This window comes from Phyllobates terribilis, unplaced genomic scaffold (genome assembly GCF_046119375.1).
Source record: "Phyllobates terribilis strain yellow unplaced genomic scaffold, ASM4611937v1 Scaffold_3__8_contigs__length_932513732, whole genome shotgun sequence".
NCBI lineage: Eukaryota > Metazoa > Chordata > Amphibia > Anura > Dendrobatidae > Phyllobates > Phyllobates terribilis.
The window spans coordinates 915,391,914-915,464,002 of NW_027362763.1; the positions used below are offsets into that span (position 1 = coordinate 915,391,914).

General features: G+C 44.0%; 1 protein-coding gene across 1 annotated transcript; it reads left to right on the forward strand.

Moving 5' to 3' along the window:
• Positions 1-9,440: 9,440 nt before the first annotated feature.
• Positions 9,441-59,490, forward strand: DRC8 (dynein regulatory complex subunit 8). Its single transcript, XM_073673393.1, has 7 exons — positions 9,441-9,553; positions 41,282-41,366; positions 42,268-42,340; positions 56,348-56,427; positions 58,835-58,877; positions 59,074-59,140; positions 59,210-59,490. Exons 1-7 carry the CDS (start codon positions 9,529-9,531, stop codon positions 59,323-59,325), a joined length of 489 nt encoding a protein of 162 aa, XP_073529494.1. The 5' UTR covers positions 9,441-9,528; the 3' UTR covers positions 59,326-59,490.
• The last annotated feature ends 12,599 nt before the right edge of the window (positions 59,491-72,089 follow it).

Sequence of the window (72,089 nt, forward strand, 5' to 3'; positions counted from 1 at the left end):
GAAACTCTTCCTACCTGCTCCCGCGGCCGATCCTGGGCTGCTCTCTGCCTCCTGGTTCTGTTTAGGCTCCGCCAGGGCTGGGGCGCTGCCGGTGGACTTCAGTTCTTGCTGCCGTCTCGCTCTCATCTTCTCCAGCACCTCTCTCTTCCAGCCGGCAATGGCTGTTTGCTGGGCCTCTCCCACCCGCTGACTTAGCTCACACATTTCGGCGTGGAGGAACTCCGCATCCCAAGGTAAGAGGTGTCTCGTCTTGCTGCAGGCCGCAGGCTGGAGTTCCAGGCTCACCTCCTTCCATCTTGCCTGCCGGGTGTGGTCTGTCTGGTCTCTTTGAGACCACACCCTGTCTCCCAGTTTTCTTCTTTTTTCCTCTCCCCTTTCGGGGGCGGTCCCATGGCTGCTTGCTGTCGGCCACACCTGGGGGTAGCTCCCCCACCTTGATGGACACATCCACGTTCATGGTCACTGCTGCTTGGGGCGTGCTCCATTTTTGGCGCCATTCTGGGACCCGGCCCATGATGGGAGGCGGTCTCTTGTTATCTTTTGATTCGCACATAATGGCGCCCGTTCTGGGGCGGGCGCCACATTCAGCATAGAACACAGTCTCTAGGCGCACAATACCCGGTGATAACGGGTGGGTTCATATCCTGTTCGTGACACCAAGTTGACGCGCCACCTGGGCCGTGGGGTACTCGGTGCCGGGCCGGTCGTTGCTAGGGGTGATGTCACAGTGGCGGCGACCCGGTCCGTGACCCAGGGCGGTCAGTAAAAAGGGGGATTTTTATAGGGGATTTATGTACAAAGTTCGTGACGCCACCTGTGGTATGCGGCTAAAGGGAGCCGTCGCTGCGGAGCAGGTCCTCTGGAGCTGATGTTAGTGCAGCAAAGCTGGTGTGGCTCTCCACAGGTAGAGCTTAGCTCCAGGGCAGTGTAGACGTTATAGGTGATGCTGGGCATTGTAGTGCAGGGGTGATGGCGCAGATAATAATCACAGAGACGGTGGAGTGCAGTCCTTAGGGTCTTTACTCATGGTTATTGCAGTCCAAGTTACAGGTACCAATGTAACTTCCCTCATCGTGCTGCGCTTACTCAGGGAGGGGTTCAGTCCACCCCCAGATATCTCCGGAGTACTTAGCGGGACCCCCTTCTATGTGTTCTTTCTCTAGCCGTTTCCCTGCACCTCATACCAAGTGTCCCAATCTGGTACCTGCGGGCCTTGTCGGGTGATGTCTGTTCCGTCCCCTGGGTCCTCTATAGTTACCTTCTTGGTGAGACTGATATGGACTGTTGGCTGCAGGACTTGAAATACTGCAGCCTCCGGTTTCTAGTTGAGACATAAAGTGCTCCGCTAGTTGAGGGACCGGTCCCCTTTGTGTGGCCTGACCCTTCCACCTCCTGGTAGATTCGGGCGTACGGGTGGCCTCCAGCACTGCCCGTACCCATGGGGTCCCTTCCTCGTTCCTGGAGCCCTTCCTGCTCCTCTCCTTCTCTTTCAGTCTTGGGCCTCTCCTCAGGCCCTCCTCCCTGAGCAGAGCTCCTACGGAGCTCCTGCTCCCAACTTCTCTCACTGTAGACTGTAATCTGACTCTCCTGACTAAACAAGATGGCTTCTCTATATATACCTTCCTTTCATGTGCTCCCCTAAGCTACTTCCTCCACCCACACCCACTACATAGCTCCTCCCATCAGTTAGGGACCCGGGACTGTGCTCTCCCTTAGGAGCAATCTCGCCCTGCCCCCACTGCGGGTATGTGTTGGATGCAGGTGTTAGGGTCCCAAGCTGTACTCCTTCCTTACCTGAGAGTGAGATACCACACTTCTGGGTGAGATGCAGTACCTCTGTGGCGACCGAACCCTCTGGGGCGCCACACTCCAGTCACATGTCCCATGTTCTCAGGATCGGTGGGGGTCCTAGTGGTTAGACTCCCAGAAATCGTGAAATTATCCCCATGTCTATGATAACTTGCAAACTTGAGATTACCTCTTTAAACAGGTTGTCCACAATCAATATCTATTTGCCCATAGGCTTGCAGACATAAAAAAATAAGAAACGCATCAATACTTAGGTATTGGTCAGATACATTGAAACTGCAAAATATACATCACATAGGATACAATGAAACTGTGTACATATCGCACACATACGATACACTAAGACTGCTGTAAATACATCACATAGGATACACTGAGACTGCTGTGTATAGATCACATAGGATACACTGAGACTGCTGTATATAGATAATATAGGATACACTGAGACTGCTGTTTTCACATCACATAAGATAAACACTGAAACTGTTGTATATACATCAAGTAGAATATACTGGGACTGCTGTATATACATCATACTGTATATGATACTCTGTTGTATACATCACATAGCATACACTCAGACTTTGCTGCATATACAGTACATCACATTGGATACATTGAGACTCTGCTGTGTATTTTTTCACACACAAGACACTGAGACTCTGCTGTACATACTGTATATCACACAGGATATACTGAGACTCTGCTGTACACGCCACATAGGAGACACTGAGTCTATATTTGTCATAGAGTGAAACTAAAAATCCATAAAGACATTTCCGAAGATGGGACATATTACCCTTAAATTGAACATATGGGATTAAATATAACTGGGGAAGTGAGAAATAACTAACACTTCAACCTCCATTGAAGTAGGACTCCACATTGAACATATGGGATTAATTATAACTGGGGAAGAGAAACTAATAATAACTGGAGAAGTGAGAGCTGACACTTCAACCCCCATTGAAGTAGGGACCCCTTGCAGCGATCAGGTAATTACAACAGGAAGACCTGCTCTGGGAACCAGATACCAGAATTGGGAGTTTATTCAGAGGCAGAGAAGTACAAGGACTTTCTCTGATCAAAGCATTGTTCTGAGACTCTTTGGAGCCAGTGATCATTGATGAATATTGGGGTTTGCATTGATTGGATATTTATGGGAGATATATTTTCAGCGTCATAGCGAAGAGACGAACATAACACATTCACTCACATCACCGTAAGGCCATTCTAACCCCTCCAATTTAATAACGATCCGATGGATGATGCTATCCAGGCCGTGTTTCATCTCTATATACACTGTGTTCCAAATTATTATGCAAATAATATTTTCTCAGATTTTCCCAAATTACCTATATGAATTGCAGTCATTGTAATTTTCCAGTCAAATAACTATTAGAGTACAATTGAAAGGTTTTTGTACAAACTGCCTATGATAACAGTATATTTTTAAAAAAATAAAAAACTCAAACTGCACTCAAAATGCATGTTCCAAATTATTATGCACAGCAGAGTTTTCAACCTTTTCATTTTAATAAAGAACAAAAAAATGGTCATTTTTGAAATTATAAGCATTAGCAGGTTATTACAAACTGAAATCAAACAGTTTTCAACTCAAAACTTTATTCTAGGTAATGTTACATTTGCACATAGGACCGCTTGTTCGAAAGGAGCTTCTGAACTCTCTCGTCCATTGAATTTGTCAGGTTTTGGATGGTTTCTGCTTTAATTGTTTTGCATGAGGACAGAATACAATCCCAGAGCTGTTGCTTAGATGTGAACTGCCTCCCGCCATCATAGACACTCCTTTTGATGATGCTCCAGAGGTTCTCAATGGGGTTGAGGTCAGGGGAGCATGGGGGTCACACCATAAGTTTGTCCTCTTTTATGCCCATAGCAGCCAGAGATGCAGATGTGTTATGTGCAGCATGAGACAGGGCATTATCATGCATGAAATGATCTCGATAGTCCAGATGGATGGAGTGGAGGATGGCTGGTTGATGCAGATGTGTTATGTGCAGCATGGTTTCTGCAGCATGATGCGTGATTTCTCCGGTGTCATCGTTGACAATACTATATATACATCAAATAGGAGACACAGACTGTGCTGTACATACATTACATAGGAGACACTGAGACTCTGCTGTATTGCGTATTTTGAAAATAATATATTAAAAACAGATCCATCTTATTGAGTGCAGCTTGAATTTGTTCTGTTTAATTTGTGTCCATCTCCCCAGCAACCTGTCCAGTACATAGGTTAGTGACCAACCGAACACACAAATGATCTACAATATCCAAATATTATATAAAAGGTGACACAGAACAGCTGGAATGTCAATTGAGTCTGCCACAGCATTGCTACAGCCTATAGCATTTTATTGGGCTTTTCCTCAGGAAACACATAAACCACCTGTTTGAAGAAGTGACCACGAGTCTTCTATCAATACCACTCATAAGCAACACCCAGAAAACATACAGATTTTCATTTTAATTAGGTACAAGGATAGCAGCTACCACATGTAATACAGTAAATAACTTGCTAATAATGTTTCTACAGAACAGACAGTATGCAACAGTTGAATGTATCTGGAATATTCACATTGTCAGAGACACACCTGCAAGTCCCGCAAAATCCCTTAAACTCTGTCCTCTAGCTTTGCTTTGAGGGGATTATCTGGGACTTTTTTTTTGCGATAGAGTAAGAACTTACAGATGGATAGTTGTTAACTACCTTCTTGTTCCACTCTCCTACACTCTTCTAGCTTAGAGCTGCCATTGACGTCTCATTGACAGAGCAGTGTCTTCTCTCCCACTTTGCTCTGTCGACGAGGCGTCACTGCTGTCACGCTGATTAACAACTATCTCCCTGCTGCCTAACTGTGGAGAGCCAGCAGTCAATCAGCATGACGACCACAGTGATGACCCATCGACAGAGCAGAGCAGAATAGAAAGACCTGCTCTGTTGACATGAAGTCAAATGAAGCCAGAAAATCGCCACATGAGCCAAAAGAGATGTCACAGGGCACAACAGGCCAGTAAGTTCTTAGCACCACTGCAGAAAAAAAAGCAATTGTCCTGGATAACCCCTTTAACCCAATCTGTGGATACACTCTTTGTCCTATCCAGGGGCGTAACAGGAGCCTAAGGGGCACCAAAAGGGATGGTTTCTGCTTCAATTGTTTTGCATGAGGACAGAATACCCTCCCAGAGCTGTTGCTTAGATGTGAACTGCCTCCTGCCATCATAGACACTCCTTTTGATGATGCTCCAGAGGTTCTTAATGGGGTAGAGGTCAGGGGAGCATGGGTGTCACACCATAAGTTTGTCCCCTTTTATGCCCGTAGCAGCCAGAGATGCAGATATGTTATGTGGAGTAAAACATTTTGTTTTTTCTTTTCTTTCGCCTCTCCATAGCAGAGGTATTAGCAATCAAAGTATTTGGGACTTAATGAGTTAACTTTTTTTAAGTCCAAGAGGGTGTTATTAGATAGTTTTCACAGGAGGATGTGTACTGTTAGAACCCTCCTGTTTGATTTTTCCATCTTGTGTTTTGCGGTCATGTGACCATCTGCCTTTATATTCCAGTTCCGCCCTTTTGGCTGTGCTGGACTTCAGTGTTTGACTGTTTCTCTAGCCAGGTGCTTCTGTGCCTTTCTCTGTCAGTTCGTTTTGTCCTTCTGGGACCTCTAGTACTTTTTTGTCTGTTTGTCTTTTTCTGTTCTGCAACAATTTCTCTGTTTAGGAGGTGTCCCATTTTTGTCCCAGTCCTTAGTTCTTTTAGGGACCCCCCCCCCCTTTATGCCACAGGTCTTCGTTCAGACTAGCTGAGGACTAAGGCGGGTCTGTTCGCTAGGAACAGGCAGCCCGCTACATCGTAGGGATTCAGCTTAGTTTTACTGTAGGGACAGTTTTCCCCTATCTTTCCTTTAGTACTTGTTGCAGATCATAACATGTACTTCCTCTCCCTGTATGAGTTGACCAATCATAAGCACGCAGCAACACAGCAGAAAAATAATACACCCCGCCACCATAGCTTAGGTTTCTCAGTGTGTGGGATGTAATGATACAGCTCTGCTTTCCTGGTCTAACCCCCTGCAGAATTAGAGAGTGCAGCTGAGTTTAACTGTGTCACATTACAAACCCTTCTATTATCTCTCCTCCTCTTATAGCATGGTCAGCTATGCTGTACTGCAGCTCTCCCATGTTGCATGTCTGGGGATGAGTCACAATTATGTCTGTTGTCCTCTAGCTTTTTCCTAATCCCTCTGCAATGAGAGCACAGCAGTGTTTCATTACATCTCACACACTATGAAACCTAAGCTATGTGGGGTGTTTCTTTTTCTGCTGTATTGTTGCTTGTTTAGGATTGGATAACTCATGCAGGAAGAAGAATTACATGCCCTGGGTGAAAAATATCTGCTCACACCCACTTGGCTTAACAAAAGTTAATTCGTTAGGTGCCAAATATTTCGCTAATATCCTTGCAATGGAAAGGCACCGTAAAAAATGTTTGATTCTGCTCTGCAGCCACTAATTCATCATGTGTCCCGTTCAACATGTAAAATTTAGTTAGAGGTCCTCTTTAAATGCATGTAATTTTGGCTTAAAAAACATTTTTGTGATTGAGTTTCAGTAATAATTTCGCACCATTTGTCTTCTATATTCTTTGTGTTGTACTGTCTATTGCTGGCTGCGAAATGGGTTAGCTGAGAATTTAACCCCTTCACGCCGCAGCCAATTTCTGTTTTTGCTTTTCTGTTTTTCCCTCTCCTTTTTCCCAGAGCCATAACATTTTTATTTTTCTGTCCACATTGACAAATGAGGGCTTGTTTTTGAGCCGGACGAGTTGTACTTTTGAAAGACACCATTCATTTTACACTATTTTTTTACCACTTAGTGTACTTGAAAACAGGAAAAAAATTCCAAGTGCGATGATATTGTGAAGAAAACACAATTCTAATATTTTTGGGGCGTGTTTTTACGGCATACATTTTGTGGTAAAAATGACCACTCAATAGGAGTCTCCACATCAATACGATTACGGCGATACCCAACATGTCCAATTTCTTTATTATTTTAGTGGTAAAAAAAAATCTGAAGTTTGTAATAAAAAAAAATGTTGGGGTTGTGTTGCCATTTTCCGAGACCCGTAACATTTTTATTTTTTGGCCGATGGAGCTGTGTGGTGGCTTATTTTTTGCGGGGTGAGACAACATTTTTATTAATACCATTTTGGGATAGATGTGACTTTGATTGCTTGTTACAGCATTTTTTGGGGAATTGCTGGGACCAAAAAAAATTAATTTTGGGGTACTGGAATTTTTTCTGTGTACGGTGTTTACCAATCGAGTTAATTGCTTTTATATTTTGATGTATCGGACTTTTCTGAACACGGCGTATTTTTATTAAAAAAAAATGTAATATCTTTATTTTCAATGATGGGAAAGTGGGGAGATTTGAGCTTTTAGTTTTTTGTTTGCTTTTTTTTCATATTTTTTAAAACTTTTTAAAAACTTTTTACTGACCTTATTAGCCCCCTTAGGGGACTTGAAGATGCGATCGTCCGATTGCTTGTGATATATAGCAGACATAGCGGTCTCCTTCGAAGCCCGGCCACAGGCAGGGTTTCAAAGGAGCTCTGTAATGGCAGGTACTTCAGCTGACCCCCAGCTTTCACGACCCATGATCACATCACTAGCACGCCTATGGGCAGAAATAATGACGCGTGCCTATGGGCGGAAATAATGACACGCGCGCGTCAGTGTGCTAAATACCGCTGTCAGATTGACAGCGGCATTTAACAAGTTAACAATTGCGGGCTCCACTCCACTCGCGATTCTTAGGGGCTGGTCCTGCCTGGAATACTCAGCCATCACCTGCCAGGCACGGAGTGGGCTCGCTGCTTGAGCCTGCTCCTTACACCTACTTCCGACATGCGGCGTATGTATATGGCGGATGTTGTGAAGGGTTAATTTGTTCTGATGATCTAATAGGAGAGTTTGTAATTCTTTTAACTTTCTTTTTCTGAGCTCATCTCAGCTGATTTATGACCATAGTTCACATCAAGATTGAGTGTGCAGGAAACAAAGAGCCTGTAAAAGCCAAATGGTGAATTTTTTTTTAAACATGGGCTTGTGCACACGTAGCAGATTTGTGGAGTTTTTGTTGCGTTTTTTTTTTTTGTGCAGATTTCTCACAAAACCTGATGGGTTTCCTGATACCAATAGAGTGAATGAGATTCCTGAATTCTCATGCACACGGTGCTTATTTTTGACTGGCAGATTTAAATTTGCAACATTGCAATTCTTTCAGTGTTTCTGCTGCAGATTTCACTCATGCTAATGATGGAAGAAAAATCTGTATCAAAAACGCATAAAAAACGTGGCAAAAGCGAACCTATTTTAGGCAGAATTTTTCTGCTAAGAGATGCAGAAATGGTGCAGAAATTTCTGCCCCAAATACTTAACATGTGCACATATCCTAGAAAAGAATTACAAAAATGATTTTTAGCCCGAAATTCATTCAAAAATAAAAATTGTCCCCAGAAGTGGACAACCATTGGCTGACCATTTTAAAGGGGTTATCCAGGATTATATAATTTTTTTTCATTACGGGCCTAAGTTGTGCCCGGCGCTGATCTCTGCTGTCACAGACTGTTCCTGCTGGCGATTTTGCGGCTTCCGCTGACGTCACTTTAACAGAGCAGTGGCTCCTCTTCCATACTGCTCTGTTGACGGGGTGTGACCGCAGATGTCATGCTGATTGACAGCAGACTCCCCGCTGTCTAATTGCGGGGATCCAGCTGTCAATCAGAATGACGCTGACAGTTACGCCCTGTCGACAGAGCAGTACGGAAGAAGAGCGGTTCTGTTGATGTGGAGTAGCTGAATCGTTGGCGCTGGCTACAACAGCAGGTAGGTGCTTCTGTTAACAACTACCTGCTTTTAGTTTTTAGGCCCCTAGTAAAAAATATAAAACAGTTCTGGATAACCCCTTTAATGTGTATTGGGCCTCCGTCTCTCCCTCCACAGATGATGTCCAAGCATTTTTTGATCTCCAAGGAGCTATGTGGCCGAGGAGACTGCCAGCAGCTCTCTCATAGACAGCACATGGACAAATGCCCAATCCAAGTGTTCCTGTGTGTGGGGGAATGGAGGGACATGGCTGCCGGGCCAATGATGGTCCAGCTGTATCACCATATGCCTGCAGCCTAAGAGTGGGCTTTATATGGGCACAGTGTGGGGCTCTGCTGACGGTATGCTCAGAAAGTGTCAATTAAATGCAGATGGAAAATGCCTAAAAGAAAATCTCTGTTGCCCATAGCAACCAATCACAGCACAGCTTCACTTTTTTATAGCGCGCTTCAAAAATAAAAGCTGCGCAGCAATTGGTTGCTAAGGGCAACAGAGTGTTTTTCTTTTAGGATTTTTTTTTAGAAATCTCTATTACTAATCCCTGTAAGGAAACTATAGCAGGCAACCCCAAAACTAAAGCACAATGTAAGACATGGGTGCACTATCAATGGAGGACTGCACAACCTATAGACACCAGGCAGCCCAGGCCAAGGAAGGAGAAGAGCACGAATTACTTTAACGACATGTAAAAAACCCTACAGAGCACAGCGCCGCCTGCAGGGCTTCCAGTGCGGGTCTCCTCTGTCTGCAGCGCGCGCAGCAGCGGGACGCGTCGCCATGGAAACTAATCACAACAGTCATGGCGGAAGAGAAGGAGGCAGCCGGTGAGTGAGGGCGGGTACACGGTGCAGGCACAGATCACTAACGAGAACAGCACGATACCTCACTGCAGCGCATTGTGTGGTCATTAATCTAACCTTGCTTTATAGTCAGTGATCCATAGGAGCTCAGTGGATGATCAGCGCTGTGTATATTGCCAGGCAGCAGGTACCATAGACCCATACAGCTAGCACACCTGTATAGACAGATGGGCAATGATAACACTGACTGGGTGAGAGCTGGTGGAGGGTCCACACAATACAGCAACACATGTGCGGTGCCATCAGTACAAGAAGCTGCTCTTTTTTTTCCACTAGTAAAAATGGGTGATCATGGGTTAAAGGGGGTTTCTTGTTTATTGAAAACCTTGGTTGCAGTTTGCTTAAATGATCACATCTAATTTGCATCCCATTTTTATTATTTTTTTTATATTATTGCCGCTTGCTATAGTTGCACAATGATCTCCTTGCCGTCATCCAAACTACTGACTCCGACTCCTCGATTTCCCTGACTCCTACTCCACAGCACGGTCTCCCTACTGAGCAGCACAGATTCATCTCCACCAAAAGTCAAGATCCTTAGATCAGGAACAGAACAGACATTTATAGGACATTTCATAACTTTCCCAAATTCTTCTGAAAACATTTACAGCACATCCTGCATTGAACTACCAATGTATTATATATTTTAGGAGATGGAGTCGGTCTATTTTATACCGACTCCGACTCCACAGCCCTACTTGCTAGTGGAATAGCAGGTAACCATGGGGCGCCACAGCCATCCTTTCAGCAGGAAGTTAAGGAAAGCTTATGTTTATTTTGGTTTCTATGATGCAGAGGGAAAATGCAGAGTAATGTCACAGTAGATGGATAATGCACACAGGAGTGTGATAATGCGCGCTGTGATGTCACAGTATATGGATAATGCACACAGGAGTGTGATAATGTGCGCAGTGATGTCACAGTATATGGATAATGCACACAGGAGTGTGATAATGTGTACAGTGATGTCACAGTACAGGGATAATGCACACAGGAGTGTGATAATGTGCACAGTGATGTCACAGTATATGGATAATGCACACAGGAGTGTGATAATGTGCACAGTGATGTCACAGTATATGGATAATGCACACAGGAGTGTGATAATGTGCACAGTGATGTCACAGTACAGGGATAATGCACACAGAGGTGTAATAATAGTGTTATAATGTGCACAGTGATATCACAGTACAGGGATAATACAGGGGTGTAATAATAGTGAGATGATGTCACAGTACAGGGATAATACAGGGGTGTAATAATAGTGTTATAATGTGTCCAGTGATGTCACAGTACAGGGATAATGCACACAGGAGTGTAGTAATAGTGTGATAATGTGCACAGTGATATCACAGTACAGGGATAATACACACAGGAGTGTAGTAATAGTGTGATAATGTGCTCAGTGATGTCACAGTACAGGGATAATGCACACAGGAGTGTAGTAATAGTGAGATAATGTGCACAGTGATGTCACAGTACAGGGATAATGCACACAGGAGTGAAATAATCGTGTGATAATGTGCACAGTGATGTCACAGTACAGGGATAATGCACACAGGAGTGAAATAATCGTGTGATAATGTGCACAGTGATGTCACAGTACAGGGATAATGCACACAGGAGTGTAATAATAGTGTGATAATGTGCACAGTGATATCACAGTACAGGGACAATGCACACAGGAGTGTAGTAATAGTGTGATAATGTGCACAGTGATGTCACTGTACAGGGATAATACAAACAGGAGTGTAATAATAGTGTGATGATGTGCACAGTGATGTCACAGTACAGGGATAATGCACACAGGAGTGTAGTAATAGTGTGATAATGTGCACAGTGATGTCACAGTATATGGATAATGCACACAGGAGTGTGATAATGTGCACAGTGATGTCACAGTACAGGGATAATGCACACAGAGGTGTAATAATAGTGTTATAATGTGCACAGTGATATCACAGTACAGGGATAATACAGGGGTGTAATAATAGTGAGATGATGTCACAGTACAGGGATAATACAGGGGTGTAATAATAGTGTTATAATGTGTCCAGTGATGTCACAGTACAGGGATAATGCACACAGGAGTGTAGTAATAGTGTGATAATGTGCACAGTGATATCACAGTACAGGGATAATACACACAGGAGTGTAGTAATAGTGTGATAATGTGCTCAGTGATGTCACAGTACAGGGATAATGCACACAGGAGTGTAGTAATAGTGAGATAATGTGCACAGTGATGTCACAGTACAGGGATAATGCACACAGGAGTGAAATAATCGTGTGATAATGTGCACAGTGATGTCACAGTACAGGGATAATGCACACAGGAGTGAAATAATCGTGTGATAATGTGCACAGTGATGTCACAGTACAGGGATAATGCACACAGGAGTGTAATAATAGTGTGATAATGTGCACAGTGATATCACAGTACAGGGACAATGCACACAGGAGTGTAGTAATAGTGTGATAATGTGCACAGTGATGTCACTGTACAGGGATAATACAAACAGGAGTGTAATAATAGTGTGATGATGTGCACAGTGATGTCACAGTACAGGGATAATGCACACAGGAGTGTAGTAATAGTGTGATAATGTGCACAGTGATGTCACAGTACAGGGGTGGTGCACACAGGGGTGTAATAATAGTGTTATAATGTGCACAGTAATGTCACAGTACAGGGATAATGCACACAGGAGTGTAGTAATAGTGTGATAATGTGCACAGTGATGTCACAATACAGGGATAATGCACACAGGGGTGTAATAATAGTGTGATAATGTGCACAGTGATGTCACTGTACAGGGATAATACACACAGGAGTGCAGTAATAGTGTGATAATGTGCACAGTGATGTCACAGTACAGGGATAATGCACACAGGAGTGTAGTAATAGTGTGATAATGTGCACAGTGATATCACAGTACAGGGGTGGTGCATACAGGGGTGTAATAATAGTGTGATGATGTGCACAGTGATGTCACAGTACAGGGATAATGCACACAGGGGTGTAATAATAGTGTGATGATGTGCACAGTGATGTCACAGTACAGGGATAATGCACACAGGAGTGTAGTAATAGTGTGATAATGTGCACAGTGATGTCACAGTACAGGGATAATGCACACAGGAGTGTAGTAATAGTGTGATAATGTGCACAGTGATGTCACAGTACAGGGATAATGCACACAGGAGTGTAGTAATAGTGTGATAATGTGCACAGTGATGTCACAGTACAGGGATAATGCACACAGGGGTGTAATAATAGTGTGATGATGTGCACAGTGATGTCACAGTACAGGGATAATGCACACAGGAGTGTAGTAATAGTGTGATAATGTGCACAGTGATGTCACAGTACAGGGATAATACACACAGGAGTGTAATAATAGTGTGATAATGTGCACAGTGATGTCACTGTACAGGGATAATGCACACAGGAGTGTAATAATAGTGTGATAATGTGCACAGTGATGTCACTGTACAGGGATAATGCACACAGGAGTGTAATAATAGTGTGATAATGTGCACAGTGATGTCACTGTACAGAGATAATACACACAGGAGTGTAATAATAGTGTGATAATGTGCACAGTGATGTCACTGTACAGAGATAATACACACAAGAGTGTAATAATAGTGTGATAATGTGCACAGTGATGTCACTGTACAGAGATAATACACACAGGAGTGTAATAATAGTGTGATAATGTGCACAGTGATGTCACTGTACAGGGATAATGCACACAGGGGTGTAATAATAGTGTGATAATGTGCACAGTGATGTCACTGTACAGAGATAATACACACAGGAGTGTAATAATAGTGTGATAATGTGCACAGTAATGTCACTGTACAGGGATAATGCACACAGGGGTGTAATAATAGTGTGATAATGTGCACAGTGATGTCACTGTACAGGGATAATGCACACAGGGGTGTAGTAATAGTATGATGATGTGCACAGTGATGTCACAGTACAGGGATAATGCACACAGGAGTGTAATAATAGTGTGATGATGTGCACAGTGATGTCACAGTACAGGGATAATGCACACAGGAGTGTAATAATAGTGTGATAATGTGCACAGTGATGTCACAGTACAGGGATAATGCACACAGGAGTGTAGTAATAGTGTGATAATGTGCACAGTGATGTCACAGTACAGGGATAATGCACACAGGAGTGTAGTAATAGTGTGATAATGTGCACAGTGATGTCACTGTACAGGGATAATGCACACAGGGGTGTAATAATAGTGTGATAATGTGCACAGTGATGTCATTGTACAGGGATAATGCACACTGGTGTAATAATAGTGTGATAATGTGCACAGTGATGTCACAGTACAGGGGTGGTGCACACAGGGGTGTAATAATAGTGTTATAATGTGCACAGTGATGTCACAGTACAGGGATAATGCACACAGGAGTGTAGTAATAGTGTGATAATGTGCACAGTGATGTCACAGTACAGGGATAATGCACACAGGAGTGTAATAATAGTGTGATGATGTGCACAGTGATGTCACAGTACAGGAATAATGCACACAGGAGTGTAGTAATAGTGTGATAATGTGCACAGTGATGTCACAGTACAGGGATAATGCACACAGGAGTGTAATAATAGTGTGATGATTAGTGTTGAGCGATACCTTCCGATATCAGGAAATATCGTATCGGATTGGATCGGGCCGATACCCAAAAAGTATCGGATATCGCCGATTCCGATACCGGAAACCAATGCAAGTCAATGGGACACAAATATCGGAATGAAAATAAACCCTTTCTTTCCTTGTAGGTTATTTCTACATGAAGTAAAACAACTAAGAATAATGTAGAATGACATGAAAAGCCGGCAATTCATCAGCGGCATACACCGGTACCCGACAATTTACAACAGAAAGAATAGAGCTTCACACATAGATTAGATAGATAGAAACATGTCAGTCACATATATGAAGTACAGTGACAGTGTTGCTTACTGTACTTGTCATTTAGTGTAAAGGATTTATTAAAAAAAATATTAGTGTTTTCGTGCACCGTCTCTTTAAAAAAGCCGGCCGGCAATTCAGCAGCGGTACCCGACAATTTATAACAGAAAGAATAGAGCTTCACACATAGATTAGATAGATAGAAACATGTCAGTCACATATATATGAAGTACAGTGACAGTGTTGATTACTGTACTTGTCATTTAGTGTTAAAATAAAGGATTTATTTAAAAAAAAATTGGCGTGGGGTTCCCCTTAATTTTAGGCTCTAGCGGAGGTTAAGCAGACAGCTGGGGCAAATGTTTGAAGCCTGGGAAGGGGGTAATACCCACGGAGCTTCCCAGGCTACTAATATCAGCCCCCAGCTGAATACCTAGCCTTTACTAGCTATTAAAATGGGGGAACCCCCCCAAAAAAATAACGTGGGGTCCCCCCTAATTTAATAGCTAGCACAGGCTAGGCAGACAGCTGGGGGCTGATATTAATAGCCCAGGAAGGGTGCCATGAATATTGGCCCCCTCCCAGGCTAGAAACACCAGCCGTCAGCCGCCCCAGAAATGGCGCATCCATAGGATGCGCCAATTCTGGCACTTAGCCTCGCTCTTCCACGCTGCCCTGGTGCGGTGGCAGGGGGTAATAGGGTTGGGGTTGATGTCAGCTTATAATGCCAGCTGACATCAAGCCCAGGTTAGTAATGGAGAGGCGTCTATAAGACACCCCCATTACTAACCCCATAGTCAAAGTTAAAAGAAAACACAAACACCCAGAGTAAAGTCATTTAATTGAAATAAAGACACAATTCTTTATTGTTCTAAATTAAACCATACTTACCATCACGCCCATTCCAGCTGAAGCCAACGATCTCCTGCAATAAAAGAAAAATAATAAAGCAACCTCATCCTTACCTTTCCATGGTTCCCACGACAGCTTCAGCTCTGCTACATCGAGATGACAGGCTGGACCGCAGCAGAACGCTGCCATCCAGCCTGTCATCCCGCAGACACTGAGAAGCGCAGGCATGCTTGCGCTCCTCAGTGTCTCTCTGTGACGTCATCCAGATGAGCCGAGTTCATGTCCAATGAACTCAGCTCACCTCATGCACGTCACTGACAGCGTGGGAAAATTCTCCTGCACTCAGCGCTTCAGCGTGAGAATTCTCCCACGCTGTCAGTGACATACATGAGGTGAGGTCATGTCCAATGAACTCAGCTCACCTCATGCACGTCACTGACAGCGTGGGAAAATTCTCACGCTGAAGTGCTGAGTGCAGGAGAATTTTCCCACGCTGTCAGTGACGTACATGAGGTGAGCTGAGTTCATTGGACATGACCTCGGCTCATCTGGATGCCGTCACAGCCAGACACTGAGGAGTGGAAGTATGCCTGCGCTTCTCAGTGTCTGCGGGATGACAGGATGGATGGCAGCGTTCTGCTGCGGTCCAGCCTGTCATCTCGATGTAGCAGAGCTGAAGCTGTCGTGGGAGCCATGGAAAGGTAAGGATGAGGTTGCTTTATTATTTTACTTTTATTGCAGGAGATCGTTGGCTTCAGCTGGAATGGGCGTGGTGGTAAGTATGGTTTAATTTAGAACAATAAAGAATTGTGTGTTTATTTCAATTAAAGGACTTTTTTCTGGGTGTTGTGTTTTTTTAAATACTTTACTAGAAATTCATGGTGGTCATGTCTAATATTGGCGTGACCCCATGAATTTTGGGCTTAGGGCCAGCTGATAATGCCAAGCTGGCCTTAACCCCTTTATTACCCAGTGAGCCACCGCACCAGGGCCCTGGATGAGTTGGGTACAGCGCCAGAAGATGGCGCTTCTATGAACGCGCCATTTTCCGGGGCGGCTGCGGACTGCAATTTGCAGCGGGTGGGGCCCAGAAAGCTTGGGTCTCCCTGCGCTGCAGATTCCAGCCCCCAGCTGCCTAGTTGTACCTAGCTGGACACAAAAATAGGGCGAAGCGCCACACATTTTTTTTTTTAATTATTTCATGAAATTCATGGAATAATTAAGAAAAAAAGGGCTTCCCTATATTGTTGTGTCCGGCTAGGTACAAATAGGCAGCTGGTGGTTGGGGGCAGCCCGTTCCTGCCTGCTGTACCTGGCTGGACACAAATATAGGGCGAAGCCCCACATAATTTTTTTTTAATTATTTCATGAATTTCCTGAAATAATTAAAAAAAAATTGACGTGGGGCTTCACACTATATTTGTGTCCAGCCAGGTACAGCAGGCAGGAACGGGCTGCCCCCAACCACCAGCTGCCTATTTGTACCTGGCCAGACACAACAATATAGGGAAGCCCTTTTTTTCTTAATTATTCCATGAATTTCATGAAATAATTAAAAAAAAAAAAAACGTGGAGCTTCTCCCTATTTTTGTGTCCAGCCAGGTACAACTAGGCAGCTGGGGGATGGAATCTGCAGCGCAGGGAGGCCCAAGCTTTCTGGGCCCCACCCGCTGCAAATTGCAGTCCGCAGCCGCCCCGGAAAATGGCGCGTTCATAGAAGCTGGATGCTGTACCTGGCTGGCATACAAAAATATGGCGAAGCCCACGTCAAAAGTTTTGGGAAAAATTTATTAAAAAATAAATAATTTAGGGACTGCATCTTTATTAAGTCCTCAAATGTCATTTAGTGTTAAAGTAAAGGATTTATTTAAAAAAAAAATGGCGTGGGATCCCCCATAATTTTAGTCTCTAGCGGAGGTTAAGCAGACGGCTGGGGCAGATGTTTGAAGCCTGGGAAGGGGGTAAAACCCACGGAGCTTCCCAGGCTACTAATATCAGCCCCCAGCTGAATACCTAGCCATTACTAGCTATTAAAATGGGGGACCCCCCCCAAAAAAATGACGTGGGGTCCCCCCTATTTTAATAGGTAGCAAAGGCTAGGCAGACAGCTGGGGGCTGATATTAATAGCTCAGGAAGGGTGCCATGAATATTGGCCCCCTCCCAGGCTAGAAACACCAGCCGTCAGCCGCCCCAGAAATGGCGCATCCATAGGATGCGCCAATTCTGGCACTTAGCCTCGCTCTTCCACGCTGCCCTGGTGCGGTGGCAGGGGGTAATAGTGGTGGGGTTCATGTCAGCGCCAGCTGCCATGAAGCCCAGGTTAGTAATGATGGCCGTCTATATGACACCCCCATTACTAACCTACAAAGTGTTAAAAAGAAAAAACACACTACACCCAGAAAAAAATAATTTATTTGAAATAAAACACACCATTTTATTTAATTCTTAGTTTACTAAAAAAAAAATAGTTACCTGTCCACGTTCCTGCGCTGATCTCCCATGCACAGCTGTCACATCTGGAGATGGTGACAGCTGTGCATGGCTGCTGTAAGCTCACGCTGCCGGGAACACGTCCGCTCCCGGCAGCGGGAGCCACTGACTGAGGTCACCGGAGTGCATTAAGGCAGCGCAGCTCCGGAGACCTCCTTTACGGCAGTGCTGTACCGTGGGAATTTCTCACGATACAGCAGTGCCGTAAAGGAGCTAACCGGAGCAGCGCTGCCTGAACTCCGGTGAACCCTTACGGCCCCGTCATTCTAGCGGCGGCAGCGGTTCAGAGTGGTCACATTCTATGTGGCTGCTCTGAACTGGAGATCTTCGTGGGACACTCGTGGACTGCTACGGAGGGGTAAGGATAAGGTTGTGGTTTATTATTTTATATTTTATTACAGGAGATCGATGGCTTCGGGGAATTAGGTGTCTAGGTGAGTATAGGTGTAGTTTTTTATTTTTTACTTTATTTTAGGTGGCGATCGGCGGGGACAGGTAATGTATGAACTAATTTCTTTTAGGTAACCACTGGCCACCAATGACATGTATTTAACATTTATTGGGGACACAGTAGGGCAATTTAAATAGCAGGATCAGTCTGATGGGAACTACTGCTCCCATCGAGCTGATCCTGCTGGCACGAGTGGACGGGGGACAGACATAGGCCGATGGGAGTAGTAGTGTCACATCGGCCTATGTCTGCCTGCACGCACAGACACCCCGCACACACACACCCCGCACACACACACCCCGCACACACACACCCCGCACACACCCGCACACATCGCACAGACACCGCGCACACACCCCGCACACACACACACACCCCGCACACACACACACACCCCGCACACACACACACACCCCGCACACACACACACACACCCCGCACACACACACACCCCGCACACACACACACACCCCGCACACACACACACACACCGCACACACACACACACCCCGCACACACACACACACACCCCGCACACACACACACACACCCCGCACACACTAATCATGACGGGTCTGGGAGGAGTGGCTGACCTGTGCGGCCGTGGGAAAGTTGATGTGAGTTCATGCAGTCAAGCATGAACTCACATGAACCCTCTGAGGGCACCGCGGCTACTTCAAATGAACAGCTGATCGGCATCACCTGATACCTCAGCTGTTCATTTGAAATAACCGGCGGGAAAGCGCAGCACAGAACGGGAAAGCCGGCGGTGAAGTCTTTTCACTGCCGGCTTCCCCGCCCGGGTCCTTCGCTCCTTGGTGCTGCGCTCCCTGCCCGGTCCTAATTTACGATTGGGATTGGAGGTGGCGGGGGGAGCGGAGGATCGGGGTGGGAGGCTGCGGGGAAGCAGTATGGGGCTGCGTGATTGTTTAAAAGCCGGCGGCTTTTTACCGCGCGCCGGCTTTTAAACAATCAGGAGAATTCTCCCACGCTGGGATGGCATTCTGATGACAAGCTGGATCGCAGCTGAGCGCTGCCATCCAGCTTGTCATCCTTCAGAGACACTGCAGAGCGCAGGCATTATGGGAACTTCCGATTCCGGTATTCGATATTATAAAAGTATCGGAATTAAGTATCGGAATTCCGATACAGTGAATATCGGCCGATACCCGATATTTCAGTATCGGAATGCTCAACACTAGTGATGATGTGCACAGTGATGTCACAGTACAGGGATAATGCACACAGGAGTGTAATAATAGTGTGATAATGTGCACAGTGATGTCACAGTACAGGGATAATGCACACAGGAGTGTAGTAATAGTGTGATAATGTGCACAGTGATGTCACAGTACAGGGATAATGCACACAGGAGTGTAGTAATAGTGTGATAATGTGCACAGTGATGTCACTGTACAGGGATAATGCACACAGGGGTGTAATAATAGTGTGATAATGTGCACAGTGATGTCACAGTACAGGGATAATGCACACAGGGGTGTAATAATAGTGTGATGATGTGCACAGTGATGTCACAGTACAGGGATAATGCACACAGGAGTGTAGTAATAGTGTGATAATGTGCACAGTGATGTCACAGTACAGGGATAATACACACAGGAGTGTAATAATAGTGTGATAATGTGCACAGTGATGTCACAGTACAGGGATAATACACACAGGAGTGTAATAATAGTGTGATAATGTGCACAGTGATGTCACTTTACAGGGATAATGCACACAGGGGTGTAATAGTGTGATAATGTGCACAGTGATATCACTGTACAGGGATAATGCACACAGGAGTGTAATAATAGTGTGATAATGTGCACAGTGATATCACAGTACAGGGATAATGCACACAGGAGTGTAATAATAGTGTGATAATGTGCACAGTGATGTCACTGTACAGGGATAATGCACACAGGAGTGTAATAATAGTGTGATAATGTGCACAGTGATGTCACTGTACAGAGATAATACACACAGGAGTGTGATAATGTGCACAGTGATGTCACAGTACAGGGATAATGCACACAGGAGTGTAATAATAGTGTTATAATGTGCCCAGTGATGTCACAGTACAGGGGTGGTGCACACAGGAGTGTAATAACAGTGTGATGATGTGCACAGTGATGTCACAGTACAGGAGTGGTGCACACAGGAGTGTAGTAATAGTGTGATAATGTGCACAGTGATGTCACAGTACAGGGATAATGCACACAGGGGTGTAATAATAGTGTGATAATGTGCACAGTGATGTCACAGTACAGGGATAATGCACACAGGAGTGTAATAATAGTGTGATGATGTGCACAGTGATGTCACAGTACAGGGATAATGCACACAGGAGTGTAATAATAGTGTGATAATGTGCACAGTGATGTCACAGTACAGGGATGATGCACACAGGAGTGTAATAATAGTGTGATGATGTGCACAGTGATGTCACAGTACAGGGATAATACAGGAGTGTAATAATAGTGTGATAATGTGCACAGTGATGTCACTGTACAGGGATAATGCACACTGGTGTAATAATAGTGTGATAATGTGCACAGTGATGTCACAGTACAGGGGTGGTGCACACAGGGGTGTAATAATAGTGTTATAATGTGCACAGTGATGTCACAGTACAGGGATAATGCACACAGGAGTGTAGTAATAGTGTGATAATGTGCACAGTGATGTCACAGTACAGGGATAATGCACACAGGAGTGTAATAATAGTGTGATGATGTGCACAGTGATGTCACAGTACAGGAATAATGCACACAGGAGTGTAGTAATAGTGTGATAATGTGCACAGTGATGTCACAGTACAGAGATAATACACACAGGAGTGTAATTATAGTGTGATAATGTGCACAGTGATGTTACAGTACAGGGATAATGCACACAGGAGTGTAATAATAGTGTGATAATGTGCACAGTGATGTTACAGTACAGGGATAATGCACACAGGAGTGTAGTAATAGTGAGATAATGTGCACAGTGATATCACAGTACAGGGATGGTGCACACAGGAGTGTAATTATAGTGTGATGATGTGCACAGTGATGTCACAGTACAGGGATAATGCACACAGGAGTGTAGTAATAGTGTGATAATGTGCACAGTGATGTCACAGTACAGGGATAATGCACACAGGAGTGTAATTATAGTGTGATAATGTGCACAGTGATGTTACAGTACAGGGATAATGCACACAGGAGTGTAATAATAGTGTGATAATGTGCACAGTGATGTTACAGTACAGGGATAATGCACACAGGAGTGTAGTAATAGTGAGATAATGTGCACAGTGATATCACAGTACAGGGATGGTGCACCCAGGAGTGTAATTATAGTGTGATGATGTGCACAGTGATGTCACAGTACAGGGATAATGCACACAGGAGTGTTATCACATTATTATAATGTGCACAGTGATGTCACAGTACAGGGATAATGCACACAGAAGTGTAATAATAGTGTGATAATGTGCACAGTGATATCACAGTACAGGGACAATGCACACAGGAGTATAGTAATAGTGTGATAATGTGCACAGTAATGTCACTGTACAGGGATAATACAAACAGGAGTGTAATAATAGTGTGATGATGTGCACAGTGATGTCACAGTACAGGGATAATGCACACAGGAGTGTAATAATAGTGTGATGATGTGCACAGTGATGTCACAGTACAGGGATAATGCACACAGGAGTGTAATAATAGTGTGATGATGTGCACAGTGATGTCACAGTACAGGGATAATGCACATAGGGGTGTAATAATAGTGTGATAATGTGCACAGTAATGTCACTGTACAGGGATAATACAAACAGGAGTGTAATAATAGTGTGATGATGTGCACAGTGATGTCACAGTACAGGGATAATGCACACAGGAGTGTAATAATAGTGTGATGATGTGCACAGTGATGTCACAGTACAGGGATAATGCACACAGGAGTGTTATCACATTATTATAATGTGCACAGTGATGTCACAGTACAGGGATAATGCACACAGGAGTGTAATAATAGTGTGATGATGTGCATAGTGATGTCACAGTACAGGGATAATGCACACAGGAGTGTTATCACATTATAATGTGCACAGTGATGTCACAGTACAGGGATAATGCACACAGGAGTGTAATAATAGTGTGATGATGTGCACAGTGATGTCACAGTACAGGGATAATGCACACAGGAGTGTAATAATAGTGTGATGATGTGCACAGTGATGTCACAGTACAGGGATAATGCACACAGGAGTGTAATAATAGTGTGATAATGTGCACAGTGATGTCACAGTACAGGGATGATGCACACAGGAGTGTAATAATAGTGTGATGATGTGCACAGTGATGTCACAGTACAGGGATAATACAGGAGTGTAATAATAGTGTGATAATGTGCACAGTGATGTCACTGTACAGGGATAATGCACACTGGTGTAATAATAGTGTGATAATGTGCACAGTGATGTCACAGTACAGGGGTGGTGCACACAGGGGTGTAATAATAGTGTTATAATGTGCACAGTGATGTCACAGTACAGGGATAATGCACACAGGAGTGTAGTAATAGTGTGATAATGTGCACAGTGATGTCACAGTACAGGGATAATGCACACAGGAGTGTAATAATAGTGTGATGATGTGCACAGTGATGTCACAGTACAGGAATAATGCACACAGGAGTGTAGTAATAGTGTGATAATGTGCACAGTGATGTCACAGTACAGAGATAATACACACAGGAGTGTAATTATAGTGTGATAATGTGCACAGTGATGTTACAGTACAGGGATAATGCACACAGGAGTGTAATAATAGTGTGATAATGTGCACAGTGATGTTACAGTACAGGGATAATGCACACAGGAGTGTAGTAATAGTGAGATAATGTGCACAGTGATATCACAGTACAGGGATGGTGCACACAGGAGTGTAATTATAGTGTGATGATGTGCACAGTGATGTCACAGTACAGGGATAATGCACACAGGAGTGTAGTAATAGTGTGATAATGTGCACAGTGATGTCACAGTACAGGGATAATGCACACAGGAGTGTAATTATAGTGTGATAATGTGCACAGTGATGTTACAGTACAGGGATAATGCACACAGGAGTGTAATAATAGTGTGATAATGTGCACAGTGATGTTACAGTACAGGGATAATGCACACAGGAGTGTAATAATAGTGAGATAATGTGCACAGTGATATCACAGTACAGGGATGGTGCACCCAGGAGTGTAATTATAGTGTGATGATGTGCACAGTGATGTCACAGTACAGGGATAATGCACACAGGAGTGTTATCACATTATTATAATGTGCACAGTGATGTCACAGTACAGGGATAATGCACACAGAAGTGTAATAATAGTGTGATAATGTGCACAGTGATATCACAGTACAGGGACAATGCACACAGGAGTATAGTAATAGTGTGATAATGTGCACAGTAATGTCACTGTACAGGGATAATACAAACAGGAGTGTAATAATAGTGTGATGATGTGCACAGTGATGTCACAGTACAGGGATAATGCACACAGGAGTGTAATAATAGTGTGATGATGTGCACAGTGATGTCACAGTACAGGGATAATGCACACAGGAGTGTAATAATAGTGTGATGATGTGCACAGTGATGTCACAGTACAGGGATAATGCACATAGGGGTGTAATAATAGTGTGATAATGTGCACAGTAATGTCACTGTACAGGGATAATACAAACAGGAGTGTAATAATAGTGTGATGATGTGCACAGTGATGTCACAGTACAGGGATAATGCACACAGGAGTGTAATAATAGTGTGATGATGTGCACAGTGATGTCACTGTACAGGGATAATGCACACAGGAGTGTAATAATAGTGTGATAATGTGCACAGTGATGTCACAGTACAGGGATAATGCACACAGGAGTGTTATCACATTATTATAATGTGCACAGTGATGTCACAGTACAGGGATAATGCACACAGGAGTGTAATAATAGTGTGATGATGTGCATAGTGATGTCACAGTACAGGGATAATGCACACAGGAGTGTTATCACATTATAATGTGCACAGTGATGTCACAGTACAGGGATAATGCACACAGGAGTGTAATAATAGTGTGATGATGTGCACAGTGATGTCACAGTACAGGGATAATGCACACAGGAGTGTAATAATAGTGTGATGATGTGCACAGTGATGTCACAGTACAGGGATAATGCACACTGTAATGTTATCATGAAAGGATAATTGCTCAGTTACCTGATGTAAATGGTGAAGTCACAGTTATGGGATAATTCATACCCTGATACTGTTATAAGTAGCACAATAATGTCACCATGTACTTGTACACTCACATCAAAGCAAAAAATAACATCACATGCTGGTGTAATTCACGATCATGACATAGTTCTGGAATAACAAAGATAAGTCACTGCAGAGGAATATTGGCAAAACGAATAATACATATAGCAGGCATCCCCATGGGAATCCAAAGTAAAACTGGGCCACATTAAATTTTTCACTCCATCTTCCATAGTCGTCATTAACTGATCCTCATGTCTATGGCTGCGGTTGCCTGTTGCGACCTCTTTCTTCCTGCGATTTTCAAAAATTCCAGCGAAAAAATGCAACATGCCCACAACTTATAAATATTATCATTGGTGGGGGCCACATTGGGTTACATTATCATTGGAGGGGGCCACAAGGGGGGCCATTATTACTGTATGGGTATCCACAATGGGGGACATTATCAGTTTATGGGGACAACAATGGCAATCTCCTCCATGCATCTCTGATGTAATCTCCCGATACATTCCCTCACATAATCACCCGTCCTCCCAAGACCACCTCCTCTCCTCCACACTTAGGCTATGTTCACATACGTTGTGTTTTTTTCTGCTGCTAACTTTTCTCTGGCAGGAAAACAGCTGCGTTAAAACCTTAGGCTTTGTTGAGTTTTTTGTTGCGTATTTTGCTGTATTTTTGCAGCTTTTTTTCGACCACCCAATACTTCCTATGGGTGAAAAAATGCAGCAAATACTCAGCAAAAATGCAGGTGCGTTTTCTTCTGCAGAAACGCTGAAAGAAGTGACATGCTCTATTTCCCAAATACACAAGCAAGGCAGAAAATATGCAGCAGACAAAAAGCAACATGTGAACAGAGAATTCTGGTTTCTCATACACTTTGCTGGTACTGCTAGACGCAGCTGAAAATTTGCATAAAAATCTGCAGCAAAATACGCAACAAAACACAACGTGTATGAACATAGCCCTATTTGTTCCTCACTCAATGGCCTCTAAGACTTCTCCCGAATATCCCCCATCCTCTGGAATTCTGTGCCTCAACACGTCCGATTATCTGCCACATTCAGATCCTTCAGACAGAACCTGAAAACCCATCTCTTCAACAAAGCTTACAGCCTGCCATGACCACGCTGCCGCCTCATCACCACCAGAGCTCTGCAACCCCCCAACCTACTGTCTCCTTCCCCACCATCCAGTTCAATGTAAGCCTGCAAGGGCAGGGTCCTCTTCCCTCTGTACCAGTCTATCTTTGTTAGTTCATATACTGTAAGTGATATACAGGAAATAAGTATTTGATCCCTTGTTGTTTTTGTAAGTTTGCCCACTGACAAAGACATGAACAGTCTATAATTTTAAGGGTAGGTTAATTTTAACATTGACAGATAGAATATCCCCCAAAAAATTAAAAAAAAATCACATTGTATAAATTAGAAAAATGTATTTGCATTTTGCAGTGAGAAATAAGTATTTGATTCATCTGGCAAACAACACTTAAAGGGAATCTGTCACCACTTTGGAGTTATCAGTTCTCTACTATGGCCATACAGGGTATAGAAAAGTAAATGTATACTTACCTGTATGGCCCATAATAGAGATCTGATAACTCCAAAGTGGTGACAGATTCCCTTTAATACTTGGTGGCAAAACCCTTGTTGGCAAGCACAGCAGTCAGATGTTTTTTGTAGTTGATGATGAGGTTTGCGCACATGTCAGGAGGAATTTTGGTCCACTCCTCTTTGCAGATCATCTCTAAATCATTCAGATTTTGAGGCTGTCGCTTGGCAGCTCGGAGGTTCAACTCCCTCCATAAGTTTTCTACGGGATTAATGTCTGGAGACTGGTTAAGCCACTACATGACCTTAATGTGCTTTTTTGATCCACTCCTTTGTTGCCTTGGCTGTATGTTTTGGGTCATTGTCTTGCTGGAAGACCTAGCCACGACCCATTTTTAATGTCCTGGCGGAGGGAAGGAGGTTGTCGCTCAGGATTTTACGGTACATAGCTCCATTCATTCTCCCATTGAAGCGGTGAAGTAGTCCTGTGCGCTTAGCAGAGAAACACCCCCAAAACATAATGTTTCCATCTCCATGCTTGACAGTGGGGACGGTGTTCTTTGGGTCATAGGCAGCATTTCTCTTCCTCCAAACACGGCGAGTTGAGTTAATGCCAAAGAGCTCAATTTTTGTCTCATCTGATCACAGCACCTTCTCCCAATAACTCACAGAATCATGCAGGTGTTCATTGGCAAACTTCAGACGGGCCTGCACATGAGCCTTCTTGAGCAGGGGGACCTTGCGGGCACTGCAGGATTTTAAACCTTTAAGGCATAATGTGTTACCAATGGTTTTCTTGGTGACTGTGGTCCCAGCTGCCTTGAGATCATTAACAAGTTCCCCCTGTGTAGTTTTAGGGTGATCTCTCACCTTCCTCATGATGAAGGATACCCCACGAGGTGAGATTTTGCATGGTGCCCCAGATCGATGTTGATTGACAGTCATTTTGTATTTCTTCTATTTTCTTACTATTGCACCAACAGTTATCTCCTTCTCACCCAGCATCTTACTTATGGTTTTGTAGCCCATTCCAGCTTTGTGCAGGTCTATGATCTTGTCCCTGACATCCTTAGAAAGCTCTTTGGTCATGCCCATGTTATAGAGGTTAGAGTCTGACTGATTGAGTCTGTGGACAGGAGTCTTTTATACAGGTGACTATGTAAGACAGCTGTCTTTAATGCAGGTAACGAGTTGATTAGGAGCGTCTAACTGGTCTGTAGGAGCCAGAACTCATAATGGTTTGTAGGCGATCAAATACTTATTTCTCACTGCAAAATGCAAATAAATTTATCTAATTTATACAGTGTGATTTTCTTGATTTTTTTGCGGGGGATATTCTCTCTCTCAATGTTAAAATTAACCTACCCTTAAAATTATAGACTGTTCATGTCTTTGTCAGTCGGCAAACTTACAAAAACAACAAGGGATCAAATACTTATTTCCCTCACTGTATGTATTTCTGTTATGTAACCCCTTCTCATGTACAGCACCATGGAATCAATGGTGCTATATAAATAAATGATAATAATAATAATTACTGGCCTGTTCGTATAATAAGATATGAGATTATTAAATGCAGTTCCAGGGTTACTGTCTGGGGAAAGGGGCTAAGAGCTTGTGAGGATGGATGATTGTTTATTGCATATCATGATTACTGTCTTACTTAGCCTCACCAGACAGCAGCCATGATGTGTAGTAAATAGTGTTGAGCGAACATGCTCGACACTGCTCGGTACTCGCCCGAGCATCACACTACTCGGGATGTTCGACGAGCACCGAGCATTTCCGGGTTACTCGGGCAGGAGCTCGGGTCTCCGCCCTGCATGTTTGGCACTCTTTACAGAGCCAATGAACATGCAGGGATTGCCAGCCAGTCACTGTAGTGCCGCAGCCATGTTGTTTGTGGGCATTACAGTGATTGGCTGGCCGCACAGCGTCACCTCGAGTATTTAAAACCGGGCGCCGCCATCTTGGACACAGTCGCTCCGAATCAGACAGTGTAGGGACAGCGCTGCTGATTTAGGGAGAGATATATCCTGCAAAATAGTTAGTGTAGGGTCTGTAAAGGCTGCCAGATCAAACAAACAGTCCTTCTCAGGACTAATATCCATCCCAGATATATCAGGCAGGCAGGCAGGCTGTATAGGAGACGCAGTGGTTATACCAGCAAACGAAGCATTACAGTCCTGTGTGCTGCTCCTGTTGCTGAAATTGCTGGACTTAGTTCCAGGTCCCGGGGGCCAGGAAAAATCCTTTTTTTTAATCTAAATCCTCTTTTTTTTTTTTTCCTCCTTCACAATGTACAAATACCCATCTTATTAACCTTTTGGTGCCCCCCCCCCCCAAAAAAAAGGTGTGCCTCTGATTTTTCAGACACAAATATATCTGTTGAAAATAGTCTGGTGTAGGCCAGAGAAATAGAAGTGTGGTTTTGCAGTTCTATGGGCCATTTGTATCTAAAAAAAACAGTTTGAGTGTGTCGCTCACTGTTCAGCCGCAAATATATATATATTTTAAAAAGCCTGGTATACACCAGTAAATTATTACTGTGGTTTTGATGTTCCACGGTAAAACATCTCTATTATCCTGTTTTTGGCATTTTTTGCTGTATAAAAATAATAATAGTGTCTCCCTGATTTTTCAGACACAAATATATCTGTTGAAAATAGTCTGGTGTAGGCCCGAGAAATACAAGTGTGGTTTTGCAGTTCCACAGTACAAACCTCTGTATTATCCACTTTTGGGCCATTTGTATCTAAAAAAAACAGTTTGAGTGTGTCGCTCACTGTTCAGCCGCAAATATATATATATTTTAAAAAGCCTGGTATACTCCAGTAAATTATAACTGTGGTTTTGCTGTTCCACGGTAAAAAATCTCTATTATTCAGGATTTGGTAGTTTTTTCCGTAAAGAAAAACAGTAGTGTCTCCTGACTGTTGTGACACAAAAATATATCTGTTGAAAATAGTCTTGTGTAGGCCCGACATCCCAGTGTGGTTTCGCAGTTCCACGGGTCAAATCGCTGTACTATCCAGTTTTGGGCCTTTGGTATCTAAAAAAAAAGCAGTTTGAGTGTGTCGCTCACTGTTCAGCCGCAAATATCTATATTTAAAAAAGTGTGGTATACCCCAGTAAACAATAACTGTGGTTTTCCTCTTCCACGGTTCTAATCTACTCTTTATTACCCTTTTTCCATTGATAGTGCAAGTGTAAGCTATTTTACTTCATTTACAATGGGCAAGGCGCGTGGCAAGGGACGTGGAAGTGGACGTTCTGGTGATGGTTCGTGCAGAGGACGGGGCCGTGGCCAAGGTGAAAATGTGCCATAACCAACAGCCACATCTTCTCGCTCCCACTTCTTGACCGAATTACTAGGGAAGCACAGAACAACACCAGTATTGAGAACTGATCAGTGTGAACAGGTTATTAATTGGATAGCAGACAATACTTCCAGTTACCTGGGCAACACCACCTCCGGTCTGTCTTCCACACGGTCAACTCTTAGTAGCCGTGAGTCTCGACCGCATACTCCTCCTCACCCTGATGCTCCTTCCTCCCACCATGCCGAGTGTCGTCAGACAGCAAGTGATCCCACACTTGGACACTCTGAAGAGCTGTTCACTGGTCCATTTCCATATTTGGGCCCCTCGCCTGATACGCTTGAAGTGGTGGAAGAGGAGATCCCATGTTGCGATGCCCAAATATTTGAACAGCCACGGCCACAGGAAGTCGACGTTGGCAATCTGTCACAAGAGGTGGACGATGACGAGACACAATTGCCAGGAAGTGAGGAGGAGGATCGTGGTGCACAAGTGGAAGAGGAGGAGGTGGTGGATGATCTAGTAACTGACCCAACGTGGAAGGAGGACATGCAGAGTGAGGCCAGCAGCACACAGGGGGAGGGAGGCAGGGTACCCCAACAGGCAGGAAGAAGCAGTGTGGTGGCCGCAGACAGAAGGCAGGCAACCGTTCCCCGTGACACCAACACGAGGGACGTTGCCAGTACAAGCGGTAGGTCTTCCAGAGTCTGGAATTTTTTTAAAGACTCTGCTGATAACCCCAAAAAGGCCATATGTTCCACCTGCCATGCCAGCATCAGCAGGGGTGACAAAACTACAAGCCTGACCACCACCAGCATGATCAGGCACATGGCAGCAAAGCACCCGACTTTGTGGGGCGAAACCCAGGGTCCACGACCAGTGTCAGCGGGTGTTACCACTGCTTCTTCCACTGTTGTGCGTGCAATAGAACCCCCTGTTGTGTGTGCAAAGCAATCCCCTGTCCATACTGCATGTAAAGATGCCCCCTCCTCTCAGTCTTCACTTGTTATGGCAGTTTCTCAAGAAACAGCATCAACGTCCACGTCCCACCGCAGCATTCAATTGTCCATATCCCAGACCTTTGAACGAAAGCGGAAATTCGCAGCTAACGCCCCACAGGCCACAGTCCTAAATTCGCACATTTCAAGACTGCTTGCATTGGAAATGCTGCCTTTTAGGCTGGTGGAGACGGAATCCTTCCGCAATCTTATGGCGGTGGCCGTCCCTCGGTACTCGGTCCCCAGCCGACACTATTTTGCCCGGTGTGCCATCCCCGCACTACACAAGCACGTGTCCCAAAGCATCTGCTGTGCCCTCAACAACGCAGTTACTGGGAGAGTCCACCTGACAACGGACACGTGGACAAGTGCTTGTGGCCAGGGACGGTACATCTCTCTGACGGCACACTGGGTAAACATAGTGGAAGCCGGGACCCAGTCGGACCTTGGGACGGAACACATCCTCCCCACACCGAGGATTGCGGGCCCTATGTCAGTCAGAGTTGCCCCCACAGTGTACAGCTCCTGCGCATCCTCCTCCTCCTCATGTTCAGCCTCCATCTCAGATATCACCACATCAGTTACAAGCTGGAAGCATTGCAGTACTGCCTCCGCCAAGCGGCAACAGGCTGTGCTGAAACTCATAAGCTTAGGTGATAAACCTCACACTGCTTGTGAGTTGTGGACAGCTGTGAAAGAGCAGGCAGATCTGTGGCTGAGACCGCTGAACCTACATCCCGGCATGGTCGTGTGTGACAATGGCCGTAACCTGGTGGCGGCTCTGAGGCGAGGTGAGATCACACACGTACCATGCCTGGCTCATGTGCTTAACCTCGTGGTTCAGCGGTTTCTTAAATCGTACCCCGAGTTGCCAGATCTGCTCGTGAAAGTACGCCGCCTGTCAGCTCATTTTCGCAAGTCGGCTACAGCTTCCGCCGCCCTTGCTGTGTTGCAGCAGCGTTTGCAGCTTCCGGCACACCGACTGGTGTGTGATGTCCCCACACGTTGGAACTCTACCCTCCACATGTTGCAAAGGATTTGTGAGCAGAAGAGAGCAGTTGTGGAGTACCAGCTGCAACAAGGCCATCGATATTCAGGTCAGACTCCACACATAAGACCTCAGGAGTGGACCTGGATGTCTGACATATGTACCATCCTGACAAACTTTGAGGAGGCCACCAAGATGGTGAGTGGCGATGACGCCATCATTAGTGTCAGCATCCCACTTGTCTGTCTTTTGCAACGCTCTCTGCAGAGAATTAAAGAGGAGGCATTGCAACCAGAGTATGATGAGATGGATCAAGAAGCCGTAGCGGTCGATTACACACAGCCCAGCCTCATCTCATCCCAACGTGCATTGGGGGACAATGAGGGAGAGGAGGAGGAGGAGGAGGAAGAACAGGAGCTGCTATCATGCGTTGTAGATGGTAGTACCTGTACAAGTCTCATACCGTCGGTTCAGCGTGGGTGGCCTGAGGACAGGGGGGAGGAGGAAGAGGAGGAGGAGAGCATGGTCAGTCGTCATCTTGGTGAGGACACGGAAATCTTGCCCGTTACCAGTCTGGCACGCATGGCTGACTTTATGTTACGCTGCCTTAACCGTGACCCTCGCGTTGTCAAAGTGTTGGGTGACAGTCATTACTGGTTGGTGACACTTGTAGACCCCCGCTACAAGGAGAACTTTCACTCTCTTATTCCTGAGGTGGAGAGGTCTACAAAAATGGGGCAATACCAGAAGGCCCTTGCTGCAGAACTCTTTAAAAAATTCCCATCTGAACACGCTAGCGGCAGAGGTCACAGTTCGTTGCCCAACCAAGGCGTACAGGCGAGAGAGATGCACCTCCAATCCGGCAGAGGCAGGGGAACACTGTCAACGTTCTGGGACAGTTTTCTGACACCCGCCCAGCTTACAGGCCCTGAGGTGCGGGGTACTCTCACAACGAGTGGAAAGTTTCAAAAGATGGTGAGGGAGTACCTTGCCGATCGTACCAGCGTCCTCCGTGATTCCTCTGTGCCTTTTAATTATTGGGTATCCAAGCTGGACACTTGGAATAAACTCGCTCTGTACGCCTTGGAGGTCCTGGCCTGCCCTGCCGCTAGCGTGTTATCGGAGCGTGTTTTTAGTGCCACTGGGGGAATTATAACTGATAAGCGCACTCGCCTGTCAACTGACAATGCTGACAAGCTGACCCTTATCAAAATGAACAAGGGCTGGATTGGGCCAGACTTCTCATCACCACCAAATGACAGCAGAGTAACATAAAGTCAAATCCACTGTGTTATTTCGGGAGGTGTATTCACATGCACCGCTTCACACCCACACATGGGTATATGCTTCCTCGTTTCGGCTGTTTAATCTTCTTCTCCTTATCCTCAGCCTCCACCACCACTATACCACCAGAGTGCCAGCATTGCAAGTTCCTCCGTCCTAATTTTTGGCAGCTTTTGCTGGGAAAGCATAAGCAAATACCATGGGACACCCACTCCCCAATAATGGGACTTATGTTTGTAATATGCTGTACTGCATGGCTCCTGTAAGGGGCATTGCAAGTTGCTCTGTCCTAATTTTTGGCAGCTTTTGCTGGGAAAGCATAAGCAAATACTATGGGAGACCCACTCCCCAATAATGGGACTTATGTTTGTAATATGCTGTACTGCATGGCTCTTGTAAGGGGCATTGCAAGTTGCTCCGTCCTAATTTTTGGCAGCTTTTGCTGGGAAAGCATAAGCAAATACTATGGGAGACCCACTCCCCAATAATGGGACTTATGTTTGTAATATGCTGTACTGCATGGCTCTTGTAAGGGGCATTGCAAGTTGCTCCGTCCTAATTTTTGGCAGCTTTTGCTTGCAAGGCATAAGCAAATACTATGGGACACCCACTCCCCAATAATGGGACTTATGTTTGTAATATGCTGTACTGCATGTGACGCGCCCCCTGGGCCGTGTGTACACGTGTGTGGGATACCCGGTGCCGGGTCTCTGGGGTCTGTAGTCTCCGTGGCGGTGACCCGGTCCCGTGGCTCAGGCTCGTCAAACCAGTGGCAATCTTTCTTAGGTTTTGAGGTTAATTGTCCGACTGCGCCACCCGTGGATTGCGGTCAGGGAGTACCACCGCTGCGAGGCATACCGCTGAGGCTGGTGTTGTGTGCGCAGCATAAAATGGGATAACTCCCCTCGGGAGGAGTATAGCCTCAGGGCAGTGAGTGTGGATGATGGGGGTGATGGTGCACGAGCGCAGCAGGAATGACTCAGAGTCTTTGCAGTGCAGTTCAGGGTCTTTACTGATGATTATAAGGTAGACCCTCCCGGGAGTACTGGCTAGCATAAGAGGCCTGGTCAGTCTGTGAGCAAGCAGGAGTTCCCCTGGCCAGGTGGAGTTGTAGGCCTCCCCGTCTGTCTGCACTCTTCCTGGCTACCTTGCTGTAAGCAGGTAGAAGTAGCCCACGTCCCTGAGTGTACCGCGTAGTGCTCACCCGTATGGCTGGTGACTTGGGGCCTTCTGTTAGCCTCCGCTCCACGACGGCGGTGCTGGTCCCTTGGTTGTGACTGAGCCTCCGGGCTTCTATGGCCAGAGGACCTGAAATCCCCTGCCGGCTGGTTTCTGCTGCTGGATATATAAGTCCTCACAGCTTCGGACTCCTGTGTCCGGTTCCTATTGTCTTCTGCCAGTGCGAGCTCTGCTCAGCTTCCAGCCCCTGGTCTTTAGCTCCTAGCTCCTACAGAGCTCCTTGCTGTTACTTTCCCTTGCTCTCACTCTGACTCTGACTGTTCTCTGACTCACTCAACCCCGCCCCAGATCCAGTTTATAAGGGCAGAATTCTCCCCTCCCAGGATTGGGGCAGGAGGATATTGCATGTTTAAGGGATCCTGACCAGGAAACCTCCCACTTGCTCTCTGACGTAATATCTCTATTACTGTGGTGACCAGACCCCTGGGGTGCCACACATGGCTCTTTTAAGGGGCATTGTAGTTCCTCATAATTTTTGGAAAGCCTTCCATTCACTGCTTAGGCCAACAGTGCACGGGAGACCCAGTTGCTATAAATGGAAAAAAAAGGTTTAGTTAACGCCCTCTGACCTCCATGTCATTTCCAAGGGGCATTGGAGTGGCTCGAAATTTTTGGTAGGCATTGCACTCACTGTATGCCCTATAACTGTGTAGCCGAACCGCTCCTTTTGTTACAGAAACATATCCTACAAGACATATCTGGTTGACTGGCCTGATATTGATGTGAATGGTCCCTGTTCCTCCTGCTCTTTCTCCTTTGCCACTACCTCATCCATCATTTATCACCTGAAGCTTTGTTTTAACGGGAGTCATAGAACTTGGATAGTAGCAGGAAAACATCCAGCAATCCTCGGAGGAGGTAGGATATGCGCCAAAACGCTGACCACCTCAGGCCTAGCCGCTACTACATACATGCGCTTGCATTACAACAAAACAAAGCAGATGCTAACTTCTATCATCCTCATCATGCTCCTCACCTTGGCACTCTCAACTCCCCTGATGGAGAAGCCAGGGCCCACCGGAGGAGTCTGATAGTCCGGTGGGCTCGGCCAATGCTGCCCTAAAGCAGGCCAGGCTAAAAAAAGTGTGGGAAAGGTTACCGAGACAAATAGGGGTGGCTGGGGACCGAGTATGGACACCCGGCCACCCCCTGGAGGCTGGGGAGCAAGCGGGGACACCCGGCCACCAGGAGGCTGGGGACTGAGTATGGATACCAGGCCGCCGAAACACAGCCATGGCGTGGTGGCCAGATTCCGCCTCCACATGCCTAAAAGGCCCAATTTAAAGTGCAAGCAAGCAAGCAGTATGGTATTGCAGCCTGGGGGTGGGTGGGTGGCAGGCAGCATACTTGAGCTTGTATTGCAAGGAATGGGGGAGGTACAATTGAACACTGCCCTGGGACTAGAACTTGCATGGGGATAGTTGCAAGTCTGCATCTTCTGATGCGGTAAGGATCACTTATGATGGGCACACTTTTAGACAGTGACCTGGGAGTCAGAGATGCTTCCAGGGGTCTTCCCCATGCTGTTCCCTTGTCTTTTCAGCACTTTATGCATGTGTCACACAGCACATGGCCAGATAAGGTTGTAAAATGTTAAAATGACATTTCACGGTGAATGCATTTGTCATAGTTGAAAGCAATACAAAAGTGCAAAAACGCATAAAAAATGCTACTTGTGAACATAGCCGAAGGTGTGGAGGAGTATTTTTGTTTTTGGTCATTTATTTTAACTTATACACAAGTCTTTTCCCTGGAAAGGATGTTCCTTAACTAGTGTTGAGCATTCCGATACTGAAATATCGGGTATCGGCCGATATTCGCGGTATCGGAATTCCGATACTTTTACAATATCGAATACCGGAATCGGAAGTTCCCATAATGCCTGCGCTCTGCAGTGTCTCTGAAGTATGACAAGCTGGATGGCAGCGCTCAGCTGAGATCCAGCCTGTCATCAGAATGCCATCCCAGCGTGGGAGAATTCTCCTGATCGTTTAAAAGCCGGCGGGCGTTAAAAAGCCGCCGGCTTTTAAACAATCACACAGCCCCATACTGCTTCCCCGCAGCCTCCCACCCCGATCCTCCGCTCCCCTCGCCACCTCCCATCCCGATCGTAAGTTAGGACCGGGCGGGGAGCGCAGCACCAAGGAGCGGGGAGCGAAGGACCCGGGCGGGGAAGCCGGCAGTGAAAAGACTTCACCGCCGGCTTTCCCGTTCTGTGCTGCGCTTTCCCGCCGGTCATGATTGGTGTGTGTGGGTGTCTGTGCGTGTGTCTGCGAGTGTGTGCGGGGTGTCTGTGCGATGTCTGCGGGTGTGTGCGGTGTCTGTGCGATGTCTGCGGGTGTGTGCGGTGTCTGTGCGATGTGTGCGGGTGTGCGCAGTGTCTGTGCGATGTCTGCGAGTGTGTGCGGTGTCTGTGCGACGTCTTCGAGTGTGTGCGGTGTCTGTGCGATGTCTGCGAGTGTGTGCGGTGTCTGTGCGATGTCTGCGGGTGTGTGCGGTGTCTGTGCGATGTCTGCGAGTGTGTGCGGTGTCTGTGCGATGTCTGCGGGTGTGTGCGTGCAGGCAGACATAGGCCGATGTGACACTACTACTCCCATCGGCCTATGTCTGTCCCCCGTCCACTCGTGCCATCAGGATCAGCTCGATGGGAGCAGTAGTTCCCATCAGCCTGATCCTGCTATTTAAATTGCCCTACTGTGTCCCCAATAAATGTTAAATACATGTCATTGGTGGCCAGTGGTTACCTACAATAAATTAGTTCATACATTACCTGTCCCCGCCGATCGCCACCTAAAATAAAGTAAAAAATAAAAAACTACACCTATACTCACCTAGACACCTAATTCCCCGAAGCCATCGATCTCCTGTAATAAAATATAAAATAATAAACCACAACCTTATCCTTACCCCTCCGTAGTAGTCCACGAGTGTCCCACGATGATCTCCAGTTTAGAGCGGCCACATAGAATGTGACCGCTCTGAACCGCTGCCGCCGCTAGAATGATGGGGCCGTAAAGCAGCCCCGTCATTGCATAAGCGGGTTCGCCGGAGTTCAGGCAGCGCTGCTCCGGTTAGCCCCTTTACGGCCCTGCTGTATTGTGAGAAATTCCCACGGTACAGCAGTGCCGTAAAGGAGGTCTCCGGAGCTGCACTGCCTGAATGCACTCCGGTGACCTCAGTCAGTGGCTCCCTCTGCCGGGAGCGGACGTGTTCCCGGCAGTGTGAGCTTACAGCAGCCATGCACAGCTGTCACCATCTCCAGATGTGACAGCTGTGCATGGGAGATCAGCGCAGGAACGTGGACAGGTAACTATTTTTTTTTAGTAAACTAAGAATTAAATAAAATTGTGTGTTTTATTTCAAATAAATTATTTTTTTCTGGGTGTAGTGTGTTTTTTCTTTTTAACACTTTGTAGGTTAGTAATGGGGGTGTCTTATAGACGCCCATCATTACTAACCTGGGCTTCATGGCAGCTGGCGCTGACATGAACCCCAACCCTATTACCCCCTGCCACCGCACCAGGGCAGCGTGGAAGAGTGAGGCTAAGTGCCAGAGTTGGCGCATCCTATGGATGCGCCATTTCTGGGGCGGCTGACGGCTGGTGTTTCTAGCCTGGGAGGGGGCCAATATTCATGGCACCCTTCCTGGGCTATTAATATCAGCCCCCAGCTGTCTGCCTAGCCTTTGCTAGCTATTAAATAGGGGGTACCCCACGTCATTTTTTTTGGGGGGGGGGTCCCCCATTTTAATAGCTAGTAAAGGCTAGGTATTCAGCTGGGGGCTGATATTAGTAGTCTGGGAAGCTCCGTGGGTATTACCCACTTCCCAGGCTTCAAACATCTGCCCCAGCCGTCTGCTTAACCTCTGCTAGAGACTAAAATTATGGGGGATCCCACGCCAATTTTTTTTTAAATAAATCCTTTATTTTAACACTAAATGACATTTGAGGAGTTAATAAAGATGCAGTCCCTAAATTATTATTTATTTTTTAATTAATTTTTCCCAAAAATTTTGACGTGGGCTTTGCCATATTTTTGTTTGCCAGCCAGGTACAGCATCCAGCTTCTATGAACGCGCCATTTTACGGGGTGGCTGCGGACTGCAATTTGCACCGGGGGGGGGGGGGGCAGAAAGCTTGGGCCTCCCTGCGCTGCAGATTCCAGCCCCCAGCTGCCTAGTTGTACCTGGCTGGACACACAAATAGGGAGAAGCCCCACGTATTTTTTTTTTAATTATTTCATGAAATTCATGAAATAATAAAGAAAAAAAGGGCTTCCCTATATTGTTGTGTCCGGCCAGGTACAAATAGGCAGCTGGTGGTTGGGCGCAGCCCGTTCCTGCCTGCTGTACCTGGCTGGACACAAATATAGTGCGAAGCCCCACGTCAATTTTTTTTAAATTATTTCAGGAAATTCATGAAATAATTAAAAAAAAATTGATGTGGGGCTTCGCCCTATATTTGTGTCCAGCCAGGTACAGCAGGCAGGAACGGGCTGCACCCAACCACCAGCTGCCTATTTGTACCTGGCCGGACACAACAATATAGGGAAGCCCTTTTTTTAAAAAATTATTTCATGAAATAATTTTAAAAAAATTGATGTGGGGCTTCGCACTATATTTGTGTCCAGCCAGGTACAGCAGGCAGGAACGGGCTGCCCCCCACCACCAGCTGCCTATTTGTACCTGGTTGGACACAACAATATAGGGAAGCCCTTTTTTTCTTAATTATTTCATGAATTTCATGAAATAATTAAAAAAAAAATACGTGGGGCTTCGCCCTATTTTTGTGTCCAGCCAGGTACAACTAGGCAGCTGGGGGCTGGAATCCGCAGCGCAGGGAGGCCCAAGCTTTCTGGGCCCCACCCGCTGCAAATTGCAGTCCGCAGCCACCCCGGAAAATGGCGCGTTCATAGAAGCGCCATCTTCTGGATCTGTACCCAACTCATCCAGGGCCCTGGTGCGGTGGCTCACTGGGTAATAAAGGGGTTAAGGCCAGCTTGGCATTATCAGCTGGCCCTAAGCCCGAAATTCATGAGGTCACGCCAATATTAGACATGACCACCATGAATTTCTAGTAAAGTATTTAAAAAAAACACAACACCCAGAAAAAAGTCCTTTAATTGAAATAAACACACAATTCTTTATTGTTCTAAATTAAACTATACTTACCATCACGCCCATTCCAGCTGAAGCCAACGATCTCCTGCAATAAAAGAAAAATAATAAAGCAACCTCATCCTTACCTTTCCATGGTTCCCACGACAGCTTCAGCTCTGCTACATCGAGATGACAGGCTGGACCGCAGCAGAACGCTGCTATCCAGCCTGTCATCCCGCAGACACTGAGAAGCGTAGGCTTGCTTGCGCTCCTCAGTGTCTCTCTGTGACGGCATAAAGATGAGCCGAGGTCATGTCCAATGAACTAGGCTCACCTCATGCACGTCACTGACAGCGTGGGAAAATTCTCCTGCACTCAGCGCTTCAGCGTGAGAATTTTCCCACGCTGTCAGTGACGTGAATGAGGTGAGGTCATGTCCAATGATCTCAGCTCACCTCATGCACGTCACTGACAGCGTGGGAAAATTCTTAAGCTGAGAAGAAGAGAAAGAGGGACAGATCATGCGGCGGGCGTAGTGCGGCGCGACAAGTTTTGACCACGCCCTTGGCCACACCCCAATCCATGACGATTTACCATTTCTTTCTCCCAATCGGAGGAGTTGTCAGAGGGGTGCTGGTAATGAGGGGCATTCAGCAGACGGCCCTCATCCCCAATCCTGGTATGCATGGCCCCCTCATCCCCAATCCTGGTATGCATGGCACCCCTCATCCCCAATCCTGGTATGCATGGCACCCCTCATCTCCAATCCTGGTATGCATGGCACCCCTCATCCCCAATCCTGGTATGCATGGCACCCCTCATCCCCAATCCTGGTATGCATGGCACCTCTCATCCCCAATCCTGGTATGCATGGCACCACTCATCCCCAATCCTGTTATGCATGGCATCCCTCAGACCCAATCCTGTTATGCATGGCATCCCTCAGACCCAATCCTGGTATGCATGGCACCCCTCAGACTCAATCCTGGTATGCATGGCCCCCTCAGACCCAGTCCTGGTATGCATGGCCCCCCATCACTGCACACATGAAAAAATATAAACACTTCTACTTACCTTCCTTCCCTTTGCTCCAGCGCTGCGTCCTGTCTGTCAGTTGCTGATCTCAGCATCTGCGCAGCACATGACATCACTGCCATGCGCCCTCAGACGCCGAGGTGAGCTGTGGGGATATTCACTCCTCTCCACACCGGGACTATGTGCGTGGAGAGGAGTGAATAGTCATTCTCCTTAATAGTGCACACAGCAGCGGCTGCGCTCCTGCTGCTGCTCCGCTATCCTGTGTGCCCGCTATTAAAGAGAATGAATATTCACTCCTCTCCACACCCACATTTAATATGTGCACAGAACAATCTGTACTAGATTAGGAATAGATTGTTCTGTGCACATACACTGTCATTGTTCTTGACAGCACTTGTCCTGTTTACAAGGATGATGTGCTGCTGAGAACGATAATTTTTAAGCATGTCTAAAAATCATTTTGCCTGATGAACGTGATTCTTGCTTGTTGTTTGGGTGACCAGCAGCCTGTTGATACTGAAATGATAACTGCATTGTAAATCCACCATCGCAGCATGTGAAGGATGTCATCATGGTTACTGTCTGTGACAATAAAGGTGGGCGTCAGAAGGGATGGTGAATGCATGTATACACTTTCTTCATGCTGCTATGTACTTATTGGTACAGTTTATTCATTGCTGGATGCTGTTACATACTGACATATATGGTTTCTTCATGCTGATATATAGAGTATTTTGGTGTACGGTTTATTCATTGCTGGATGATTTTTTTGATGGATAGGGGGTGGGGGAGTGCCTTTCAATTTTCACCTCAGCCAGAAAAAAGCTAGGATCGGCTCTGCCTGGATCCGGCACCTGCTGCTCAGTGATTTGCGCTGACACAGAGAGAGGAGACGTCACCGTCCTACCACCAGCAGGACCACTGCAGCCCATGATTGGCTGCAGCAGTCAGGTGACTTGCGCAGCCCATTATAGTGACTTGGATATACATTATTTTTATTTTTATATTCGTTGTAATTGTTTTAATAATACACCTTTTGTCTCCTGCCCTATCTCACAATTTTGGATATTCCAATGTTAAGTATAGATTATAATGCCTTTTGCATGTCATTTTCTAGAGGCTCTTGTGTCTGATCTCCAAAAAAGAATTACAGAAGCATTTGAAGTTTTTGATCATGAAAGCAACAAAACTGTAGATGTCAGGTAAGGTGTTTTAAGATTTTTTACAGTGACTTTGGTACACCGTGAGTCAAATGCATGCCAGTTTGGTCAGGATTAAATCCTGTCATAGAAGGATCATAAAGGACGCTATTTTTGTTCTGTGAAGAGCTGTGGATCCCTTTCTAATCGTCAGAAGCCATATTTGTATTATGTGGCTGGTTATTGATCTAAATGGGCACCATGTAACAATACATTTCCAATGCAGTTGCTACTGAAGGATAAATACATAACTGGTGGTGGCTTTCCAAGAAAAATCAGCTTTTTGCTAAGAGTACTCAGAGGTTTCTGCAAGGAGTTGTGTTTAATAGAAAAATGTTTTATCATGTAAAAAATGTAAAGAGAATAGGTATACGGTACTTATTTGTTAATGCCTTGTCCATATTAACCTTCACTATAAAGTTATTATTTTTCACTGTGTGAATGCTTAAAAAAATGCTAAAATTGCTGCTTTATGTATATTCTGTCTGCCAAAAAAAGGAAATGAAGTTGTTAAAGTTTTATGTACCCCGAAATGGCACCAATGAAAACGTCCACTTATCCAGAAAAAATAAAAACAAGCCCCCCATACAGCTCTTATTGACAGAAACCTAAAGCAATATGATTCACTTAATATATATAGTGACGCAAAAACAAATATATATTTCTCAAGGTGTTGTTTTTGTTCCCCCACAAAAGTAGTAAAATTGCAGGATATACATTTGGTATGTCAGTAATCATAGTGACCCGCGGAATAAAGCTCACATGTCATTTATACTACTTGATTAAAACTGTAGAAGGAAAAATAGCAGAATTGCTGTCAAGATAGACCATGTCTTTAAAGGGTTAAAGAGAAAAATTCTGTGGAAGCAATAAATCACCACTGTTGAAATGTTGTATTTTACAGGGAGATTGGAACAATCATAAGGTCCTTAGGATGTTGTCCAACTGAAGGGGAACTCCATGACATGCTTGCAGAGGTACAGTATTCCTCATTGCAAAAAGTGCATCAAAAATGTGCGCATGCCAGGGTCTGTATTTTTTAAGGTCTGTTCTCTGGTCTCTTCTGGGAACGGAGAAACAACTCATGGGGAATACCGATCCGTAATTTTGTTCCAATCAAATAACAAGCACATAACAGATGCCAGACTGACCCCATTGTAGTCAATTCTGCCATTTCCAATTTCTTATGTATTGAATCTATATTCCAGCTGGGGTCCATTTGTCTGTTCCTACAGAGGAAGAGAGAACTGAGCTGAAAAACACAGGTATAAACAGTAGTAAATTGTAATTGCTACAGAGGAGAAATTAAATCTATAAATTAGATAAGAGTAGACTGTAGTCAGAGGATGGAGTGTGTTGGAGTTCTACACCACGTTCCAAATTATTACGCAGATGCTATTTTTCTACGAATTTTTCAAATGGTCGATGCAAATGATTCAGCACAATGTTCAAATCATCAACTGTTGAGTATAAATCACATTTTATTGGACAAACCTCCCAATGAACAGTATTTTTTTCAAAACGAAAAAAACTCAAGATGCACGGTTCCAAATTATTATGCACAACAGTTTCCAAACATTTTATAGGTTGTAAAGAGCTGAATATGGTCATTTGTAGAATTTGCAGCATTAAGAGGTCACATTTACTGAAATCAAAAGCTTTTCTATCAAAAACATCTTAACCGGCCCAGTTACATGTTAACATAGGACCTCTTCTATAATATCTCCTTCATAGTTCTTACATTCATTGAACTTGTGGGTTTTCTTTGCAGATGTCAGAATAGCCTTCCACAGCTGCTGTTTTGATGTGACCTGCCTCCCACCCTCATAGATCTTTTGCTTGAGGATATTCTAAAGGTTCTCAATGAGGGTGAGGTCAGGGGAGGATAGTAGCCACACCATGAGTTTCTCTCCTTTTATGCCCATAGCAGCCAATGACTCAGAGGTATTCTTTGCAGCATGAGATGATGCATTGTCATGCATGAAGAGGATTTTGCAAGAGATGGTATGGTTCTTTTTTGTACCATGGAAGAGAGTGTTCAGTCAAAAAGTCTATATACTTTGCCAAGGTTATTTTCACACCTTCAGGGACCCAAAAGGGGCCTACTATCTCTCTCCCTGGGTTGAAGCCCACAATCAAGAACCTTGCACACTGTGGGACTATACTATCGGTCGGCCTCTTGTTTAAGGACCAAAGGACTAGTACCTAAGGCACCTGCTGGGACCCTAAATTGGATGAAGATCAGATAAGTCCATTATATGCATATATATGACTAATGTGCTTCTTTAGATATTGGTCTTTTTGTATTTGCACTACTGTCTGGTTGGGGTAATTGAGCTGACACTATCTGGTTCCTATCTATTTATGTCAGTGGTAGGGGGATATATCTTGCCCTTTTGACAAATCTTTATTTGGGGGAACCTGATTCATGAGATCATTATATCTTATACTGATGATTTTGATGTTTAGCATTTTTTCCCACACTATATACAGTAATTGATGTGTGATTATTAGCATGTTAATTATGACATGACTGTCTGATCTTGGTCAATATGCGTGATGTTTTTTGTATGTCTGTATAGGGAGAGTTAGGGATAGGCTAGGGACAGCCTCCGTGGAGCAGGGACACCACTCCGAATCGCTATGGTGCAAACACTCCGCTGTCAGGCAGGGCATTCCTTTCCAAAAAGGGCAATATAGGGCAAGCCTGACTGCAAACTTTATTTCCCTCATTATCACTCCCCCATATAATGTTTTTATGGTATATGTGTATGTTTTGTCCCGTTCGGACTATTAAGTATACTTTTAAAGAAAATTATTAAAAGTTAAATTTTATTGGGTATATATTCTCTCCTTGGTCTACACACAATTGTATACCCTCCCTTTCAACCTGGTTTTGGCTTGTTTTGCCTTGGTTTCTAGCTCTCTCCCCCATCCTGCAAACAAGTGGTAGGCCTGTCAATCCAGGTGGATACAGGCAGCTGTATACAACTGGTATGGTTGGCCATCAGCTATTCTTGCACTGCTTTTCTTGCTAAGTTTTATCTTGAGTGTAGTGTCAACCTGTCGGGGTACCTGCTCATTTTACAAAGAGCTCTTTTGCATAGTGTATATTCTGCCTGCTGTGAAATGTAGCAACTCTACCTCAGCCCGTCTGTCTTGATGACGTCTGATGGCCCTTGAGTTGGATCTGTCTCCTTCCACGCTCCAAGCCTCACTTTCATGTGGAACCCTGTCATCACCATCACTTTCAGATGTAGATTCCTTATTCCCATGGTGGGGCTTACGCGGTTTAGGTCATGGCCGGCATGACGTATGTAAAGATCTAAGGTTGTGGGTTGTAATAATCACCTAGGCAGGTTAACAATGCAGCTATTTTTATTCCTTACATCTATGGTCCTACAGCAATTCCGGGTAGATGGTCACAATGCAATGTCCCAAGTCCATAAGATCCCATTTTGGGGCCAATAGTTCACTGCCCAGGCGATACCCACTGTCTCCCAACTTTTGGTTGGCCTGCAGCTTTTGTATCTCCCACCAGTATAGTCTGTAGTTACAGTCCATGCTCCATACCACAACCGTAGCTCATGTCTCCCACTCCAGCTGGCAACAACAGTCCTTAAGATAGTTCCTCACTAGTGATGAGCCAGTATGTTCTATTAACCCTTTCGCCGAGTACGCTCGGGCCGAGCTCCGAGTATTTACAGCTGCTCGGTGATATGGTTGAATCTCTCCTGTGTGCATGATTTGCAACTGTTTGACAGTTTTATTACATGTGAGGAATGACTATTTCTTACACATTCCTCACATGTAATACTGTCAAACAGTTGCAAATCATGCACACGGGAGCGATTCAACCATATCACCGAGCAGCTATAAATACTCGGAGCTCGGCCCAAGCATACTCGGACAGAACATACTTGCTCAACCCTATTCCTCACATCCAGACTAGAGATGAGCGAACCTTTCAAGGTTCGTTTCAGTTCGGATCTTTGAACGTCCCGGTGTTTGGCAATCATATCCGAACCCCATTGAATTCAATGGGAGGCAAAACCAAACACATAGACAACACCAGCAGGGGGCGCAAAAGCTGCGAAAACAGCTCATATTGGGCAGACACCAGGAGAAGTGGCATCATTTGACCTAGAGTACAAATAGTATAATTGCGCAGCATGGATGCATGGGACAGGGCGTGAACCAGCATTTCTAGCATAAATATTGATCTGTAACAGGTGGATGAGTGACAGGTGTAGGCCTGGTGCTCTGACAGTCCTGCCAAATTCAGCCAACACACATGAAGGAGACCCAACTTGGAGTCCAAACATTTCCAAAAATCAGGGGCAGACACCAGGAAAAGTGGCACCAATTGACCCACAGTAGAAATTTTATAATGGCACAGCAGCAGTCAGACATGGGTCATTCATGAGACAGGGTCTGGGCCAGCATTTACACCTTTGAAATTAAGTTCAAATTAAGAGGTGGGTGAGGGACCGGTGTAGGCTTACTGTGCTGGGAGCCCTGATACCTCATGCAACCACTCAAACTGTTTTCTGCTCAGCCACACTCAGGTGGCACAAATAGCTTCGTAGACTACTATTGTTAGAAACATTTAAGGATAGTAACACAAGTAAATGGCTGAAAGTAAGTGCAGGCCTGCCAGTCAGCCCTACTGCTACAGGCAACACACATGAAGGAGACCCAACTTGGAGAACAAACATTTCCAAAAATTAGGGGCAGACACCACTAAAGTGGCATTAATTTCCCCGGAGTAGAAATGGTATAATGGGGCACTGACACCCCTTCCAGTACAGGCAACCCACCAGATGAAGACCCAGCTTGGAGTCTTCACATTTCATCAAATTATTGCCACACACCACTAAAGTGACATAAATTTCTCCAGATTAAAAATAGTATAATGGGGCTATGACACCCTTCTACTACAGGCAACCCACCAGATGGAGACCCACCTTGGAGTCTCCACATTTCAAAAAATTGTTAGTAACATCAATAGCAGGCACAGAAGTCATGACAAAGGTATCACAGACTGCAATAACGCGAGATCAATGCAGCACACTAAAAACTAAACCATCGCCTAGTCTGTCCAGTCTTTGTTTGGGATGCAGAAGTCATTGGAGATTCATGACTTGTTCATCTTGATGAAAGTTAGGCGGTCTACACTTTCATGGGAGAGCCGGATGCGCTTAACCATCAAGACACCACCAGTAGCGCTGAAGACATGTTCCGAGAGAACGCTGGCTACCGGGAATGACAAAACCTCCAAGGTGTGACAGGCAAGCTCAGGCCACTCTTCCATTTTTGAAGAATAAAGTGCAAAAGGGTCCAAATTCCCCCCCGATGGCATTGATATTGAGCTCGGGATACTCCTGCACCATCCTCTCCAGTCATTCACTGTGTGTCAGACTTGTACTCTGTTCTGCTGCTGCACGGGCTGGTCTAAAAAATGTGTGAAATTGCTTCCTCCACTTATACTACTGCTGCTGCTAATGTTTTTGCGTTGACAACTCGACATTCCCGGGATTGAAAGTCTAGAACTGCGCTGCACACTGTCTGCCTCACTGCTGTCTTTGGGAAAACCACTCTTAAGATTGTCTACAAGCGTGTTTCGATACTCCAGCATGCACACGTCCCTTTCCACGGGGGCAAGCATCTGGCAAAATTTACTCTTGTACCGTGGATCTAACAGAGTGGCAACCCAGTAGTCAGCATTATTTCTAATCCTAACAATACGGGCATCATGTTGCAGATAGTGCAGCAAGAAGGCACCCATGTGTTGGGCGCTTCAATGAGGTCCAAGTCCATGGTGTGTTGGTGGCGGGACAACATTGAGGCTTGCTTCCTCTGCCCCCTCCCGCCAACCATGCATAACAGAGAGGGGATCATTATCCTCTTCATCTCCTGACTGTTGCGCACCCATCACCTCTTCCTCTTCATCCTCCATTTGTTCCTCGGCTACTGCACCTTCACTAACAGTTTGTTTGGTACCTTGAGTCCCCCTCGATCGCTGTAATCCACCCTACTATGGCACCCACCTGTGTGATGACAGTCCGGAAATTAGAAATATTGTTATCCCTTCCACATCCTCCTCTGCTTTCTCCTCTTCCTCTGGGACCACAACCTCCTCCCGCAGACTATTCAAAGTGTGCTCCAGCATGTAGATGACTGGAATAGTGATGCTGATGATGGCATTGTCATCGCTAACCATCTTAGTAGCCATTTCGAAACTGTGTAGAAGAGTGCAGAGGCCCTTCATCTGTGCCCGCTCCGCAAGCGTGATTTGCACCACATCCATACTGCATTGGCCCAGGCTATGCAAAATGACATACTGCACCAGGTATTGTTGCTGCTACCACAGTCGCTGCAACATGTGCAGCGTGGAATTCCACCTTGTCGGCCCATCGCATATCAACCTTTTAATCAGTAGGCCAAAAGACCACTGTAACAACGCAAGTAGATGACCCGCAGGGTGCGAATGGTGGAAGTGAGCACACAGTGACCATGCTTTCTGCAGCAGCGATTCCAGACTGGGATAGTGGCGGAGAAATTACTATACCACCAGATTGAGGACGTTAGCCATGCCAGGCATTTGTGTGAGGTTGCCCCGGCGTAGGCCTGCCACCAGGTTAGCACCGTTATTGCACACAGCCTTCCCTTCAGTGGAGACAGCCATTACTCAAACTCAACCTGGACAGCTGTCCACAGCTATTGAGCTGTGTGACTGTAATCTCCAAGACATATTAATTTAAACTTTGCCTGATTGCGGTGAGCCCTGGCTGTGAAGTATGGAGGTGGGGGGGAATTCTGTCCACACTGTTGGAATACGTGTCTCATTAAGGGAGAGGTTGAGGGTGCAGGTGGAGGCCCTAGAGGAGTTGGAGGAGGCAGAAGCCGTGGAAGAAGTTTTAAATACAGAGGTTTGCCCCACAAGCCTTAGGGATTCCAAGACTTGTGGAGCAACCCCTTCCCCACCTGCCCACACAGCCACCAGAGTCACCCTAAAAAATTTGGGCATCATTGCAGATGCTTTTCTCCTCTTGAATCTGTGAATCTTTGGAGCAGACCTCTGATGTTTATGGAATAGAATGTGTGAACAGCTCTGTAGACTCGCCCATCTGTGGTTCCCCACAATCAGTTGGGCGGTTGGAGAGTTGTGAAGCGGGGGGGAAACAAGGGTAATTGGGGTGCCACCTTTGAGGACTGTACTGCGTGTGATGTTAAGGTGGAGATAGTGGAGGAGAGGCCACTTGATGCAGCGCTTGACATCCACTGGAGGAGCACATGCTCTTTCTGGCTCTCATCTACAAGGCATGCCGCTGTGCGGCTGCCAAAGGAAGAGAGTCGAGTAACCCGTCCAGTAACAGAAGTTGTCAGTTGTCTTTGGATAGGACGAGCCGGTGTTTGTTCAGTAGAGCTTTCAATAAAATTACCACCCCCATCCTCCTTAAATTATTAAGAACACCTTGCCATACTGATGTAATAGATGATGAAAACCGTTCCTCCTCAGGTACGTCCAGAAGAACGATTACTATTGAAGGCGCAAAATTGGGGATGAAAGCCATATGCCCAAAAAAACGGACTTGCCAGTTGATTAATGACAACGATTATTTACAGCGTACTGTGCAAGGGGTAAATACGAGACCCAATCCTCCTGATTCTAGGACACAAAGCACCTAAGATATGTCTCAAGATTCTGGTTCACTCACTCAGTTTGCCCATTAGACTGTAGATGAAATGAAGATGAAAGATTAATCCCTAAGCGAGCACAAAATGCTTTCCAAAATTTAAATATAAATTAAATTCGCTCGTCGGAAACAATATCAGAGCGAATCCCATGCAATTTCACGATCTCCTTAATAAAAATTTGTGCCAAAGTCTTGACATTCGGTAATGCAGGTAGCACAATGAGCCATCTTGCTGAATCCAACACAGGTAAATCAGTGATGAAATCTACAGACAAATGAATCCATGGTCATCAAGGAATCGCTAGACGTTGAGGAGCCCCAGACAGACAAGTATGTGGGGTCTTAGAACGCACACAAGTACTGCAGCCAGATACATAATCCTGAACATCCTGGTGTATCTTAGACCACCAAAAATGATGATTAAGAAGATCTCTGGTGGCTTTACCACCGGGATGTCCTGCCTGGACCGAATTGTGATTTTCACTCAAAATTCTAAGTTGGAGGTTCAAAGGAACAAACAGTTTACTTGAAGGACAGACTGCATTGGTGTTCCCCTAAGCGGAAACCGGCTCGCAATTACTACCTTCCCCCCTCCCCACCAAAAAACATAAAAAATCACGGAAAGCTGTTTCTCTACTAAAAATGCAGCTTTTATGTAAAAAGAGTATACACATAATTGGTATTGCCACGTACGGAAGAACCCAAACGATAAACCTTTCCTATTATTTATTCCGTACGGCTAGCACGGGAAAAAAATTAATAACATGCCAAAAATGTTACTTTTTTCATCATACTTATACACAAAAACTTTAATAAAAGGCGATCAAAAAGTCACATGTAAAAAAAAAATAGATGAACACTGTAGGGCAACAGAGCTGACCAGACCATCGGGTGATACCTTTATAAAAAGAGATATTAGATCCAGGTAATCTGCTCACTGGAGCGAGTTGTGTTGGCCCAACTCCTATGAAAGCTCAATGACTGTTGCTTCTGCCCTGTGGCTGGGGATGAACTCCACCAGGATGCTTGACTCAAAAGACAACTCACGGCTTTGGGCTGCTCTAACCGAAATGAAGATCCATGATCCAATAATGTAGAGAAGCGGTTTTTGTTCCACAACGCCTTTCCACACTCGACTGGTGTCTCTCAGCTGTTAAAACTAACTGTACAAGTGCACACAGGAGCAAATGGGGTTTAACCCTTTTACGACCTATGACGTATGCGTACGTCATAGGTTTCCTCCCCCTTTTTGGTGCTGGCTCAGCGCCGGGGCCCTCATCTTTTCAGGCACATGACAGCTGATTTCATCTTGTTCGTGATCCACCCGCGGCTGCTAACATGTTAAATGCCTCTTTCAATCTCTGACAGCGCCATTTAACATGATTGCACTGGAAACGTGTAATTAGCTCCACCCATTGGCACCTGTTGCATGATCACAGGCCTATGGGTTGGCATGACAACCCAGGGTCTGCAGAAGACCCCTGTGGTTGTCATTGCCATACTGCTGTGAGCGTCGCCCAGTCGTCAGCGCTCATAGCAAATGAGCATTTTTGTTACAATACAAGCATTTTTGTTATGTGCAGCACAAGCGACTGTATGATTGCAGCTTATTGAAGCATGTAAAAAGTAAAAATTTTTTCAAAAAGATAAAAAAATAAATAAAAAACAAAAGATCAAATCACCCCCCCCTTTTGCCCCATTCAAAATAAAACAATAAAAAAATCAAAAATACACATATTTGGTATCGCCACGTTCAGAATCGCCCGATCTATCAATATATAAAAAGAATGAATCCGATCGGTTAATGGCGTATCAAGAAAAAAAATCAAAACACCAGAATTACTTTTTTTTTGGTCGCTGTAACACTGCAATAAAATGCAAGAACGGGCGATCAAAACGTCGTATCTACCCCAAAATGATATCAATAAAAGCGTCAGCTCGGCGCGCATAAAATAAGCCCTCACCCGGCCACAGATCCCGAAAAATGGAGACGCTACGGGTCACGGAAAATGGCGCCATTTTTATTTTTTTACAAACTTTGGATTTTTTTTCGCCACATAAATAAAAAGAAACTTATACATGTTTGGTATCTATGAACTCATAGTAACCTGGAGAATCATAATGGCAGGTCAGTTTTAGCATTTAGTGAACATGATAAAAAAAAAAAAAAACAATTGTGGAATTGCACTTTTTTTTGCAATTTCACCGCACTTGGAATTTTTTTCCTGTTTTCCAGTACACAATATGGAAAAACCAATAGTGTCGTTCAAAAGTACAACTCGTCCCTCAAAAAACAAGCCCTCACATGTCCATATTGACTGAAATCTAAAAAAGTTATGGCTCTGGGAAGAAGGGGAGCAAAGAACGAAAATGGAAAAACCCAAGTTGGAGAAAGGGTTAAATAGCCTTGAATGGGCTCGAAAAATAACCAAAGAAACCCACAGGGGATTTGAAAATATGTTAGAGTTGGAGGGGTGGGTCAAAGGGAGGAGAAAAGGTCATGAATAAGAAGTATAGGTGCAGTGAGAGATATAGTCAAAAAGTAATGAAGTGTGTATAGAAAAAAATCAGTTATGTACATCGATAAAATAGTTATTAAAAACAAATGAAAGGTGGGACTAGACCACCATTGTAGAAATGAAGAAGAGGAAAAAATAAGGCAAATAATCTGGTAGAGCCACAGGAGAGTTGGGAAACTGCCAATTAAGGGAGAAAACTGAGAATGCAGAGGAGAAGAGGGTGGGGAGGTGAAGGATAAGGAAAAGTGGTCAAGCATTGTATCCAAAGTATAGTGTGAAGAGAAGAACAGGTGCATGAGCACCCAATAGTCTCATCATTTTAGCGTTGCGCCTAAATTTTGCAACTTTTCAAAGCTTTCATGCCAGAATTCTGGTGTGAAAGCTCTTTTGAGAGTCGGATTTTGGCAGACGAGTTTTAGAGCAAGTTATGTCTAACAAGAAACCCAAACCCCTCCCTTCATTATTGCTCTACAAATCCTTTTGTGTGCTGCCATAGGACGTCCAGGAAGGAATAACATTTATTTATCTTTAATTTTCTGTTACTAATGTCCATAGGCAGCACAAATTTCTCACCTTTGAATAAAAATTTCTTGGCTGCATACCATATAGGGGGTTGGTTCCTTCCTAAGGACTTTTATACATGATGGTGGTCTGTAATTAATTCATTGCCTAATTATTGCTACTAGTATGTCTTCTATCATGAGTGAGGGTTAGGCTGGTTAACTCTTTGTGTGTTGTCTATGGATGCCAGAAGAAAAAAATTTCAAGTAAATTTTATTCCTTTTGTAGAGATTAATTTGCCTGAGTTCAAACGCTGAAGAAAAGATATGTTAGTCTTGTAGCACCACCTGCTGGTTTTCTAAAATTGTGCAAACTAGAAGTAAATTATTTTTGACTAGCGTGAAATGTAATAATGAAGACTGGAACATATTCAGAGATCAGTAAAGGTCCTGGGAATTAGAACACTCACTATTTTACTATTTATAATTCATAGGGTGTATTCAGACGTGCATATAAATCGGTCCAAGATCAGACCGTAATGCATGGACTGGCTGCGGGTCTCCCAACCACTTCATTGAATTATATGAAGCTGCCATGCTTGAGTCTGGGACCCGTGCGCAGTCTGTGCATTGTGGTCCGATCTTGGACCGATTTGTATGGACGTCTGAATGCATCAGCATGTTATGATAGAACAGGTGATATCGATTACATGAATTGTCAGCCTATATAGCCTTACTACTGAGCAGCCTCATGGTTTCTTCTGTCCTTCCTGACAGCCAGATGATCTGTTGGAAAGTATATATCTTACCTTTATATTTACTTCCCTGCTGTATCTGTCTGTGTGGGCTCATGCAGACAGGTGCTTTAATTTCTTATTATGCAATAACCTTAATTCAAGTTTTTTTTCTACCTAAACTGAGTTATAATATTATATATGTGTGGACATTATAATGTGTATTATATGTGTATATTTATAAATGCCCTGATTCCTCACGCCGGTGTGGATGAAGAGGTGTGCTGGAGTCAGACACCTCTGCCTGCGCCACGCCACAAAGTCCTGCAGTAGATTTGAAGCGAATCGAACGCTGCCGCTAATCATAAATTTGATGTGTGGCGGTCACCACGCCCCATCCTCTGCCCCAACTCCACCCATTTTGTCGTTTATTTGTTAGGACTTTTAATGTAATACAGAGGTGTGTTATAGACGAATGATATCTGCAGGATACAGTCAAAGAGTCCTCATCTCAATATGTTACTATAACTAGGATTCCTCTAGCTCTCAGATCCTCATAAGGCTTACGTGGAATAAGGACCTCTAGAGGTTCGGAGGTCATGCAACTTAAAAGGGTGGTCTGATACCTAAAGTGCCCTTAATAAATATCTATCTTTACACCTTAATCACTTTTGTAATTAGCTTTATTACACAATACCCTACACTTATCCCTATCTAGCTAATCCCTAAATGTGTTGTTTTTTTTCATTTTACTTCCTGGACATGTCATTTGAGAGGAGTCTCAAACAGAACCTCACAGGAGGCTGGGGCTGCACTTTCTTCTCAGCAAAGTCTATCTTCCCAACTAACAGGATATTATCAGGGGGAAGCGCTGCAATTTATTACAGTTTCTCGTATCGGCGCCCTCTGAAGATGTCCTGGTTCCATTGCACTGATAGAAGCTGAGGAAGAGGTGAAGGCAGTGCCGGTACTCTGCTTCTATCTCCACCACTGCAGCGTCTCACTGTAAAACAAGATATCATCATTGGGTGGAGATAGAAGCAATAAGTGACACCAGCGCCACCCCACAGCTTCTATCACTGCTCTCAAAGAATCATCATCAGAGGGTTGTGATAGAAACAGTGTCAGTGACACAAGTACTGTCCCCTATAACAATTCGTTTGAGCGCAGTGATAGAAGTTGGGGAGCGGTGCTGGTGTTACTCACTTCTTCTATCTTTTCCACCTGACGACATCTTGTTTCACAGTTAGAAGCTGCAGTGGGCGAAGACAGAAGCAGAGTGCCAGTGCTGCGCTCACCTTTTAGCAGGTTCTGTCCGTGCCATGGAACCAGGACATCTTTAGAGGGCAGCGATGCAAGAAACTGTAGTAAGCAACTGCAGCACCTTCCCCTGATGAAACTGTTCCAAGAGGGGTGATATGAGCTGCGGGGAAGTGAGTGCAGCCCCAGCCTTCTTGGACATTTCACACTCCTCTCAAATCAAACATCACAGGAAGTGAAATTAAAAAACAAAAACACCTTTAGGGATTAGCTGGATAAGAAGAAGTGTAGGGTATTGTGTAATAAAGCTAGTTGCCAAAGTGATTAGAGAATAAAAATAGATATTTAGAAATGACCTGGCGACATATTTCCTTTAGTGATCAGAATATCACTAAAGAATCAGAATATTCAGTTTTAATAAAAATGTAAAACTACATAGATTGTGAACACGATTGGGATAATGAATGAGGGTAATACCACTAAAATTGATGTGGCTGTGTTCAAAACTTCTCAGGTGTTCCCGTGTTCTGATCCTATGGATTGCAGAAAACATGGAGCAATATACTAAAGTCATCTGTCTACCATTGCCAAAAGCCTAAGGTCTTAACACCTCCAGAGGGTGGAAGTCACAGATAGGAAGTGTTCAAAGAGGATATTCTAACGGCCTTTAAATAAATGGTTTAAGCTTCTGCGTTTCTCTGATTCTGCCAGCCACCAGACAATATAAGTTACCAGTTCAGTGGTATTTTCTTTTGTGGGCAAAAGGTCTCAGTGGATCAAGCAATGGAAGGGTAGATGTCCACTCAAAAAATCTCTTTATGTAGGAGATGGTGAAGTTCTCAGTGATCGCCTACTTAACTTCATAAATGCCGGAATAGAGAATTTCTCCCTCCAACTGCAAAGTGGATTTCTGACATTTGCCTGTAGTTCTCCAAGGGCAAAAATCAATTAGAAATATTCCAGATCTCATCTCCCAGCAGTGTGGGGGAAGGGTGGGACCTGACAGCACTGTGAGATGACATCTGGAAGTGTTTCTAATGATAAATAACTCTGCTCTGCTGAATCTATACACTTGTTTTTACTCCGCTCTGGAGCCATTATTTGATGATGTGGCCATTTTAACATACTCAAACTGGTGAAAGGTCATTTTTAAATGCCTTGTAAAAAATCTGTAACTCCTCTGGATCTGCCGCTGTTCTTCGTTATGTGCTACTTCACTCCATTGCAGAAATTTTCCCATTTGCTCCTTTTATGTAAAATCTACTTTGCAGTCCAAGTTAGCGTTTCTTCAGAATCTTCTTTGGGGGCGTGTGCTTTCACCCTTCCTTCCAAAATGCTGCTAATCACTATTCAGCATCTGATCTAGCAGTCTATAAATCTCAGAACACAACTTTATCCTTAGATCTGAAGAGATTCTAACCAAAATGATGTAAAAACATAATATTTTGCTAATAATAAATATAAAAACATACTATTAAAAAGACCAGGCAAAAACCTCCAAAAAAAGGGGAAAAACACAGCTAGAATCCACCCATAGTCTAGTGGGGTATCAAGATAAGCATACTATATTACATACCAGGTCCTCAAAAGAAAATGATATAACACACCTAAGATGAAAGAATTACATTCTCATGCATAATAAAAAAAAATATAAAGAATAATAAGGTCTGGTTATTAAAGTGTAGACGTAAGGGTAGGCAGTATACAGGAAAGCAGGGTAAAGTGCCAGTGCATCAATCCATAATAAATATACCGTGTATATAGACCCTACGTTTACTCACTCTGCCTAGTTTTTTAATTCAAGAGGACAATCTTCCTGACATACACCTAGCAAAATTACTAATTATTAATTAATATATGGTATATTACCTTAGGATGGGGTAAGTCATGAGAAACTAGGAAAGGCCGTGTCCACCCCATGCCCGACGGACACCGTCTCACTGTTCGCTTATATTGTGTTATGAATATTGAAGTGTCTAACAGTGTACTAATTTTGGACATATGAGAGTAATTACAAGTCTCAGAGGCTACTGAGCTGTGATTGGCTGCATTTGGGAGGGAGGCCTCAATATCTCTGCAATGGAGCGACAGCGCAAAACAGAAAAGAGCAGCAGAATCGGGAGCTGAGGCATTTTTACAAATACTTCACCTAAAATTTTTTGAGCAAGTGACAAGTTCTCGTTAATATGGTGGTTCATAGCATCTGCATATAGTTGTAAAGTCTGTGCTGGTAATTTTTATAATATTCAAACATTCTGTTATTTTCATTAGGTAGAGGAAGAGGAGCCGACAGGATACATTCGTTTTGAAAAATTCTTACCAATGATGACAAAAGTGTTACTAGACAGAAGGTATGGAGACTTTTATCTAGAGATTTCTGAGACCTATAATACAGTTAGTGTTATATGGTTTGAAATTATTTCTTACATTTTAACACCATAATTAAATACAGCACAATTATTTTTTAATAGTTAGAGCACCAAATTACCTTTAAAGTTAGTGTTTAATAAAATGTACTGCCTGAGGCCACCACTAAAGTGTTTACTGGATGCTGTTAATATATTCAGTCATAGTGCTATTCCAATAACCTTCTGGGATTATTATTTCATATTGCTAGGCACAACATTATAATTGATGGGGTCTGACCCACAGATAGGGGATGAGACTAGTATCTGTTATTCTAAGGATTGATGGGGCTTGTAGCAAGTGATCAGTAAGTGATGTTGTATACTAGACATTGCCAATCATTTTAGCGGGTAATCCCCTTTAATAATAAATTAGTTTTCGATAAACCCCTGAGCTGCCTCATGAATACAACCAGATTTTTATGAGTATTGTGTTTACACAGGAATTTAAGCTGCCTGAAAAAAACACCAAAAACTCAGATATAAAGATATACAGACTTGTCCAAAAGTTTTGACACAAACTTTGGTTTTCACAAAGATTGCTGCTTCAGTGATTTTAGATCTTTTAGTCTTTTTGTTTCTATGGTTACTGAAGTACAATTGTAAGTATTTCATAAGTTTAACTGTTTAATCTTTTATTGACAAATACATCAAATTTAAGTATATATACTCAATATTTATACAGTGTTGACCTTTATTACGACTTTTGCAATTCACCCTGGCATGCTGGATATCAGCTTCTGGGCAATATCCTGACTGATGTCAACTCATGTTTGCCTAAAAAGTTCTTGTAGTTTATCACAATTTCTGTGTTTTTTGTTTATCCACCCACTTTTAGAACATTGACCACAGTTGCTCAAAGGGGTTGAGATTTGGGGAGTTTCCTGTCCATGGACCCAAAATTTCATTGTTTTGTTCAACAAACCACTTGATTATTACTTTTGCCTTGTGACATGATGCTCCATCAAGCTAGAAAAGGCATTTTTCACCCCCAAATTGCTCCTGGATTGTTGGGAGACATTGCTCTTGTAGGATGTTTAGATACCATTATTTTATTCATGATGAGCTCTTAGGCAAAATTGTGAGTGAGCCCACTCTCTTGGATGAAAAGCGACCCAAGATATTAGAAGGCTTTACTGAGGATTCATGGTAGCACTCGTCCTTTCTTCTCCAGACAATCATTCTTCCAGATGCTTCAAACAATCTGGAGGGGGCTTCATCAGAAATAACTGTACCCCACTGCGCTGACATTCTGCAGGAAGTACAGGGATTGGACTGCAGTCTGTCCTTGATGTTTTTCTTGGAGAGATGTTGCTTCTTTCCTGCCCTTTTTGAGCCAGACAAACCTCAAAAGGCCTTTCATGTGTTTTAATGTATGGAGTTGATTTTCATCCAGATAGTGGGCTCACTCACAATTTTGCTTAAGAACATTGCCATAAATAAGGAGAATGGTATCTAAGACATGATGATTACTGCTCTTTTTATAGCACATCTTTAGAAGCAGAAGAATGTAGGAAAATATATATAGCAGTACCAAGCAGTGTAGCTATGAATCCAGCTCTGAAGAGAGATAAAACAATTACTAGAAAGTAGCAGCACCATCTGTGTGTACCTTTCTGCCTCTTTCTCCCTCATTTGCTTGACACCTATTCTGAACTGCTCATCCCCACACTATCTCCACAGCTTTTAATAAGCAGCTGTAATCTAACACTTGATTTTATCTTAAGCAAGATGGATATTATCAGCTTTTCAGACTCTATGGTCTATTCAGAAAGCAGTAGGGAGGTGAAGAAGTTGCTGATAGGGGGAAAAGAATAACATCTCTCTCATAAGAAATATGTTGTTTCCTCTATTTGCATGTGCTATTGATTTATGCATAATTTATTGAAACGACTGTGACCATTTAGGGCTAACGCAACACGCCAAGTGAGGTCACGTGACATGAAGGTTGCGGTGTCACATTGCGACATTGCATCTAATGATCGTTGATGGGGTTGTGGTAGAGCGCTCAACCTAACATGGCCATGATAGTTTTGGTTGCAAGTTACATATACCTTTACCCCAATAGAATTTAATGTAAATCTCATGTAACTTTACACTCACATGCGACCTGTCAGTGATCTTGGTTTGGCTTTTTTTTTAACCACAAAATCACAGTTCTAAACTAGTCACATAAAAACAATTCACGGACAAGTTCTAAAAATATTTTTGTTACGTGACTTGTCCGAGAATTGTAGTCGCGTGACCAAATGGAGCCTGTGATGGCAATGTGAACAGAGCCTTCCACAGACAGTTTTATAGCAACTTTGTTACCGAAATCTGATTCACCTTTCCCTTCTTTCATTTATTGTAGGTACCGGCCAATACCTGAAGACATTCTTCTGCGAGCATTTGAGGTTTGTCTGTGCTGGTGAGCTTCAACCTGTGACTCTCCAGCAGTTGTAGAACTACAACATCCAGCATCCTATGACAGCTGCCGACTGTCAGGACATGTCGGGATTTATGGTTTAGCAGCTGCTGGACATCACTTGTCTATACCTATCGTATATATCCATGCTAGAAGAGGGCTTCAATGATTTGTCTTTTTTCTAGGTTTTAGATGAAAAGAAAAAAGGATTCTTAACTAAGGATGAACTCATCAAATACATGACTGAAGAGGGTAATGTCACTTAATTAGTGCTGGCTTTATATCAAATGTTGACCAGTCAATAACATATGACTCTCACAGGAGAACCTTTCACACAAGAGGAAATGGAGGAGATGATTTCGGCTTCGGTGGATCCAGACAAGAATATTGTTCCCTACAAGGAATACACTGCAGTGATGGCTGTAGAAGACTATTGAATAGTTCCCTAGCATTTCCTTATGTAGCACAGCCAGCAAGTCTATGTAAAATCTTAGAATTACTTAACAACTTAAATATTTCCTTATGGGACAAAAGTTGCAAACCATCTTGCAACCATTGCATAAAATCTGAATACGATTACCTGTAATAAACATTGAAGTTGTGTTGTGGGTAGAAGTTATTCCATGATTTAACTTTAACTGATAAGTGACCCCATGGAGCCGAGTCTAAATTTTCTGCTGTTAAGAAATTTGGGGCTTTTTTATTAACCCCTTTACAACCGAAGGTTGTTTGCACGTTAATGACAAGGCCAATTCTTACAATTCTGACCAGTGTCAATTTATGAGGTAATAACTCTGGAACGCTTCAACGGATCCCATAGATTCTCAGATTGTTTTTTCGTGACATATTATACTTCATGATTGTGGTAAAATTTCTTCGATATGACTTGCGTTTATTTGTGAAAAAATCAGAAATTTGGCGAAAAGTTTGAAAATTTTCAAACTTTGAATTTTCATGAACTTAAATCAGAGAGATATACAGTATAGACCAAAAGTTTGGACACACCTTCTCACTTAAAGATTTTTCTGTATTTTCATGACTATGAAAATTGTACATTCACACTGAAGGCATCAAAACTATGAATTAACACATGTGGAATTATATACTTAACAAAAAAGTGTGAAACAACTGAAAATATGTCTTATATTCTAGGTTCTTCAAAGTAGCCACCTTTTGCTTTGATGACTGCTTTGCACACTCTTGGCATTCTCTTGATGAGCTTCAAGAGGTAGTCACCGGAAATGGACTTCCAACAATCTTGAAGGAGTTCACAGAGAATCTTAGCACTTGTTGGCCCTTTTGCCTTCACACTGCGGTCCAGCTCACCCCAAACCATCTCGATTGGATTCAGGTCTGGTGACTGTGGAGGCCAGGTCATCTGGCGTAGCACCCCATCACTCTCCTTCTTGGTCAAATAGTCCTTACACAGCCTGGAGGTGTGTTTGGGGTCATTGTCCTGTTGAAAAATAAATGATGGTCCAACTAAACGCAAACCGGATGGAATAGCATGCCGCTGCAAGTTACTGTGGTAGCCATGCTGGTTCAGTATGCCTTCAATTTTGAATAAATCCCCAACAGTGTCACCAGCAAAGCACCCCCACACCATCACAGCTCCTCCTCCATGCTTCATGGTGGGAACCAGGCATGTAGAGTCCATCCGTTCACCTTTTCTGCGTCCCACAAAGACACGGTGGATGGAACCAAAGATCTCAAATTTGGACTCATAAGACCAAAGCACAGATTTCCACTGGTCTAATGTCCATTCCTTGTGTTCTTTAGCCCAAACAAGTCTCTTCTCCTTGTTGCCTGTCCTTATCAGTGGTTTCCTAGCAGCTATTTTACCATGAAGGCCTGCTGCACAAAGTCTCCTCTTAACAGTTGTTGAAGAGATGTGTCTGCTGCTAGAACTCTGTATGGCATTGACCTGGTCTCTAATCTGAGCTGCTGTTAACCTGCGATTTCTGAGGCTGGTGACTCGGATAAACGTATCCTCAGAAGCAGAGGTGACTCTTGGTCTTCCATTCCTGGGGCGGTCCTCATGTGAGCCAGTTTCTTTGTAGCGCTTGATGGTTTTTGCAACTGCACTTGGGGACACTTTCAAAGTTTGTCCAATTTTTCAGACTGACTGACCTTCATTTCTTAAAGTAATGATGGCCACTCGTTTTTCTTTACTTAACTGCTTTTTTCTTGCCATAATACAAATTCTGACAGTCTATTCAGTAGGACTATCAGCTGTGTATCCACCTGACTTCTGCACAACACAACTGATGGTCCCAACCCCATTTATAAGGCAAGAAATACCACTTATTAAACCTGACAGGGCACCCCTGTGAAGTGAAAACCATTTCCGGTAACTACCTCTTGAAGCTCATCAAGAGAATGCCAAGAGTGTGCAAAGCAGTCATCAAAGCAAAAGGTGGCTACTTTGAAGAACCTAGAATATAAGACATATTTTCAGTTGTTTCACACTTTTTTGTTACGTATATAATTCCACTTGTGTTAATTCATAGTTTTGATGCCTTCAGTGTGAATGTACAATTTTCATAGTCATGAAAATACAGAAAAATCTTTAAATGAGAAGGTGTGTCCAAACTTTTGGTCTGTACTGTATGTCGCAAAAAATAGTTAAGAAATAACATTTCCCACATGTCTACTTTACATCAGCACAATTTTGGAACCAAAATTTTTTTTGTTATGAAATTATAAGGGTTAAAAATTGACCTGTGATTTCTAATTTTTCCAACAAAAATTTACAAAACCATTTTTTTAGGGACCACATCACATTTGAAGTGACTTTGAGGGGCCTTTATGACAGAAAATACCCAAAAGTGACACCATTCTAAAAACTGCACCCATCAAGGTGCTCAAAACCACATTCAAGAAGTTTATTAACCCTTCAGGTGCTTCACAGGAATTTTTGGAATGTGGAAGAAAACAATGAACATTTAATTTTTTTCACAAAAAATGTTACTTTAGACCTCAATTTTTTTATTTCCGCAAGTCTAACAGGAAAAATGGACCCCAACATTTGTTGTGCAATTTCTCCTGATCACGCTGATACCCCATATGTGGGGGAAAACCACTGATTGAGCGTACTGCAGGGCTTGGAAGGGAATGAGCGCCTTTTGACTCTTTGAATGTCAAATTTTTTTGAATAATGAGCGGACGCCATGTCACATTTGGGGAGACCCTGATGTGCCTAAACAGTGGAAACCCCCCACAATTGACACTATTTTGGAAACTAGACCCCTCAGGGAACTTATCTACATTGAGCCGTAAAAATAAAATTTTCACATTTTTCCCACAAAAATGTTTTTCAGACCCCAATTTTGCATTTTCATAAGGTTAACAGGAGAAATTACACCATACAGTTTGTTGTGCAATTTCTCATGAGTAAGCTGATACCCAATATGTGGGGGAAAACCACTGTTTGGGCACACGGCAGGGCTCGGAAGGGAAGGAGCGCCATTTGATTCTTTGAATGTAAAATTTGCTTCAATAATTTCCATGTTGCGTTTGGGGAGTCCCTGATTTGCCTAAACAGTGGAAACCCCCCACAAGTGACAACATTTTGGAAACTAGATACCTTAAGGAACTTATCTAGATGTGTTGAGCACTTTGAACCCCAAGTGTTTCAGAAAAGTTTATAACGTAACGTGAAAATAAAAAAATCACTTTTTTTCCACAAAAATGATCTATTCGCCCCAATTTTTTTATTTCCACAAGAGTAACAGGAGAAATTGGAACCCAAATGTTGTTGTGCAATTTCTCCTGAGTACGCCGATACCCCTTATCGGGTCGAAAACTACTTTTGAGGCACAGTGCAAGGCTCAGAAGGGAAGAAGCTCCATATTGGAGTTCAGATTTTGCAGGGCTGGTCTGATGGTGCCATGTCACATTGGCAGAGCCCCTAAGGTGCCAGAACAGGAGGACCCCCTCCACCATAAGAGATCCCATTTTACAAACTACACCTCTCAATGAATTAATCTAGGGGTGCAGTGAGCATGTTGACACCACATGAATTTTACACCACTGGGCTGTGAAAAAAAGAATAATTAGATTTTTACCACCAAAGTTTTGTTTTAGCCCCAGATTTTACATTTTCACACTTGGAAATGGGTAAAAATGGCACGAAAATTTGTCACACAATTTTTGCTAAATGTAGAAATACCCCATATGTGGCTGTACAGTACTGCAGGATGGACGGATCATTATCTGCCTCCTAAAGCACAGATTTTCCTAGAATAGTATGCAGACTTCATATACACAGCTCCTACATAATTCAGATGAACCCCCGAAGGATCCATTCACTAGAATGAGGCAGCAGAATTAGGCCTCTTACACACATCGGTGCGTCCAGTACGTGTGGTGACAGTTTCCACATGTACTGGAGACATATACACATGAAGACCCATTCAAATGAATGGGTTTATGCACGTCAGTGTGTTTCCACGGACCATGTGTCCATGGGCAAAACACGTTGACATGTTCATTTTATTCACGCTGCACGGGCAGCGAAACGTCCCACACTGATGACACACGAATGACATCCATGTGTCATCAGTGTGACATGTACTGGCGCCTGGAAATCAGCGCTACAGTTAGCGCTGTTCCCAAGAGCCAGGTGCTGAACGGGTTTAACAGGGAGAGACAGGGACTGCCGCCGCTGAGTGGGGGCGCCAAACACGCAATATTAGGGTGCCAACCCCCACGCTAGGCAGGATCCAATCAGTGGCATATCAGGGCTTGTTAAGGCCATTATATTACTCTGGAAGCTTTATTGTCTTCTAGTAAGACAACAGAATATTTTAATACACTGGAATTTTTTGGTGTGTTTTTTAATCAACTAAATAAAATCTATTGTTTTAGAGGGAATACATGTACATGAATTTGTAATCTCCTCATACATATTTAATACTTCTCTTCACCCCAAGGTTATGTTCACACTGCATGTTTTTCTGGCAGTCAAAATCGTCCATTTTTCAAGCAGAAGACACTTCTGGAATTGTTCCTTTTCTCTGGCATTTTGTACTGCTGAATCATTTCTTTTTTTCACTTTTGTTGGTCATTTGCACTTGCACTTTTTTTATACCAGGGTTTTGTCATTGTATTTTTCATGCCTTTTTACTGGTGTTTTCTGAACTTTTTTGAAATTCAGAAAGCAATGAAGAAGATGCTAACATTTTTTAATGTGAAATTGTCTACAGAATGCTCAGAGACCCTCCCCATTGACTTGTATTATGAAGTATTGAGCATCTTCCTATCAGAAAATGCCTGAAGAATGTACATGTCACTATTTTTTTTTAAACACTTGAAGTATTTGAAAGAGGCTCAAAAGCCTGAATATATAAACAGCAAAACGTTTTCCTATAAAAACAAGCAAGGCACTTTTTTATAGCATTTTGTGAGCACTTTTTTCAACATTTTTATGAGTTGTCCAAAGAAAGGATGCAGTATGAACAATTTGGCCCCGATTCATCAAGACCAATAATTTTCTCACTGGTCTTGATGAAGAGACATGGTGGAGCCAGACACTCCTGATTCATGAAGAGGAGTAAGATTTCTGGTGTAGGGAACACCACAGTTTGTCATGAATTAGACAACCTGTGGCATCATGCTGTGGTTCCGTCTTGCCCCAGTTTCCCCCATTTGGGCGGAGCTTGGAAAAACGTGTGAAAATGCCAAAAGTTGCAAAAAAATGTTAGCAACTGTGAGTTTCTCCAAAATTTTGTGACTTTTCCAAGCTCTCTACACTAAAATTCTGGTGAAATTACTTTGATGAAACAGAGCTTTTAAGTTTTGAGTTAACACAAGTACATCACATAACTACAGTCCTGGTAAGAGCTTTACTGTCACAGGAATGTCAGGTTTGACAGACAGTCTGAGTGTATTTAAGGATACAGCAAGGGTGTGGTAATTAGCAGCAGAAGGTGAGGATCACCGCTTGGTCCTAAAGGTATAATCCCCAAACAAGGTGAGGATCACCACTGGGTCTTAGAGAGAGAGGGATCATGAAAGGATCAGGAAGATGTTTGGAAGGCAGAACGCAACAACCTTCTACAGCCAGACCCCATATGACTGTCTGTCAAACCTGTAATGTCACGCTGGGTATGGGGACAACCCAGCGTATAATGACAGGAAAATGGAAGGGTGCCATACAAGTGGGGAAAGGGGGAGTAGAAACCCCTAAACAGCTTAAACGACCAACCCTTACTCCCCTATGTACCCTATATAGGTTCTGCACCTATCACCGAACAGGAAATCTGGCCCTAGGTAGGGAGGGGAAGCACTAGTCAGCCCCACTACAGACTAAAGTACACACAAGGGAAACAAACAAGGGAATACACTTAGTTTAAAAATGACACCAGGGAAAACAAGGCAACAATCCACGAAGGAACTCCAAGGAAATTCTAACCAACTACTAAATTCAAAGCCTGAATAGATAAGAACACTCTATCACCAGCAACTCTCTGGAGAAACTGAATTTATTTAAGAATACACCAAGGGTGTGGTAATTAGTAGCAGAAGGTGAGGATCAACGCTGAGTCCTAAAGGGAGAGGGATCATGAAAGGATCAGGAAAATGTTTGCAAGGCTAAACGCAGTGACCTACAGTCGGACCATGTTTGACTGTCTGTCAAACATGACACCCCGTGACATTTACTCCCAAACACGCAATGTTTCTGGTTGCTTTATTTAAAAGCTACTGTTCTGTGATGGCAGCTCCCTGTACAGTCGTGGCCAAAAGATTTGAGTAAAATCAAAAGCATAGTTAAAGTAACTTTAAAAAAATTCCCCCAAATTAATTTATAAACATAGCAAAAAGGCAATGGTATGTACCAGCCAAGGTCACAAAAATTACGATATTTTTCAGACTAAAAGACGCACCTAGGTTTTGAAGGAGGAAAATAGAAAAAATTTGAAGCCTAAAATGTGGTCATGATGCACTGTTATAGGGAAGGGGGTCTGCTGCTGACACTGTTATAGGGATAATGTCCCCCAATTCTGTACTAATATCCCCCATCCTGGTATATATGGCCCCCTCTTCCTGTTATACGTGGCCCCCATCCTCATCCTGGAATGCATGGCACCTCAATCCCCATCCTGGTATGCATGGCACCCCAATCCCCCATCCTGGTATGCATGGCACCCCTCATCTCCATCCTGGTATGCAGGGCACCCCAATCCCCCACCCTGGTATGCATGGCATCCCTCATCCTGGTATGCATGGCTGAGCTTGGGCTACCTGTGAAGAAATGTCAATCCCGCAAGGATTCCACTCACCCAAGGACTGGCGAGCAAAAAGGGGGGAGGAATGTAGTAGAAGGCAATGAAACATCAGGAGAACTCTTGCAGGATGTACCATTAGTGAGGAAGGACTGCCATCTGCTGGCCATGCGAAATCAAGCGGAACTAAGCTGTGCTGGAAGATTTGAAGGGGGAGTAAATTCAGATGCCGGACATGATCAGGTGACCTCCAGGAAAGATTTCCTGGATATAAAAGCCCTGTGTGCCAAACGGCAGGCAGATTTGGTGCCAGGCTGCAGAGCAGAGCACACATGCTCTAGAGGTGCCGCAGAGCCCAGCGTGACAGGCCTCAGTTGGAGGCTTGCATTACCCAAGTACCGGACGCCGCCTGATAAGGTTCGGACCCGTCACAGAAATGCCCCGAGTTATGTGCATGTTGGCAAGAGCCAGGACCCACGCTCTGCACTGATAAAATTTCGGGATTTGATGTCGCCTGTCAAGAGCCGATGTCTGGACCCCCTGCCTCAAGCCTGAGAGATTGCCGTCGTCGGTCAAGCCAAGAAAAGCTAAGAGAAGACTGTGACAGGAGAGGCGCGCCAGCATTAACGGAGGAACAGCGAGAGTGAACAATGCCGTCACTTCCAACTTTCACCTACGGTACCAGGTACAGTTGGAATTAGGACTTTAGGCTGGGAGGGGGCCGGTTGGTGCGTGGGAGGCTAAATGGGATCTGATTGACTATATCCGGCAGACTTGCAGCCTAGCGGGAAGAACCGGTGACCCCTGCTAGGGCCATATATACAGATAGAGAACTTACGTGGTGACTCCCACGACTGGGGACATCACATTTTTGCAAAGAACTTTACTGTTATTTACTGAAAAGTCTTCTTTTTGTTATTCCAAGTTATTGTTGATTCCCATTGTTACTAACCCCTTTAAAATAATTGTTATACATATAAAGTGGTTATATCAACCCCTGACTGTTCCCGCCTCGTGGTCTCTATGCATTGCATTCCGGCACCTGTGTTACACATATTCCACAGAGTTGTGCAGTCAACACCGTTACATATGGATCAGTATGAAAGGCCACGGTTAACTTTATATCACAAACGTATTACATGTAGAGGATGGCATGTATATATAGGGCAGACCCACAGGGAAAATGAAGTGGGAGTGGGGGCCCTGAGTTTGCATATCCAATAGACTACTAGGAAGTTGGTGGTAAAGGCAGGAATAGAAGAGGTGGGAGGTGGAGGATGGGGAATTGAAGTAGGGTCTATTCTACCCCTAAGTCACGCTGGGCTCTGCGGCACCTCTGGAGCATGTGTGCTCTGCAGCCTGGCACCAAATCTGCCTGCCGTTTGGTGTGCAGGGCTTTTATATCCAGGAAATCTTTCCTGGATGCCACCTGATCAGGTCCGGCATCTGAATTTACTCCCCCTTCAAATCTTCCAGCACAACTTGTTTCTGCTTGATTTCGCTTGGCCAGCGGATGGCAGTCTTTCCTCACTAATGGTACATCATGCAAGAGATCCCCTGATGTTTCATTGTTTTCTACTACATATGGTTGGAATAAGTATCTGTTCCGCCCACTAAATTACATATACAGTCAGTGGGTACGGAAACACACCTGTCTATATAAGACCTCAAAGCTTACAGTGCATGTCAGACCAAAAGAGAATCATGAGCTCAAAGGAACTGCTCAAGGAGCTCATAGACAGAATTGTGGCAATGCACAGATCGGGCCAAGAATTTCTGCATTACTCAAGGTTCCTAAGAGCACAGTGGCCTCCATAATCCTTAAATGGAAGAAGTTTGGGATCATCAGAAGTCTTCCTAGACCTGGCCGTCCAGCCAAACTGAGCAATCGTGGGAGAAGAGCCTTGGTGAGAGAGGTAAAGAAGAACTCCAAGATCACTGTGGCTGAGCTCCAGAGATACAGTAGGGAGATGGGAGAAAGTTCCACAAAGTCAACTATCACTGCAGACCTCCACCAGTGTGTCCTTTATGGCAGAGTGCCCTGCCGGAAGCCTCTCCTCAGTGCAAGACATTAAGCCCACATAGAGTTTGCTCCAAAACACATGAAGGACTCCCAGACTATGAGAAATAAGATTCTCTAGTCTGATGAGACAAAGATAGAACTTTTTGATGATAATTCTAAGCGGTATGTGTGGAGAAAACCAGGCACTGCTCATCACCTGCCCAATACAATCCCAACAGTGAAACATGGTGGTGGCAGCATCATGCTATATGGTGGTGTTTTTCAGCTGCAGGGACAGGACTCCTGTTTGCAATTGAAGGAAACATGAATGCGGCCAAGTACAGAGATATCCTGGATGAAAACCTCTTCCAGAGTGCCTTCGACCTCAGACTTGGCCGAAGGTTCACCTTCCAACAAGACAATGACCCTAAGCACACAGCTAAAATAACAAAGAACAGGCTTAAGAACAACTCTGTGACCATTCTTGATGGGCCCAGCCAGAGCCCTGACCTAAACCCAATTGAGCATCTCTAGAGATACCTGAAAATGGCTGTCCACCAACGTTCACCATCCAACCTAACGGAACTGGAGAGGATCTGCAAGGAAGAATGGCAGAGGATCCCCAAATCCAGGTGTGAAAAACTTCCCAAGAGGACTCATGACTGTACTAGCTCAAAAGGGTGCTTGTACTCAATACTGAGCAAAGGGTCTGAATACTTATGACCATATAATATTTCAGTTTTTCTTTTTTAATACATTTGCAAAAATTTCTATATTTCTGTTTTTTTTCAGTCAAGATGGGGTGCAGAGTGTACTTTAATGAAAAAAAAAAAGAACTTTTTAGAATTTACCAAATGGCTGCAATGAAACAAAGAGTGAAAAATTTAAAGGGGTCTGAATACTTTCTATACCCACTGTAAGTCTATCTTTAAGTCACATGGTATCCTATCATACTTTCCTATATTGCAACACTTTAGGTCAATGGGACGAATCTAGGAGTTAAAAGCATTATCCTTTACGTTGTTCCTACTGATTCACGCAGGCGCAGTTGAGTGATACCAGTTATCACCCACGAAACCACCTTTCAATGGTCATCTGTGTTTACGTTCCGCACTCCAGATAGGTGTCATGCGAGGACCGGAAGTGCGTTGAATGATTCCCCGATCCACGCATGCACAGTAGATAGCGTCTGCGTTCCACCCTGCAGTGCAGGGACAAGATGTCCGCTTGGGTTCATGTGAGCGGTGATCTATGCATCGGAAGTACGCCCAGCCCACGCTTGAGGTGAGGCGCACAATATAAAATACACAGATACTACTAATAACACAAGATGGTTTAGCCTTCAAGCATCTGACAGGATGGGAATACGACAATAATTCCCCTGATGAGTAAACAAAACGCATTGGAAGTCTACAAGTCTACGCATGGTGGAACTAGCACGGACACCAATGAAGGGAGAATATAACAGATACAGGTCTCCTGCTGAAAAAGTTTGGTGTGACTCTTCCAATTTTTCTATGTCATGTGATTTGAGGTGATTGCTTTGTCTGAGTCAAAAGAGAGTAGGGCAATTAATCAACTAAAATTGATCTATACGGATAAAACAGTGTCTATCATGGGTAAATCAGCGTTTATACTATACTGACAAACCTGGTTTCCATATAAGTGTGGACATATCTAACATCCGGAAGAGAGGATGTGATGTCGCCATATTAGAGATGTATTTTGTCATAGAAATCTGAGTGTATAGCTGATGTCGGATATGATGTGTTTTAGAAACCTATGTATGGATTGGTGGCAAAGCAAGGTTGTACTATCTAGAGGGATATTCATTCTATCTAATCTGGCCTGCCGCCTGAGCGAAAAAAGGGCTTTACAGGCACTGGTTTTATATACACCATACAGTTACAGTGTATATGTATTCGTTTGTCTGTGTTTGGTCATGTACATCACACTTTGGGTGTAATTAATCTATCAGTTTTAAGAGAGATTTAATAAAGTATTAGATTTTCACCCCTTTGCTATTTTGTATTAAATACTTGGGCTACCACAGAATGCTAATTAGTTGTGTACATATAGAGTATGGCAGGATTTCTGTCAACAGATATTGACATTAACATTTAGATCACTGAGGCCAAAGAGGTATTCTGGGATCAAACGTTTACACAGAAGAGGTACACACCCTCCTTCAACACAGCCTTTAAGAAACTCTCAAAGCTGTATAGAGATCAGATTACATCAAGGTGGGAGGTGCAAAGCCTGGACAATTACATAAAATCAGGTATAGTTCCACACCACCTCAGGATTGCCCTTTCACCAGTATATTGGTATAAGAACCCAGGTCTACTAGTTAAGTGGGAGAAGGAAGCAACGGATAGCTCATTGAGGCTTATGAAGCTTCTATTAGAAGAAAAAGTTACGAAAAAGTTCTCAGAAACTCAAATTCACTGTCAAAGAAACAAGTCTCCAGAACAGCCTAGAAAAATTCCAAATCCACCTTAAGGAACAAAAACACAAGCTGTTTAATAGAGAACTTCAGGAATTCAGGGAGAACAAAGCGTATTCTATTTCCATTGGTTGAAACCATAGAGTATTGGAGACGGATGTCTCATTATCAGAAACTGAGTTTTCTGACTCGGACACTTGAGCCAGGAACCAGAAAGGAAAAGGTAGAGGGAATAACAGAAGGTCACCCCAAAGAGATCATTTTTTGAAGTACAGTTACCAGTTAAGAAATCGGCTGAACCCCAACAGTGGGGTTTAAATTCAGTAGGGTATCCGTGTACTCAACAGCTAGTGGAACCTATACAGAGAAACAACAAAACACCAGTTGACTTACCTGCCCGGTATCCAGCCAAACCCCAGCAACAGAATACTAAATATCAAGTTATTAACATTTACTCTAGATCAATAACCAGTGAAGAGATGTGTGTCCTTAGTAAAGGACTATCATTCGTTCCGACGACTGACTTTGATTGCTTTGAAACAATCGAGGATCTCCACGTCTTCATCTGGAAACTAAGATGGAGGAAACTTTTTAATAAAGAGAACAGGAAGTACTGTTCAGACCTGGGGATAACAGAGAATCTTCTTCAAGACGTTAGATATCTCTTTGACTTGGGGGATAATGACCCTAATATTAGCGGGAATTGTCCATTTACAAGCCTAAAAAAAGCAAAAACATGCCCCCGCAATCTGGTGACTTTGGTTTGACTGACATGTTCCTCAACTTGGTCTCAAAGGGTCTCTTGGATTTACCTTCATGTAAACCCAGTGTTAGAACCCTCCTGTTAGTTTTTTCTATTTTGCTGGTCACATCACTTTTTGCCTGTTTAATCCAGCTCCACCCTCCTGGCCTTGCTGGACTTCAGTGTTACATTTACTCTTAAGCTAGCCAGGTGCCTTGTACCTTTCTCTGTAGTTTGCTTGGTCTTTTGACCACTAGTACTTCTGTTTGTTTGTTTGTCTTTGCTCTGCTACAATTTCTGCTAGGAGGTGTCCAACTATATCCCAGTCCTTAGTTCTTGTAGGGACCCCTCCCTTATATCTATAGGTCTGCGTCCAGACTAGCCGAGGACTTAGGCGGGTCTGTTCGCAAGGAACAGGTCCCCCGCTGCATCATAGGGAATCAGCTTAGTCCTATTGTAGGGACAGTTTTGCTATCTTTCCTTAGTGTTTGTAGCAGTTCATAACACCCAGGTCATATCACAACTTAACTAAGCAGGAAATATTAAGTTTACGTAATCTGGAAGTTGATACAAACATAACAATTAAACTGTTAGATAAGGGCTGGAATATAGTCATTATGAACACCATGGACTATAAAAAGTTATGTATGGCGCTGCTTGGCAATAAAATGGGATATGAGAAACTTACCAATAATCTCATCAAGGAATTGTTGAAGGAATTAAGGCTCCTTGTGAATGAGGGCTTTGAGAGTGGTGTTGTGGACAAGGGCAAAAGAGACTTTGGC

Bases quoted from the DNA above. Each gene is read 5' to 3' on its own strand.
- DRC8 (XM_073673393.1), top strand. From the start codon at position 9,529: ATGGCGGAAGAGAAGGAGGCAGCCG. The intron at 42,341-56,347 runs GTACAGTATTCC...TATTTTCATTAG, and splicing joins TCCATGACATGCTTGCAGAG to GTAGAGGAAGAGGAGCCGAC. The intron at 58,878-59,073 runs GTTTGTCTGTGC...TCTTTTTTCTAG, and splicing joins TTCTTCTGCGAGCATTTGAG to GTTTTAGATGAAAAGAAAAA.